Source organism: Argopecten irradians, chromosome 11, assembly GCF_041381155.1.
Source record: "Argopecten irradians isolate NY chromosome 11, Ai_NY, whole genome shotgun sequence".
In the NCBI taxonomy this organism is placed as follows: Eukaryota; Metazoa; Mollusca; class Bivalvia; order Pectinida; family Pectinidae; genus Argopecten; species Argopecten irradians.
In genome coordinates, this window is record NC_091144.1 from 35,430,495 (window position 1) to 35,502,583 (window position 72,089).

General features: G+C 34.0%; 2 protein-coding genes across 4 annotated transcripts; both read right to left on the reverse strand.

Annotated features, from left to right (window-relative positions):
• Positions 1–3,824: 3,824 nt before the first annotated feature.
• Positions 3,825–15,395, reverse strand: LOC138335413 (ADP-ribosylation factor-like protein 2). The gene is made up of 4 exons (XM_069284489.1): positions 15,197–15,395; positions 14,404–14,587; positions 11,983–12,161; positions 3,825–6,263 (listed from the first exon to the last, which is right to left on the reverse strand). The coding sequence occupies exons 1-4, from the start codon at positions 15,353–15,355 to the stop codon at positions 6,108–6,110; spliced, it is 678 nt and encodes a 225-aa protein (XP_069140590.1). The 5' UTR covers positions 15,356–15,395; the 3' UTR covers positions 3,825–6,107.
• A 3,103-nt stretch (positions 15,396–18,498) lies between these two features.
• Positions 18,499–41,294, reverse strand: LOC138335414 (receptor expression-enhancing protein 1-like). 3 transcript variants are annotated; one of them, XM_069284491.1, is made up of 10 exons: positions 41,137–41,294; positions 34,356–34,428; positions 33,865–33,941; positions 33,229–33,349; positions 32,552–32,665; positions 29,257–29,371; positions 28,093–28,116; positions 26,400–26,516; positions 25,054–25,142; positions 18,499–22,721 (listed from the first exon to the last, which is right to left on the reverse strand). In XM_069284491.1, exons 1-10 carry the CDS (start codon positions 41,166–41,168, stop codon positions 22,665–22,667), a joined length of 819 nt encoding a protein of 272 aa, XP_069140592.1. In that variant the 5' UTR covers positions 41,169–41,294; the 3' UTR covers positions 18,499–22,664. The 3 variants fall into 3 exon arrangements, with proteins under 3 accessions (XP_069140592.1, XP_069140591.1, XP_069140593.1); XM_069284490.1 differs by having other exon boundaries at positions 18,499–24,358; XM_069284492.1 differs by lacking the exon at positions 28,093–28,116 and having other exon boundaries at positions 18,499–24,358.
• Between the last annotated feature and the right edge of the window lie 30,795 nt (positions 41,295–72,089).

The window sequence follows — 72,089 nt, forward strand, 5'->3', positions numbered from 1 at the left end:
AGCAAAAAAAAAAAAAAAAAAAAAAAAAAAAATCGTCAGCGGTGTAGCATTTTTAAATAATTACTGCATTTTTGATAATTGCTTTATTAAACCCATACGGATAATTCAATTTTTCAATTAAGAAACTGTCTTTATTCAGAACCCCTTTCCAGCATCCTCGATACTCCACGGGTTACTACCACTGACGTTATATATCCACGTCAGTGATAGTAACCCCTGGGGTATCGAGGATGACGTTCTATATATTCTATTATTAGAGAACATAAAAAAGGAGCCATCTTCGTGCATACCAATCAAAAAGCTACATGTATATATAAAATGTAAGTAATGTACCTGTAATATATACACGTACAGTATACTTTTGTGGCCGATCGCCGTATATTTCTATTGTGTGTGTGTTTTTGTTTTTATATTATGTATGAGCTTGTAATCCTTTTTCTTGATTTTTTTAAGAATATGATTATATCTTGCTGTGACCAGTCCCTTTAGTTGATGAATTATTTTGTACTGAGCAAGTTAGGCGATGTGAATGTAGACGTTTATGGTCGTATGGAAAGGCTTTTTACTACGTCATATATACCTTAAAAACGAAATAAAAAAAATATTTGAATCATTCGGTGATTCATACATGACTATGTCAAAGTTCCCGGATAAAAACCAAAGTTTGTTTTGTTCAGATCGTTTGACGTCATATGAATACCGGTGTCAGAGTAAGTCAGCTTCCCAATAATAATAAATGATTTACGTCAGAATCTGGTAATTACATACGTTTAATTTTCTTCTTTTAATGTCTCCCTTGACACCGTCTCTTTTTTGGCCCTCCGTTGAGCGCTCGGACCTGTGATGAAGGCTCTGGGTTCTGTCTGGTGGTCGAAACACACTAAAGTCTTTAAAGTGAACAGTCGGGCAAAGAAAACTAGTCTAAATGCGTTCATTGGCCTTCCAAAAGTTCTCACATATTAATACGACGGTCAAGTTCTGCTTGGTTTCCCGGTTCTGACCATTAAAGTAAAGAAAAGTTGAAAGCATTGAAAGCGAGGCTTTGTGGAAATGTAACCACGGACATAGTGAGCCGGGAGGACGTTTTAGAATTCCCTTACTTTAAATTAATTTCTTCGTACGCAGACAGATTTTGACGAGAGATTTTTATTTTTCCATTTCATAAGAAATTATACTGGATACATTCACACCATTTTTACCGACTTTAGCCATCCTTGCCCGACTGTTCACTTTAAATGTAGTAGTTTCTGTTCCTGTGAGACGACTGGTTTACCCGTTGTCAGTATAATGTACTTTTTTTAGTACATGGCTGGGAAAGGGCAAGAAAAATTAACACGATGGGCATGAACCTTACGGTCATCTGATTATTGACACAATACAACACAGTCAAAGAATGTAGTAGTGGCAAACAATCAAGGCAATAGAAAAGAACCCTTTTTAGATGATAAATTCGATCTTGAATGAAGGTCAAGGTCGTTCCATTTAACAAACATGGTAGTCCTTCATTTCATCATGACTACAACCCCGATATCAGGTATCAATACCTCTTAAACATTGACGAGAAGTCGTTTATAAAGATTATAGTTTATTTGACCCCAATGGCTTTGAATGAAGGTCAATGCCATTCATTTGAACAAATTTAGTAGCCCTTCAAACGAGCATGCTACAGGCCCATTACCTTTTAGTTATCGACAAGAAGATGTTTACAAGATGCTAGCCTATTTGACCCCTGTGACCCTGAATAAAGGTCAAAGTTATTCATTTAAACAAACTTGGTAGCCCATCATCCCATCATGCTATAGGCCAAATATCAGTACCCCGGACATATTTGTTATTGGCAAGAAGTTGTTTAAAGATTTTAGCCTATTTGACCCCTGTGACCTTGAATAAAGGACAAGATCATTCATTTGAACTTTGGTAGCCCTTCTTCCCATCATGCTATAGGCCAAATATCAGTACCCCGGACATATTTGTTATTGGCAAGAAGTTGTTTAAAGATTTTAGCCTATTTGACCCCTGTGACCTTGAATAAAGGACAAGATCATTCATTTGAACAAACTTGGTAGCCCATCATCCCATCATGCTATAGGCCAAATATCAGTACCCCGGACATATTTGTTATTGGCAAGAAGTTGTTTAAAGATTTTAGCCTATTTGACCCCTGTGACCTTGAATAAAGGACAAGATCATTCATTTGAACTTTGGTAGCCCTTCTTCCCAGTATGGTACTTGTCTAATGCAACTTGTTTAATATGAGTGCTCTGGACCTTTTGTTAAATGAGAATAATCGTTAGAATGAAGTTTACAGACAGCACATGGCGAACGACTATGGGCGAAACATGATGACTCTTCAGGACAGGAAACCTAACAAAAGGCCCCATGGGCCTTATCGATCACCTGAGTTCAGATCTATACAGAATGAATCATAGACATATAAACACTATAAAATGGCCCATCAGGCCCTTGAAGTCACAGGGATCTGAGAATTAGTTACAGATTATATAATCATGGACCCACCAGAGTGCCCTAAGACCATTTTTAGACATTTAAGAGGTCTAGATTGAAAAACGATAAAAATCATACTTTACATGGTACTAGATATATTTGACTATTTAATCTATGAAGAGTATCTGGTTCCATCAAATCTGTGAATTGAGAAGAAGATTTTTGAAATTTTAACCATTTTGACTCCTTTTGGCCCCATCCTTCTGGCCCCAGGCTAATTATTCTAACCCAGTTTGACTAATTTCCTTAGAAAAATAAGCAAATAATGTCCATAAATGCGTTTTTTCCTGTATAAACTATAGTAAACTTGACCCATTCCCCAGGGAGAACACGAAACCCCAGGGTCATATAATTCACAGTTTTGTAAAGGACCTTAAGACCTTTCCATCTATGAAGAGTACTTGATTCTATAAGTTCCAGAATTTCAGAAGAAGATTTTTGAAGTTTTAGCCTATTTGACCTATTTTGGCCTTGCCCCTAAGACCCCTGGGGGTCAGTCATGGAAAATTTATTAATAGGATTCAATGGCCATTTCATAGGGATAATTCTGACAACATTTGACTAATTTCCTATTATAAATGACCAAATAATGCTCAAAAATGTGTTTTCCCTATACAAACTATAGTAAACTTAACCCCCTCCCCAGGGGGAAACCTGAGACCCCAGGGTCATATAATTCACAATTTTTGTAGAGGGCCTTAAAACCTTACTATCTATGAAGAGTATTTGATTCTACCACATCTGTGAGTGGAGAAGAAGATTTTTGAAATTTTAGTCAATTTTACTCCTTTTGGCACCTCCCACAGTCCCCTGGGGGGTGGGGGTCAAATAATTCACAATTTTATTTGGCCTTGTGCCTTAGAAGGTTAGTACGAAATTTCATTGAAATTGCTTAATGGAAATTGTTTACGGACACACGACGCACGACCACGGACAAAAGGTGATTAGTACAAGTCACCCCAGATGGACAATACACATGTACAACAGGTACGGTGTTAATTCTTCCTCAAGTTTCTATGAAGATGGTGACCTAACAATGTTATTGTGAGTGAACGGAATTGAGATCACACTCAATATTTATTCCACATAAAAACTAGTATTGGGTGTGAACAAATAACTTGCATCCTCCACAACTTATTAATCTTATTATGTTATGTACTTTCCCAAGCACCGTATTAATGTGACCGGGCGGGGTGTACTTATTTGGTGTCTTCAGGGGCATGCTTCATTGAGATAGCACTGTAAAAAGGACACCTGGTTTAGGTGTAGGAAAGCCAGAGTACCCAGAGAAAAACCATAGAAGGAAGACATACACATACTGTACTTTTACATGTTTATTCCACGTGGTAACATGTACAAAATGTATAAATCAGTATCACGTGAACCACAAGTACAATAGCTACAATGGAAATGAAGCTCAGCTAAAAGTGTATAAAGGGAGATAATCCAATAATAAAATTTCTCAAAAAATGTCAGAGTCAATTATGCTTAAAATTACTTGATCAGCTTGCTAAATACACTGTATATAGTGGGCAGGATACAATTTAACAATATATTACAACAATAAAAAATAACAGTAAAATAATCATATCATATATCTATGCAAGGAAATGTATCATAACCTTATCACGATGACTCTTGTCATAACTCCATTTAACATTTTAATATACTAAAAAATATCACAAACATCATATTGAGACAATAGAATGTGGAGAAGTCATTTTGATCTATATCTGTACATGTATATATAGAATTCTTTCTCTTATTGCTAAAGTCATATTATTCCGTCTTTGCATATTACAGAGTTAGCTCCCTTCCGGGTAGGTATCGATTGTTATGTCATTATTTTGTGAGCGCAATTCACATCGTTTTCTCCGAAAAGTATGACGTTTCGCTCGCAAACACATGACGTCACAATCAATACCTACCCGCAAGGGCAGATAACTCTGTAATATGCAAATACAGAATAGCATTACTGTAAGTATGGGTACAAAAACATCAATAGGAACATATAAGAATCGCTTAAAATTTTCTAGTCATATTGAAAATCCTCGATATAATCCAAATATTATTACGACAATATGAAGAGATTCCCTTTTGCAGAATTTTTTAAAGACTGAACCATTTCACCTGAATAGAATTTTTTTTAAATTTCAAACAAAATCATTCAATGACCTTGAAATTAAATTCTTCTTCATACAACAAGTTCAAATAACAAAATGCCATAGAGCCGGTCGATGTCATGGGCCAAAATTTTCAAATTTTGGACCCAGAACCATAAAATAAAATTTTTAGCAAATTAAAACTCGTGATTTGGTTCGAGGTGTTCATATAATTCAGCCAAATCTTAATATATCTCACGGTACCTGATGGCCGCGAAATTGCTAAAATAGCATCCCTGTAATAATAACCAAATATACGGCACATATATGCGGTCAATTTAGCTGTTAAAGCTTCTAAGACAAGATAACCACCTCAAGTTGAGTATCAAATAGTTTTAGCAAGTGCATGATTTTATTTTTCTAAAAAATAAAAATCTGCAAGATAAAATAAATATAAAAATTGTTTATACAAATTATTACTATATATGATTGATTGAGTAAATGGCCCGGATTCTGACCAAACATAAATAAATCAATATTAAATATATAATGCATTGTGTATAAAACTCATCACTGAATGAAATGAAATCGAATTCACATTCACTTGGATTTATTGAATGAAATTAATAATGCATCTTGTATGTAGCACACATTTCTATGGGTAAATAATCTAAAAAATATGGATGTTTCATTATGTTGAAGAGAATATTTGTGAAAAATATCACAAGAGATTCCTAACGAGATATGTTGTTGGCGATTAGAATGGTAATAAACTGACTAAAATTCACAGTCACATTTCAAGTTAATACTCACAGCTTTTTGTGACAAAAACGTATTTCGATAGAAAAGTTTTCAGGACTTTTTGCACACTTTAACACGCAATAATGTACAAGTCATGTATTTTCATGTTAGTCTATTCGTAAAAAAGATTTTTTTTTTTTAAATGACTGGCCAGCGTCACTTTATATCCTTCAATAAAAATTTTTTTTCAAACAAAAATATGGGGAAGACTTTTATAAAATTTGACTATGGGCACTAGATAAATTCAAAATACATTTCATTCAAAAATATTAATTGTTTTGATGATTTCTATCTTAATGACATTATTTAAAAACTTTCTTCTTGTATTGCATTATTTCATTGGAATTTTAAAACAGAAATACATATTTTTAACGTTTTGACTTTTTTTTTTAGTGTCAAATGCTATATTTGTTTTACAATTTAAATGTCTTCAAACCATTTACAATTTCAACAATTACGACTTCAATGATTTTACATGAGAATTTTTAACCCCTTCACCCCTGAAATTTCAAAATGGACTTTCTTGTCTTTGATTTGGAGGAGTCTAAATGTGTCTTTGGGGGGTGAACTTCAAAATATCAAATAGAAAAAAAAATCTCAGTTTCACAACAGGCATATTTCTCTACATACACCACTCTCCACTCAGACGAAGTTATCCATTTAGAACATGTATTTCAACTGGTAATAATGATAAATTATTCAGGGCATGTTTAAGAGTTTGTTGTATGCTGCCCATATTCCTTTTCTCATTCCGCCTTGAGGTGTCTGCGTTCCCACAATTTGTACATCTCTCTTTAAACTGTCCACCTGAAGAAGCTTTTTGATTTCTGATAACTTCATAGCACCATCACAATCCTGTAATTTAAACAATTTATTTTTTATTTTTCTCTGCTTTATGTTCAATCATGTTTTAACATTAATTTGTATTAAAGGAACAATTCATTCTAAGAGAACGCTGAAATGGGCACATATATTTTTTGTAAATTGATTAGTGGCTTGTAGACTGTGCAATAAATCTGGCCTCGATTTCTCGAAACAAAAGTGCAGACTTAAGTTAAAACTTAAGTTTTTCTCCTTATGTAACTTATATGGCAATTTATGACTTAAGTCAGTTTTTGACTCAAGTTTGTTTCGAGAAATCTGGGCCTGGTCCCATTAAAGATGCTCCACCGCTGACAAATGGTATTTATTCACCATCAAAAACAGGAGCAGACGATTTAGTATTTTTCTTCGGTTACAAAAGTTACTTACTTTATACCATTACCACCATTGAAAAGTTTGAGCTTCTGATTTTACTTAAAGTTATAAAATATAAAAAATAATTAATTGCATCCCAAAAAAATTCCGTTGCACTATATCCTATATGGAATGAAGTAATGATTGCGCATGCACCAAAGGCGAAATAAATTATTTCATGTTATTTTTTGTGTTAATTAGGCATATATACCCGGTATACATGATTAAACACCAATTATTGTTCAAATGATGAATATCATTTATGCTCTGTCGGCGGTGGAGCATCTTTAAGTGTCCCTTGAATTACAATTTTTTAAACACCTTTTGAATTTAATGGATTTAATACGGTTATCTTAGAGCAGCAGTCAGGTAATTATGTGACAGCCACCAGACCTAGTATCTAGCTCATCTACCAGTTATATTGAAATTAGTTTTGAGTTATTTTAGTTCAGCAAAAGTTAATCTCCTCTACTTTGTTTTGAAATGGAAATTGCAGAGATTTTTTGTTTGATATAGGTCAAAATGAAGTCACAGTGACCTTCTCTTGGTACAAGAGCCACTGTCTAGAGTATCACTATCAACACTAAACTTTGGCCTATTTATACTTTTGTCTTTGCAAAAATGTCGGATTCAATGTATGGGGAGATAATCTAGCATTAGAGTTCTGCCGAAAACATCTCTCAACAGCTAATTAGGGTCAGGTGGCATGACTTGTCTCCCTTATGAAGTTTGAGATGAAGTCTGGACAAATTAGAATCAGTAGCAATAAAGATACTATAAAACAATATTCTATTTTTGTAGCCCTATGGTGGCAGTGTACAGTAGATTTGAAAAATTCAGCAAAATTAAGTGCAGGCTTTAATTATGTACACATAGCTTTTTAACCTTAAATAACATCTATATAAAAGTATATATATTTTTAATCTACACAACATTTGCAATAGTTATGCAGAGTTCATTTTTGGACAGGTCCGCTTTTTGTGGTTTTGTGAGCCTGTAAAAACCATGGTAACCAAATTTGGTTTTTTGAAAAAATGCAAAAAATTGGGATTTTCAACCCAAAATTACACCCCCTCTAGGAGATTTTTTTTTCTTGAACACAGTTTAAAACCAAGCATCACTGCCGTGATAGCGGAACTGAGCCTATTTCGACATAGGTATATCATTAAACTTTTGAGCAATCTTACCTCGTACCCCAGCTATCAATTTCTGCTGCTACAGTATTGAGTTTTTCCATCTGAGACGCACATTCGGATAACCTCTAAACCATTAATCTCGAACCCATTTTGGGGAATTTCTTTATGCAAATGTGAAGCCTGCATATAATTCTCTAGATTGAATTCACTAATTTTAGGATATATACATTTTTTAAATTTTTATGCATATAATAAAACAGGGGCTTTGTGCTTATTAAAAATCTCATCCATGGCCATTCGGTCTCACTGTACACTGCTACCTTATACAGCATGTTTTGTATTTCTAAGTTTTCCGAAAACCCAAATAATGTCTAAACAAAGTTGTAACGAACAAAATGACCTATCCGGATACTGTGTATCTCTAATAGTCACCGAGTAATGCCAATTTCCCTACAAGGTATCTTTTCGCCAATATTCCTCCAATACAAGTAACAAGGGGAGGTAATTTGAAAAAAAACAAGAGGCCCATGGGCCTTAGCGGTCACCTGAATTCAGACACAGAATGAAACAAAGACATGCATATAAACACTATAAATATATATTGGCCCATCAGGCCCTTGAAGTCAGTCAGTGATTTTATAAATTTTTAATCTATGAAGATTATTTGGTTCCATCAAATCAGTGAATTCAGGAGAAAGATTTTTGAAATGTTATCCATTTTGACCCCTTTTGGCCCCACCCCTCTCGCCCCTGGGGGTCGGCCAGGACCAATATGGATATGATGTTAAATGCTATCTCAGGTTCTACCAGTTCCAGAATTTCAGAAGAAGATTTTTGAAGTTTTAGCCTATTTGACCGGTTTTGGGACCGCCCCTAAGGCCCCTGGGGATCAGTCATGGAAAATTTGGTAATAAGATTCAATGGCCATCACATAGAGATAATTCTGACTACAATTGACGAATTTCCTATTATAATGACTAAATAATGCTCAAAAATGTGTTTTCCATATAAAAACTTATATGTAGTAAACTTAACCCCCTCCCTAGGGGGAAACCTGAGACCCAAGGGTCATATAATTCACAATTTTCATAAAACACCTTAAGACCTGTCCATCTATGAAGAGTATTTGATTCTACCATTTCCAGTATTTAAGAAGAAGATTTTTAAAGTTTTAGCCTATTTGCCCCTTTCGGCCCCGCCCCTCTGCCCCGAGGGGGTTGACCAGGATATTAAAATGTTATCTCATGCTTATAATTCTAAACAAGTTTGACTCATTTCGTATTAAAATTGAGCAAAAAATGCTCATAAATGTGTTTTCACTATATAAACTATAGTAAACTTGACCCCTTCCCCAGGGGGAAACGTGAGACCCCAGGGTCATATAATTCACAATTTTGGTAAAGGACCTCAAGACCTTTTAATCTATGAAGAGTATGTGATTCTACCATTTCCAGAATTTCAGAAGAAGATTTTTGAAGATATAGCCTATTTGACCCCTTTTGACCCCGCCCCTAAGGCCCCTGGGGTTCAGTCATGGAAAATTGGTTAATAGGATTCAATGGCAATCTCATACTGATAATTCTGACAATATTTGACTCATTTCCTATTACAAATGATCAAATAATACTCAAAAATGTGTTTTCCCTATATAAACTATAGTAAACTTAACCCCCTCCCCAGGGGGAAACCCGAGACCCCAGGGTCATATAATTCACAATTTTTGTAAATGACCTTATGACCTTTCTATCTATGAAGAGTATTTAATTCCATCACATCTGTGAGTGGAGAAGAAGATTTTTGAAATTATAGTCAATTTAACCTCTTTTGGCCCCTCCCATAGCTCCCTGGGGGGTGGGGACCGTATAATTCACAATTTTGATTGGCCTTATGCCTTAGAAGGTTTGTGCAAAATTTCATTGAAATTGCTTCAACAGTTTTTGAGAAGAAGTCGAAAATGTAAATTGTTTACGGACATACGACGCACGACGGACGACGCACGACGGACGACGCACGACGCACGACGGACGACGGACGACGACGGACAAAAGGCGATTAGAATAGGTCACTTGAGACTTCGTCTCAGGTGACCTAAAAAAAATAAAAGTTAAATAACTATGCTGTTTTCTGAAATAAAATTATTCTGCAAATTGAATATGGTATTTGGAGTTTCTCTCTATGCAGAAAAGTGAAAAATACTGGGTTGTTATGAAATCTGACCCTGTTCTGTGACGTCATAGCAACCATGACGTCATAATAATTGTGACGTCATCATTATCTGCGCAAATGACGTCATAAATACTTAGTGTTATTATTTCTGACAATACAAATCCTATTTTACTTTACCATAGCATTAAATATACTTATTCTGATAGATAAATCTTAACATGACATTCAAAATGTCATAATTTCCAGCATAATTAATCACAATATTGAGTTTTCAACCTTGAAATACAGAATATTACATGTATTCATACAAAACTGTACGCTATTCCCATTTTATTGAAAAAAAGCCCCTTTTCCCTCTTTTCTTAAGAAAATGCCAATAACTGACAATATCGGCTTAACCGAACACTCACTCTAGTACAAAAAATACATATTATAGCCTTAATTATATGAAAACTGAGAAATCAATGAAAAAAAATCCAAAATTAGCACTTTTGCTGTAAATCTCCATGGATACCGGGTAATTAGCAGAGCAAAATTAATTGGAATTCATATTAAATGGACTGAGAGACACCCGGTTAGCTGTTTTCAGCTTGCTGTTCAAGTGTAAAATGATTAATCAATTAACAGTCAAGCATATCATACCATACCTAGGTAGCAAATTATAGAATGGCAAAATGAGCCAATTACCTCCCTTTAGTTGCACCAAATGAAAAATATATGTATTTACACAGTTTTCAAACTGTTTGATTGTGATTTCTAGGATAAATGAATGAAAATTTAGCAAAATCAATTATAATCAAGGTCATTTTCCAAAAAATGAGAATTTCAGTCACCTATAAGGTGGCAGTGTACAGTAGATTTGAAAAATTCAGCAAAATTAAGTGCAGGCTTTAATTATGTACACATAGCTTTTTAACCTTAAATAACATCTATATAAAAGTATATATATTTTTAATCTACACAACATTTGCAATAGTTATGCAGAGTTCATTTTTGGACAGGTCCGCTTTTTGTGGTTTTGTGAGCCTGTAAAAACCATGGTAACCAAATTTGGTTTTTTTGAAAAAATGCAAAAAATTGGGATTTTCAACCCAAAATTACACCCCCTCTAGGAGAATTTTTTTCTTGAACACAGTTTAAAACCAAGCATCACTGCCGTGATAGCGGAACTGAGCCTATTTCGACATAGGTATATCATTAAACTTTTGAGCAATCTTACCTCGTACCCCGGCTATCAATTTCTGCTGCTACAGTATTGAGTTTTTCCATCTTAGACGCACATTCGGATACCCTCTAAACCATTAATCTCGAACCCATTTTGGGGAATTTCTTTATGCAAATGTGAAGCCTGCATATAATTCTCTAGATTGAATTCACCAATTTTAGGACATATACATTTTTTAATTTTTTATGCATATAATAAAACAGGGGCTTTCTGCTTAATAAAAATCTCACCCATGGCCATTCGGTCTTACTGTACACTGCTACCAAAGAAAGAATTTTGATGACATTATCAAATCCATGTAGTGTGGAAGTTCTATAATTTCACAGTCGTTCATTAGAGATACAATATTCGACCCAATAAACGCCCTGGGCACTTAAAATGGCAAGGGTGCTTAATAAAGCCAAATATGGGTTAACATTTCATGAAATTATTCCTTCTGTTAAATATCAATATGCAAATGAAAATAAATGGAAAAATCTACACAGTTCTTGTAGTTTCAGTTTGCTGTTTTCCATTAATCAAAGGGCCATAACTCCGCCAAATAGGGTTCTATGAAATTGCCGAGCGAACGCATCTTAGCTCTTGGCATATTTAACCGTGTGACAAGTAACAAAAAATTGCTAAAAATTTGTGGCAGTTATGGCATGGAAACCAGCATTACAGATAGACAGGCGGGCAGACAGACGCAAATTAATATCCCTCATTTCAGTGAAAGTGGGGAATTTTTAAACGGCAAAAAGAGGGAGGGGCACTTATAGGTATGCTGAATGGATTGATTGCGATAAATACAATGTTAAGATCAGCTGGTTACCTGTTTATTTGCCACAATTAAAAGTGAACGCATCTGTTTATCATTTTGTAGAAAATTATTTAGGGCATCACTTGATTCCTTGATTCGCTCACGATTTGAAGCATCTACTACCCAGACGATGTTGTGTATGCTTTGTAGAAACTGTTTCCAGCATTCACGGCAAACCTCCGATCCTCCGACTGAAATGGAAATGAACCAGTGAAAGTTAATCATTATGAAAATTTATATTAGAAAGCATGACTGAAAATTTCTATAAATATTTTAGTTTAGAAGTGATATTGAGGAAATATCTGGAAATTTCTGATTATCTTAAAATGTAAATATTATGTAAGCAACAAACCGATATATAAATGGATATCCTGTGATATCCTGTATTAGCATATTACAGTGTTATCTGTCCCTGCGGGAAGGTATTTGATTCTGATGTGTAACGTTATATATACTTTTCAGAGAAAATGAAATCACTTTTGCTCACAAACAATGATGTCACAATGTTATGGATACCTGGTAGCTATACCAGCAAGGGAGGTAATTCTAATTTTAACTCTCTTAAATGCAAAGATGGAATTGCATAAGGTTATATAAATATGTTTGAAATGCGTTGTGGTTCATTATTTAGTAACTTCTTATTGATTTCATCTTTTCTCAATAACACTATTGTTTTGATATACAGTGGAACTCTGTTGATACGAACATGGATAATTCGACAACACGGTTTGAAACGAAGTACTTTGCCTGTCCTTGCCGAATTCCCGATTTATCTTTGCTTAAAAAAACTTGGAAAATTCGAAAAAACTCGCTTAATTCAAACACTCCGATAACTCGAACTTTAATATTGGTCCCTTCAAGTTTGTATTAACTGAGTTCCACTGTATATCGATACTTCGTGATATATTCTTTTCGATAAATTGATACTTAAAATTTATATCAATGACAGCTCTAAAAAGATCAAACCAACTTCTGTGTGGTGTTGCACACAAAGCCTTCAGATTTGCTATGACATATTCCAGGCGTGGATATTAAAGATGCTCCACCGCCGACAGAGCATAAATGATATTCATCATTTGAACAATAATTGGTGTTTAATCGTGTATAGATGTGCCTAATTAACACAAAAAATAACATAAAATAATTTGTTTTGCCTTTAGTGCATGCGCAATCAGTACTTCATTCTATAGAAGATATAGTGCCACGGAATTTTTTCGGGACGCAATTAATTATTTTTCATATTTTTAACTTGAAGTAAAATTAGAAGCTCAAACTTTTCAATGGTGGTAATGGTGTAAAGTAAGTAACTTTTTTAACTGAAGAAAAATACAAAATCGTCTGCTCCTGTTTTTGATAGTGTAAAAATACCATTTGTCAGCGGTGGAGCATCTTTAAGGATGAAGAACATGTAAGACATATACAAGTGTGATGATCAGTGTTCTCCCTTAAAAAGTTACCGGTCCTGACTAAAAGGTACTGGTCCTTACAAACTTACAATTTATACTTGTAGTTTATATACTAGCAAAGTAATAGTTTGACTAACAAAAATATCCACCTATCTGTTTTAGTATCATGCGCTCTCAACAAAGTTGACTGAAAACCAGAATATTACGAAAATTTGTTTTGTACAATTTGATCTTCAATCTTTATAAAATGCTACTGCTATTTGTGTTTTGTATATCTTTAGTACTCTATCAGAACTGGACCAAAAAGTTGCCGGTCAAAGGACCAGTTGCATGGTAAAAATTGTCTGCCCTACTATAAAGTTGTCGGTCACGGGCAGATGGACAGGAGTTAATTTCGAACGCTGGTAATGATCGTATGATTTTGTATTCTAGCATTACTATGCTAGAATACAAAATGAAGTGATGGGCCTATGATTGAAAAAAAGAGAAAATTAGTCAAAAAAATATAAATTCAAACCGATCATTGAATAATGATCATTGATTAAGAATTTATATTTAAAACCAATTAATCAGAATTATAAATCAAGAAAAATTTAAACCGATCATCAAAATCCAATCATCAATTAAGAATTTGTATAAGCAATTAATTGGAAATATTTTAATAGGGAATTTGGTCCTAAATCTTTAGATTTTGAGTTACAAAACTTTTATTTATCATAATTCAACTAAATGATTAGCCCATTTTTATTACCCAACAGACATTGTTCCGATATGATACATAAAGCCAGTCCGCAATGGACATGCTTTCTTACCTTGTTATTCAAGCGATATTCATAGTTATTTCTCACCAGTTAAACATAGTTATATGTCACAAGTGTTCAATTCCAACAAATAAAGCAATTATTTCATGAATATGAAAACCGATTATAATCGATAATGGATCAGTTTTGACATTCGATTATCGATTTTGAAAATGAAACCGATTTCCATTAATAGTAGCTGCTTGAATATCCAATTTAAACCATACCGTCCCAAAAGTCAAACAGAACTGATCCCATGTTGACGCTTTTGACATTAAATCCCACTGTTGGTCGTGGCTCGTCGTATGCCTTCCCATCTTTGTTGCCTTTTCCGAAACACCTTACAAAGCTGGTCTTTCCGGCCCCATCCAATCCAATCACTAAAATCTTTTTGCTAGGTGGATCTTTTGACTGAAAATTACGAACACATGTCATCTTAATGACAAAAAAAAAAAAAATACCATAAAGAGTTACATGAATAACAAATCACATCTCTCTCTTTTGCAATAGAAAATGAAACATCATTAAAAATCAAAGAAGTTCCCTATGCCAACAAGAGCGCTAGCATTCATGATGTTCCAGGGGTTACTATCACTTACGTTTCATCCATCTGGACTTTAATTGTATCTTGTAACAAGAGTTACCCAGTAAATCTCTCTACAATCCCAGAGTAAAACTGGAGGCAGTTTGAGGAGGAAAAAACTGACCAATCACAGGCCTGCATAAACTTCCTTTGGATATTACGCCCAAATTCAAAGCTACACATTCACCGTGTACCGTTTCTGTCGCTGTACATCAAAGGATCAAAGTTACACTGTACCTTCAGTTTAGCTATAAAACGATCGAGTCGCGGCAGTGGTAGTAACCCCTGGAATATCGAGGATGCAGCAAGAATTGATCGTATAAATTATGAGTTCTAATGTTCGATTCTCCTTATCTAAAGAAAATTAAAATATTTTTGAATACATCCTCCAAAGTGGCTACTGAACTCGTTGAGACATGTTCAGGCGATTAACTTACCAGAACAATTGATTCGAAGTACTCATCGGCTTCTTCCTCCTTTTCGTTGAAGAGGAGTTTGTATATGCCGTAAGCGATAGCTGCTGTGGCTGCGCTGGTTGCTACCGTAATAACTATGCGGTTAGCATTCCAAGTTTGCTGCAACCATATCAGTGCCATCCTACGATTGTTGTCAGGATGTCACGTGATGACAATCAAGGTCTGCGTCTACAGAACGCTTTTTTTCGGAAATAAATGAAATAAAAGTTTATCTTGCGCTGTACATAGACATTGGTTATTACCTTACCTTATGCTTGTATTTAAGTCTAATGTTCTACCGATACATTTCTGTTAACGACGATAAAACCGACTACCTTCTCAGTAATATTGTGTTCTACTTTCGTTTTACATTTATTTTACATTGAGGCTGTATTAATTGCCGAACCAGATTATCGAATATCCGTATGTTCGATTTTTAATTATCATTTTATCATTGATCTTAGAAGTCAAAATGATTCTAATCAATATCATTATTTGATAACTGCACAACAACTATAGTTATGTTCATATTTATTCGGTTTTAAGAGCAGCAGTTTGCCAAAAAATGTATTATTATTTTACATTTGCGATTGAAATGTCTTATTAAAGGCCCATTACCTTTCCGGAGCAAAATATAAAGGTTTCTTAAAAAACATTAATAACATCAGAAAATGCATTCCAATGACCTAAAATAAGGTTAAGACACCAAACATATGCAAGATTTCCTGCGTAATATATGAAAACAGTGGAGAGTCAATTCGCTGTTTTGTTGTCTGGCGCAGTGATAGTCAATTACCGCGCGGTATTTAGGACAACGGCGGGAAACATAATACGACCCGCATTATGAAAATAAATATTTTATTTATTTTCATCAAATTGTTCAGAAGGTGATGATAAATGTAGTATTAACGGTAAGTTAATATTTTTTAAGACTCTACACAATTATCGATCTTGTTTTACCAGAAACATATATACATGTATCAGGCCTGTTTTGATTGCGTTAAAGGTGGTATGAACGCAATGGGATACAGACATATTCAATGTAGCGCGTTAGCGCTACATGTAGAATATGTCTGTATCCCATTGCGTTCATACCACCTTTAACGCAATCAAAACACTGTTCAATCTATATATTTACATAAATAAATCTACTTTTACGTAAAATTTAAAACGGTGATGGTTGCTAAGTTGGGTAACTACGGTAGTCAGGATGACCGAAGATATAGTTCCGATTGTTGAATGTTATAGCTGCAGTTTGGTTTGAAATACAACAATGACACTTTTCAATTATTTTCAACATATATTTTTTTTCAATTTGATAATATATATTAATAATGTCCATTTCGAATAAAAATTGAGATAACCAAGGCGGAACGACTACCGGTATGTATCGTTGTCAGGGTAGTGATGCGGTCCGAAGTGGAGCGAGCCGCCATATTTGATTTTCAACCGAGGAAAGTGACTGTGATAAAGCCTATTGATGGTATGACCGTTGAGCTGCTGAATGTTTGTCATGTATGTATCGGTCTAAGAACGCGATATACACTAAATTCTTCATAGTCATGACTTTTATTTTATTGTACAGAGGATAGACAAGTGTTTGCGTGTGTGTAGGCCTATTTTGAATGCAAAGACGGGGCCATTTAAGCTGATGATACTGTTTCGGATAGGCTACCTGTAATGTTTTTTTTCTGGAAACCTGTATATGATCTGTTAAGCTATTGTTCGCTTAGACGCTCCCAGAATTGTTCACCGACAATCAGATGTTCTGTATATTTAGGTGAGATGAGTGACCGTACACACATGTACATCTGACGTAACTATGGGATTCCCCGTACATTCCTGAGGAAAGCCCTCCCCGGTTGTAGCCCAGCGATTCATTTTGTAGTTTATTACCGTTACAATGCTTGAACACATGTTTTGTTTTGATGTCAAATACATATTTAATTGGATCTAATAAAAACTCTTCATTGTTATTTTAAAACCCGTCAACTTATGACACAAAATCTTATCGAAGCGTGAACTAGAAATAGTCCGAACCTGCACTGCGTTTGTATTCATACGTCATTGCGTTTACGCTAATTTGAACGCAACTCCCCTCCCGTTGACTATCTTGTTTTACCAGAAACATATATACATGTATCAGGCCTTATCGATATATATGTTTCTGGTTTTACATTCCCATTTTAAAAATTAAAAGCCGTTTCGGTAAGGCCTGATACATATGTATATATGTTTCTGGTAAAACAAGATCGATATGTATATATGTTTCTGGTTTTACATTCCCATTTCAAAAATTAAAATCCGTTTCAGTAACGCCTGATACATATGTATATATGTTTCTGGTAAAACAAGATCGATATGTATGTATGTTTCTGGTTTTACAATCCCATTTTGAAAATTAAAAGCCGTTTCGGTAAGGCAGTGGGCCTTTAAATAAATAATGTGTGAGTTTCTATATTTTATTTTCCATGTCGCTTACGTAAATCATCACTCTAAAGATTAAGACTGTTTAATCTAGTGATATTTCGTATACCTATACATCACTTCTTAGGTATACTTGAGCATACCTAATTTAGTAAAAAAAAATGTGTACATATGCATCAGGCCTTACTTTAGGTATTACTGTTTTGGTCGTAGATTGTAGTGCTGCCTATTAATTATGACAAAATATTCAAAACAATTGTCCTACATTTCTGTTTAGCAACGGGGTTCGGTACACATATTGCCAGAAACATATATACATATGTATATATGTTTCTGATATTGCTGTTACCAAATAACCATGCCACTATGTTTACTAGTGTCTAAATCATGTACAAGGAGCTCGTTTGTGCAAAATCAAATGTTTGTGCAAAATCAAATGTATAGAACCATACACACCGAGTTTTTTTTTACCTCGTCAAGCCGCATGATGGGGGTAATTATGACATGTGTCTTTGGTATTAATAACAAGTGTCTTTAGTGTTTATGACATGCATCTTCTGATATCAATGACACATGTCTTATGATATTTATGACAAGTGTCTTATGGTATATATGACATGTCTTATATAGTTTTATGACACGTCTTCTGGTATTTATGATACATGTCTAATGGTTTTATAATATGTGTCTTATATGACACATTTCAATCCACAGGCTAGTTACGTGCTGACATATTAACGAAATCTCCACATTGCCCATTGGTATGTGTACCTGGAAACTACGACATCAGTAGACAGAAGACCATAGGTATGGACTCTCTGTGCAATACAAGTTACAAAAAACAAGACGAAGGCAGCTTAAAACAAGATTGTTGCATTTTATTTCACTAATGTTCATAGAAATTGAATCCCTTAAGCACCCGTACAATAGATAACAGAGTAGATATATCGCTGAAGAAAAGCATGGTGCTGGTTATAATGTACGATTCCTATAAACCATGTACAGCTTGTATAGTTAACACAGGAAAATGTGCGTCACAGTGTCTTACACATCCTGAGCCAGGCAAATTTTCACAATCAATTAAAATTTAAATTATTGACACACAAAAATCTTGTTTCCATTTCTTACATATTTTCTCACGAGTTTCACGATTTTATCGTGAGTGATGCGTTATTTTTGAGTGTGTGTATGAAATGTTAGTACTGTGATTGTAGTCTTTGTTATATTAACTATTTTATAACAACAGATACACCATGCCGAGATCTCCTACCTATAACCAGCTCTTTGTAACGTTATAAAAACAGGCACTTGGTTATACAAGTCCTCCAATATGTACATATCACATAGGTCACAATACAATGCAGTCATCTAGTTATTGTTGGTAACCACGGTCTCACAGCCAGACATAAACCATCTTCAGTATAATCAGCATGTCTATATCCAACAGATACACTTGTATTTAAAAGCTAAAAACTAAAAGGTAGCAAGTTATTACAATTTCTAAATCAATACAAATTTCAACCAATAAATACAATATGCATATTTTCATTCTGGTTATGAGAGTAAGAGATCATAAATATTTAAATTGAAATACATACATATTTAAATTGAAATACATACATATTTAAATTGAATTCTGTTTCTAAGATATCATAGACATCCAAGATAAAATACATGCACGGTCGATCTGCAATACATACATTTCTGATTCTGATTTATAAAAAAAAGGTTGAACATATCTCACCGTGACTTATTCATTCTTTGGTTCCTCACAGGACATCCGTTTATTTGCTATATATTTGTGTTTTCAGATACACAGAGATTTGACAGATATCCAATCTAGCAGTCCATTTACAACATACACTGATCATAACTACATAATGTAAACCTACTTTCTTTCTTGTGCGATTTATTTTGGTGAATTTCGCGATCAACTGAAATTCGCAAAATTTTACCTCCGCGATCTTCCACAATTTCAGTAGCTGTGAAAAAAGTTGGTTTATGATTACATCTCTCATTTGGCTAGTACAAGACTAGTTCTTTAAAATACATGTAAGCGCAGTCAATCCAAAACCTGGGACAATGATTTCATTCTAGTTCATCCATATATTATACAATTGGGAATATGTGTCAAATCCCTGTGATCCAAACGTACCCTGTTCACATCCTGTAGATACATCGATATTAGTACTGTATATATCTAGACATAGCTAAAGACATTCTAGTATTACATATACATACGAAGGTACAAGTAGTAGCAGCAATTCTTTAAATTGTGACTATCTATTGTGAAATTATAAGAATTTTCCAATCTGATTGATCTGAAAGCATGGCCTAGTTATTTGCTTTTGTGATAATATATTGTCTCATTTCGTTGGACCAGTACTGTCGATAACTTTGGGAGAAGTTTCTGATACATTATAATAACAATCAGCTCCTGCTCAATAACAAGAATACAATGATTACTTTTTTCTATGAGAAATATTTCGTTACAAAGAACAAGATTTGCTGTACATCTATATAACAGAACCTTGATATCTACAATCAAAATAACACTTTGACGGCATAACTTGGCACTGAACAAAGACACAAATTATAAAAATATCAACAATTACTGCTCAGATGATTATGTCAACAGCATTTCATTAAATTCTACAAAACTTGAACGAGTTATAATGATATCAGGCAAGTAACAAAGTTTTTTTTTACACACAACATGTTATTGTTTAGTTTAGTATCTATAAGTGACATAGGATAGTTATTTCTCTCAAGTGGTTTACACGTAGAAATAAGATCCTTAGATTTTTCGTTTTAGGTCTTAAAATAGGGTCTACTCTTCAGGCAAGAATGGAGATCCGTGATCAGGCACCATACCTTCTACTCAATGCTCTATAAGATGGAAGACACAACGTTAGTGAGTACCAGTGGCGATAAAAGACTCAACTTTTAATGTGCACCATCTCCTACAAAATATAGTCTATAAAATATAATCTCACAATTCTCTATTTAAACTACTTCATTTGGTACAGTTAAACCTGTTATATAGGACACCTCTATATAAAGGACAGACTCATTAACCCTATTTGGTACAATCTACTGTATAATTGACCTCTGTATAAAGGACACCTGTCTATAAAGGACAATTTCTTAATTTGATCGACAACAAATCTATAAGATATCAATAGGTCACGTTTTCTTTGAACAATCTTGCATTCCTTACTTATGATACATTAAATTTGAAGTATTTTTGAAAGAAGACCCAAGTTCATGACAGGTATCTTATATTAGTCCTGAGACATCAAAAGTCATGGAAAATGTGCCAACAAAGTTTGATAGAAAAGAGTTTAGATTACTGGAATGTGTTCTGAGATAATGATATTACCAAAACGATATGTTATACAGGGAAATAAAAATGGAATACAACAAAATATTCATCCATAATACTAAACCTACCATCCTTGAGGATGCTTATAATTAATCTTTGTTTTTTATTATTTTACAGAAGCAAAGTAGGCATACACGAGATACTGAACCCATCCCTTAAGTGAAAGTGGTTATAAAAACAGAGTTGTATATATAAATGGTACATATCAAAACGTGCAAATAAAATATTAAGAGAAAGTTGAGCAAATTATCAAAAATAAAGCAGAAGGTGAAAGCAAATATGAACAATATAAAGTGAATTGTGAATATTAATTATGTACAGTGCTTTTTATATTTAGTATTATGTTGTTTTTAATTTTAGTTTGAAGGTTACCAATTGCTGAAAATGTTCCATACAAGTTAAATTTAATAAATATTGATTATTCAAAAGTTGTTCATTTCATCCAAACTCAATTTTAACTTCAAATTAAATTTAACTGAATGAAATAGTAGTAAAAATTACAAATTTTACCAAATCTTGGTTGTACTTGTATGGTTTTTTTTTTCATATAGAAACAAATGAAAGTAATGACTAGTATATCAATGAGACATAAAACTGACTCAATATCAAGTCATGTTGAAACTCATTTCATAAGTTGTAAGTAGAGTCATGTTCACATTGTAAATGGACCCACAGCAGTGCAGATAAAAACACACATCACAATATCATCACCTCTCGTTCACACACTCATTCCAGAAATTGCAAGGTGTTAAAGTGGTAGAGATTCAATTGGTGCAAAAAATATATAAATTATTTGGTTTTTAACAATATTCAGCACAAAAGTAAACAGCAGAGGCAATACAAATTTGACAGGTTAACATCCAAATCAATCTTTAAAAAATATCCTATGTATCTTAAATTGTATTAACAATGAAATTACACTCACACATTCATAACCTCAATCGTAACATTGGGAAAAAAGGACAAGGGGTAAAAATCTCATAAACAAGGCATTGCAAAAAGTTATGTACAATTATTTTGGCAAGTACGACTACATTTAAGAGCAAGTCTTTTTCTTTCTTTCGCCAAAAACCCTTATCTTAAAGCTTGTGATTCAATATCGAATACACAGAATGGTATGTACAGAATTGTTTCCTTTATTTACATACTATGATGAACCAGCATTATAGTCAAGAAAAAGCATTTCTCTCATTTGTTTTTTAAATTCTCTCTAACAGACGGTATAATAGAATGTTAAATAAATCACTTAAAAAAAGAGACCAACCAAAACTCGTTTTCAAGTCACCTTCTTCGACAACCATGCACATTAAACATGAAAATCTCCTAATTAAATGGTCACGAAGATAGGTAACCCAATCCCAAATACATGTACCAATAAAAATCATCATAAATCATCCAAATAACTCCCGATATTTTTACAAAGTTGGTTTTTTGGAGTAAGGATATTCACATCTATGTGTAGACACAGTTTGTTAGTGTACAGTATTATATCACATCACATTTAAGTACTACTCAGTTATTTATTATTCCGATAAAACAGACTTTCAAAAGTTAACGATAATGTAGTATTAATGAACATTAAAGGTTTGCATTTTATGCACATTTTGTGATCGAAATTGACGTTTAACCCTCAGTTTTCTACGTCATCAGCAAATTTGGATGTGACTTGGTTTTTTTCTTCCTGCCTTTAGTTCCCTGCAAAAGATACTTCATAAATATAACTTGTACAAAAAAAACCTAATACGTAAATGCTGACATGAATTAATAGCTTTCTGGACTACAACATTGTTATTGAAAACTCATGTGCATTTTCTTATTTGATGATTTGTGTACATATTATGCTTTTTAAACATTGTACATATTGAATGAAGTGTCAACAATATTCATCTGAAGCTTAGGCGTAATCTTATGAATAGACCTCCCATGGTAAGAAATGATAATGACATTGTACGAAATGATATTTACAAGTTATTCATATTTTGTGAGGTTAATTTTCATGCAAAAAATCACAGTTACGAAAAAATATCACAAAAACACGACCTCACAAAAAATGCAAACGTCATCAGTAACTACGGACCATTACGAAAACATTGCTCCACCACCTTTGTCTATACATGTACAAACCCTTCACACAACCTCATAAAAAATGCAAACGTCATCAGTAACTACGGGCCATTACGAAAACATTGCTCCACCACCTTTGTCTATACATGTACAAGCCCTTCACACAAAATTACAATTGCACAGGCCCAATAGATCTTCAGTCCAAACATTTCACTGGACATAATACAAATACTGCTCATTTCAAACGTAAATAAATCTTTTTGGAATAAAACACATTTCCGTGTTATATATATAGAATATAAGAATCAACAAAGTCAAACCGAATAAAGTGAATGAATATTTTCTTCACAATTTAGGAAAAATTCATTTTGGACAAGGATAAAAATCTTGACTTGTTCAGGCCAATGTACCATGAGACAGTCTTAGGTTGATGTATTGAATATTCACGTCATTTTCGCTTGGCAAAGTTTGCATTATGAAAAATTTATGCCTTATTCCATTGGCTAAGCGAAATTGTACTGTGAAACCAGAACCAGGAGAACAGCAATTTGTGCTGTGAATTCATTTCTAGTGTGAATTTGGACTGAAGTCAGTTTTACTACCCCAAGGCCCCAGAGTTTGTGGAATATGGAATTCTTTAGTCCGTTTGAGCGGTAAAGAGGTACAATGGTTGTAGTGAGATGACAAGAAATGTACAATGCTATCACATCAATTTAAATCACACTGATTGGTAACAGATTTTAGGTTTATTTTTATATGAATGTCTCATTGTTTTACATGTGGATTAAGTTTGTCGTACAAGACCAAAAATTCTCAATGACCCATACCACGTTTGTGAAAATCAAATTAGATTTCAATAAACCAGTAGATGGGCAGGCCTTCTGTTGGAATAACTTATTTGATCCAATCTCATTTTAAACCTTTTAGGCCTATAAAGAATTGAAGAATACATATGCGATTTCAACTTAAATCGCTATTAAAATAATGATGCCATAATTTAATATGTATAGATTTTAAATATTGTGTAACCAGTATCTATAAATATTATTTTCAACCGTATTCATTCATATACAACAGAATTCTGTTATTGCAGAAACAAAGTTTTAGAGCTGACTGATAAGTGACTGTGTAAGATGTACAACAGCGCCTGTTTTTGTCACCACAGGCCTTGTCGTGGTTGTTTACAGGGAGCGTGGCCATCAATGGTGAAGCTTGGCTCTTGTTCTAGCTCGCGTGCGAGGTAGTGTTCCATACGGGTCGTTCTTGTGCTGAAACAGGGTATTGTAAAGCCCATTCTAAGCTTGTTCACCATGAATGCTAAACAAGCTTACCAAACATAGATAACACATCACAAACATGTCTGCAGTTAGTTTAAACAACACACTGTCCTTTTGCAAATTCAATGAAATGGAAAAATGATGTTTTCTTCAATACTGACATAAGCTTACGGTATTAATGAAACCAATACCACACAAATATTAAAATGTTGTCATTTCTTTCTAAAATTAGTGCTTTAATTGTATTTCTATGTCTTAAATTATTGTGAGGCATTATGTTTTATGCTTAAAATAATAGTAAATTTCCCCATTGATCATGCAACTTGATTCGTATTTTTGTCCTGAACGATTTCGAGGCTTTACTTGAAGGATCTGAAAGATGGGATTGTGTCACAATACTTTAACCAATCGGACACAACAACACAAATTTGGAGGGCTAGTGGTAGAATGTTTGATACCTTAACCACTCAAAAACCACAGCCAAGAAGTGAGGGCTTATGCCATAATGTCCGACCATTTTGACACTATTGCTCCTTTCACAAAATTTTGCATGCAATGATGGAACACACATAAAAACAAGCTCCTTCATGAAAATGTAACCATTTCCCCAAATTCTTTGAAATTCTCACAGAATAAGAAGGACTCGTCAACCATTCATCATGACCTGTGTGACTTTGATAACTTACATCCTTTGGGCTATAATAGGTGTCAGCATAATACACCTCTTCTGTGTAGGAAACCTGTTCTTCCTCCTCCTCGTCCAACTTGGAAAGACCTGATAGAAAAGTTACATGCAATCATTGAACATCATAGAAAATAATCGTGTTATAACACAGACAAATGGACATAAAGTTTATTTTGTGTTTAAGCATAATTCAAAAGTTGTTTGAGAACTCACCTTTGGAAAGGCTTTTATATACATGGATGCTCAGAGGGTTTTTAAATCACGAAATTCTTACATGATACTTCTTAATTCTTACAGATGCTCCATCGCCGACAGAGCATAGAGGGTACTTATCATTTGAAGTGGTGTTAAATCATGCATATATGTGACTATTCAACACAAACAAAAAATCATATTAAATATTAAATTTTGTTTTTGGTTCATTTGCAATCAGTACTTCATTCCATATAGGACAAAGTGCGAGTGAATTTTTTTGGGAAGCAATTATTAAATTTTAATATCTTGAAGTAAAATTAAAAGCTCAAAGTTTTCAATGGTGGTATTAGTTTATCATGTGTTTCAGTGTAAAACATACGTTGTTTAAGAATTCACCTTAAGAAAGTTTGATCCCTCAATCTGAGCTTTGCAGTACCAGAAATTGGGATATTTTAGATGTGGTCATTTTTTGGCTTATTTGGCTGTTGGCATGAAAGCGCCAAAATTAAACGCACCAAAATTTGGCTATGGTTTTTATTTGGTGTACATAATGATCAATACATCTACTGGTACTGTCGGGTAAATTTCATTTCTCAATCGGTCATTTTTTGGCTTTAATATTTGGCTGTTGGCATGAAAGCGCCAAAATTAAACGCACCAAAACTTGGCTATGGTTTTTATTTGGTGTACATAACGATCAATACATCTACTGGTACTGTCGGGTAAATTTCATTTCTCAATCATGTTACATAAACATACATTTATGGCATCTTCTGTAAACTGGCAAAAACGTAACCTGCACAAGTCATTCCTTTGTGTAAACATGTATACAGTTAGAAGTGAATATTCATCACTTCTACTGAAGACAAATACTTAGAGGGTTGTCTTTGTATAAATATGGTTTTAAAACTAATAAAGTCAGCTTTTCAAGGTTGTGGGATCTATGTGTATTTAAACAAAGTAAATCTTCAGAATTTTTATCATTCAATCTATTAAAATCAAGTTATGCTCCAAATTTAGCATGACATATGGAAACTCCAAATTTTAACGCACCAAAATTTAATCATACTATTTTGATTCAAAAACGCCAAAATTTCAAGACACCAAAATATCCCAATTTACGGTATGTATTACCTGGAGTTCATCACTTACCTGGAGCTTTAATTGGTCTAACAGACCGGCTATCTGTAACATCACTCGAACTTCTGTGTAATCTTCTCTTTTCTTTCCTTCTTTCTATTTCTCTGTTGTCTTCAGAAAGTCTCTCTTCTGTAACCAAGATTACTTTTTTGTTACAATCAACTCAACTGTACGTCAGTCTTGGTATATTATAGAGTTATCTTCCTTTATACAAGAGTTATCTTCTCCAGCCCGTATAGGTAGGAATTTGTTTATTTGTGTGCAAAAATTATTTATCCCATTTTAATTGTATTCGAATTTGCAGCAATGACATTACTTTTATTTCTTTAATTGTACATAACAAAAAGATGTAAAATCTAATCACTTTTAAATGAATATTAATTTACATTTCAGTTAATTTAAATTACATTTCTTAAAAAACAACACCCAAGATAAGTTTTGCTGTATCCATAGAACAGGAAGACAATTTTGTGGACCGTTAACCAGAACAGGAACCACCATGCACTGATCAAGGGCTGTAAGGTTTGTTACCAGAGCGTGGAGGAAAACAGCAGGTTGATGTGGTAAAATGTTGGCTAAGATTAGTTAATAGTTGTCTTAACATCTCAATTCCCCCTGAAGTATTCCATCTTTGTAAATTACAGAGTTATCTCCCTTGTAGGTTGGTATTGATTGTGACTTTTTTCTTAGAAAATCTTAACAATATCGGGTAACAATCAGTACCTACACGCAAGGTCAGATAACTCTGTTATATGCAAGTACAGGATTTATATATATCAATCTAAAGCTGAATGGGTCTAAAAAACCTCTATTGAAGCTATCAAAATGAAGCAAAATACCAAAAATATGTACATCAAATGTGAAATGGATATATATGTACATCAAATGTGAAATGGATATATTGGTTATCAAATAGTGAAATATGAATATTCTTAGCAATAAAATACAAAAATATGCTTGTTATGATATGCTGGAATCAAAGGATCACAACTTAAACGGTACAGTAAATGTGGACGTATTATGATGGAGGTGATTTGGCGGAGATTTTAATACTCGTCATGAAACCCTTAATAGTAATCAGCAAAATTTTTAATAAAGAATGTAATCAATGTGTCCTTAACCATGAGGTGAAAAATTCCCTTGCTAATTAGTAATTGATTATTGTTTTATGTGAAAACTCCCTTCGTTAATTAGTGGTTAATTATTACTTTATGTGAAAATTCCCCTCGCTAATTAATGGTCAAATATTACTTGATGTGAAAATTCCTCTCGCTAATTAATGGTCAAATATTACTTGATGTGAAAATTCCCCTCGCTCATCAGTTGTTACTTTTCCCCCTTGCTCATTAGTTGTTAATTATTACTCTATGTAAAACTTCCTCTCGCTAATTAGTGGTTAATTATTACTCAATGTGAAAATTCCCCTCGCTAATTAGAGGTTAAATATTATATTACTTAAGGTGAAAATTCACCTTGCTAATTAGTGGATAAATAGTACTAAAACATGACTACAGGTAAGTATTATATGTACCTACATGAGACTACTGTAAAATAGGTCTTAATTGTGAAGGAACTTCTTAATTATTTTCAATGAACTTGTAAACAATGTCTAGTTAAGTAGTATTTTAGTAGAGAAATAAGGGATGTGAGGTAGCATGCAGGTTAATGAACCAATTAAGGGATTGCCACTGGGTTAAACTATTACCATTAATGTTCTCTTCTTGTATTTCTACATCAAACAAAAAAGTTCAAGTAAAATGTTAAATTTGAAAATGTATGTAAGTATCAGAATTTGTCTACTAACTCATTCAACCCTGAAGACATATTTAGACTCTTCTAAATCAAAGACTAGACCAGTCCATTACAAATTTTCAGGGATGAACCACAACATTTTGCAATTTGCAGTTATTTCCTCTTTTGAGAACTGGTGTTAACATTCTGATCAAATTGAAGAACTTTAAATAAACACTTTATATCTTCTCGCAAGAGCAGATAACTGCGTAACACAACGACAGGGTTATAACATAGACAAGTTATCCCCCTTGATATATATTTATTACATGTACATGCGGATGTGCCTATTTCATGACATGATAGTATATATATTTGTCTGAAAAATAAGAAGCAATTTAAGACAAGTATTTTTCCTTACTTCAACTTTCAGAAGAAAAATGGATTTTTATATGTAAGACTGTTGTTTATGAGACCTTGTGATCATAATATGAGGCCAATAATTAAAATATAAACCGAGGCACTCTTAACGACACAATTTAGGAAGCTCACATGCTTTTATAGTGCTACAACACCTAAAGCGTTATGCTACAGCAGAACCTTCCAATCTCTCTTAGGGTGCATTGTGGTTCTCATATTTCACCTCTGTAAATTTTAAATTTTAAAGATTCTTAAAAAACGTCTTTCGGAAGAAAACAAAATTACATATTCTAAGTTTTCAATTGTGTCTTTTGACTCTAAAAATTCTACTAGTTCTGACAGAATGTAATTTGATCATTCATTCAATATTAAACCAAACAATTATGGATTAATTTGTGGACACACTAGATTTACTTGTAAGTAAATAGTCATGATTTGCATATGACGTCCACTGTTTCAAAACAAATTACTTTGACGTCATATATGGGTGCAATGTATCATGATGACGTGATATTCTGTGACCTGAGGTCAACAGACAGCCAGTCCCTGAGCCACTGACAGAGGTGAATGTGGGGACCGCAATGAACTCTGGGAGTGATTGCAGAACCATCATGTTAACAATGTAGCTATTTTATGGTTAAGTTTGTTAATCACGAATACCCATAGTTTTTGTAAGCCCCTTTCACCCTCCCTGAGAATACAAAATCAAAACCCTTACCAAATTCGTCGTCACTATCCATAAGATTTGTAGGAGCATTCTGAGAGTCATCTGGAACTCGGAGATCATTGGTACTGTAACTCTTACGTACATGTTCTACAAGGGTTGTCTGTCCCTACAAAAAAAATATCAGGTTATTGTTACTGATACGCAAAAGGTCTATGGTCGATCACAAACCTTACACTGAATACTAATAATAAATGTTACACTTTCTTTGAGGCAATCTGATAAAAATACAGAACCTGGTAGCCACTCCATTCAATAGATGATCTGACAACATCCCATATGGGGTCATGTTCGGATGACTGTTATACCATGTTTACCAAAGATCAAATGCATTTTCTACACCTTACCATGTCAATTGAAGACGCCATTTCGTCCCAGTATACTTATTCATTTAGCTTTGTTGTGCTCTTTGGGCGAGATGACTACATACATGTAAATAATTCTGACAGCTTTTTCAAACTAGTTATGGCAGCAGCAATTTGATTGGCCATTTCTAAAGGTCACCTGGACATGACCCCTAATGGGATGTTGTCAGATACTCTTATCGAATGTAGTGATAATAAGGATCTGTATTTTAATCGGATTGTCTCTGCAGTTGCTATGAAGCCAATGATATTAATTAAAACAAATTGTTGTTGCTTATTACATATCACAATACGGGGGTTTCGATTCGAAATATTAAAACATTGCGGGGAAAGTGCAATTTGCAGTCGATTAGTTCCAACTTCCGCCAATTGGACATCATCTCTTGACATGATTTTGGTGACGTTATAAGCACTCGAGTGTGGGACTCATTGACAGTAAATTATACTTTACCCACATTGTTTTATGATCTCGAAACCACTGTATTGGCATGACCTTCTAACACAATTTGTACCTTCAAAGTGTCAACCACAAACACATTATACATAAATGTTGAATAATGGGAATAATTCACGTACCACGTGATACACAATAACATTTGTGCGGGACTATTGTATCAATTGGTGATGGATTGACGTTGTACGATGAGGTCCCGCTCAAACATTATTTCAGCGGGAAGATAACATCCATCGTCATGGGAGACACTAGTACCACACAAACGTTATCAGTTATCACATGGTATGCGAAATATTCCCATTGTCAATGCTACCCAAGCCAAATATTCTATTCTGAAATTCAAAGAAGACATATTTATTGCAATATTTTTTTTTGAATACTTACTCGTAGGTTACTTTATTAAGTATAAATCTAATAAACTTTTGTAGAATAAACATTTCTAGATCACAAAAGTATTGTGTATATGTATCAAGATATTTTGGCAAGGATATTTTCACAATTTGGCAAGTTGTCGAAGTGATCACAAAATTTTGATGTGCGAAATTTAAGATACTTAAAAGAATGATAGATAACCTTGAAGTCAAATCACAAAATTTTGATTTGCTAAGAATGAATTTTTTTTTGTTTTTTGGCCAAATTATGAAAATTTGACCCACAAAACTTTTCTAGGTCACAGAAACAATAGAATGTGAATTGTGTATGGGGAGAACAAAATTGATATCATAATGGCATAATGGCATTCAATAATTTTTTGTGACATTGTATTAATCAATATAGTTGGAACATGTGTCTGGTTCATGGTTCAGTGAACTTGACAGGAAAGTGGTTATTGACGGACAATATAAATATCAGATTACTCTGTCATTAATGTATTTATGTCAAAGTGTTCCAAACACTATAATGAGTTAATTGTGTGTACTAATAGAGTACGTGTCATTGCTAATTCAACATTCATAATCCCTGTAATCTAGCTTAAAATCAGCATTGTTACACAAATAGGGACATTTATTTGTTGTTTTGTATGAATGTTTTAAGAAACACTGTATGTGTATTAAACCCACAAATTAATAGAATCTAAAATAGGTCAGGGATATCTCAACCATACTGGATGACGTTGGCTAAACATCTCGAGTGATGAAAAAATCTGTTTCGAAGGTCAACCCTGTCCACCTGCAGACAGACCCACTTTCACCATGGTAACCTACCCTTATATTTGTTTTCACCATGGTAAACTACCCGTAAAGCTGTTTTCACCATGGTAAACTACCCGTAAAGCTGTTTTCACCATGGTAAACTACCCGTAAAGCTGTTTTCACCATTATAACCTACCCTAATAGCTGTTTTCACCATGGTAAACTACCCTAATAGCTGTTTTCACCATTATAACCTACCCTAATAGCTGTTTTCACCATGGTAAACTACCCTCATAGCTGTTTTCACCATGGTAAACTACCCTAATAGCTGTTTTCACCATTATAACCTACCCTAATAGCTGTTTTCACCATGGTAAACTACCCTCATAGCTGTTTTCACCATGGTAAACTACCCTTATAGCTGTTTTCACCATTATAACCTACCCTAATAGCTGTTTTCACCATGGTAAACTACCCAATAGCTGTTTTCACCATTATAACCTACCCTAATAGCTGTTTTCACCATGGTAAACTACCCTCATAGCTGTTTTCACCATGGTAACCTACCCGTATAGTTGTTTTCACCATGGTAACTAGCTGCAATATTGTAGCTCAAAAGACTTTTAGACAGATAATGTTGCCGCCTTTAGAGCTACAATTGGTGCCTGTTACTGCTAATGGAGCAAAGTAATATTTATGCAAACCATTATTAAAACGTTTGCATGCATTTTATCTTATTTGTTTTATATGTTTACCTACTAGACAATAAAAATTAAACCGTAAAAAATATCAAATTCTCAGCTAGACATTGTTTTTTTACATATACATATGAAGGCCTTTCTGAAGAGAATTTATACCGGAAGTCTTTAAATTATGAATTTGACGTCTTGTGAGCGGTACGGTAGATATTAAGAATGGTAGTTATGTTTGTTTAGGATAACAACATTATGTAAATGTTTGTGTATGCGTAAATTAATCGGAAACCTACAACAAAGTATAGAAAATTGTGCCCATGTGATTTTCGGAGGCGCTGCTCCACTACGACACATAGGGACCAATTTGTACCCGGCCGAGAGGTATAGTAGGCCGGGTACCTATATTCGTTCTACATGATAAACTACACGTATAGCTGTTTTCACCATGGTAACCTAACTGTATAGCTGTTTTCACCATGGTAACCTAACTGTATAGCTGTTTTCAACATGGTAACCTACCTTTATAGCTGTTTTCACCATGGTAACCTACCTGTATAGCTGTTTCACCATGGTAACCTACCCTTATAGCTGTTTTCACCATTGTAACCTACCCGTATAGCCGTTTTCACCATGGTAACCTACCTTTATAGCTGTTTTCACCACGACGTTTGTGGCGTATGTAAGGCCTCGCTGACCCAGTGTCATCAGGGTGGAGTAACCCTGCTTCGTTGCCTGGGATATGTATTCATCTATTTCCTAGAGAACAAACAAGTCAAGTTAATTTCATAATGTATACCAAAATAAATAAAAATTTAGCAGAAACAATTTTATTTATTGAAATTATGAACTCATTAAATAATTTGATATGCCATGAGCCTACGAGGTAAAAGACCTGTGGCATATTCATGAACCTAAAGGTTGTGATAAATGCTCGTGGCATATCAAATTATTTAATGATTTGAACAATAGATTTCATATTACAAACCAATTATGTAAGATTCTCTAATTTACATGACTATGACCTCAATACAGGGATCTCCAGGTAGGTACTGTACAATTAACCATCAATTAGTCCCACCTTCCTGATATCATCGTGTTAGCATATTTTTATATGATTTTTGTGTCATCATTATCAATGCAAAGTGTGAATAATCAACGGCAAATTGTACCGTACCCACATCATATTGGGTTCTCGAAATGCCAGTATTACAAGTCCTTTTAATGTTAAAAAGGTCAAGCTCAGGTCAAATTGACCTGAGACATTTTGCCTGTATACTCAGGCAAATATACCATGACATTACCAGCAGGTGTTAACAAACCTTTTCTCTCTTTACTAAATGTGGATGTACAAACTTCTTGTAGAGATAGCTGGAACCTTTGGTGATCGGAGACAACATCCATATCACAAACACCATTTTGATTTCGTAATAAAATGGCAGCCTAAAAAGAAACATCAGAAATTTAGGACAAAATTACAAAATAAGAGTAACAACAATTAAAAAACCTTTCTAATTTTACAATAATATTATCTTAATATGTAGCAGGGCCATTTATGCTTATATGCTTTGACTGGTTGGACCTGATTATTTGTTTGTGAATTAAAGACGGACCTGGTGATTTTATATTATTTTCAGACAAGCCTTGATAAAGCCCTTGAAGGCCTGTAGTGTATTAAAATCTGCAGGTCAGTCAGGATTTATTCTTTAATATTTATCTTTCGGTCGAACCACATGAACGACAATGGCCCTGGAGTGGGGAGACAAATTGCTGTAAAACTGAATCACATTAGAATATGATATATATATATGCCATTCACCTAAAGATTTTCATCAAAGCATACACAAAATAATCTTAGGGTCAGAACCTACTTGGTGTGTCGGGAACTGTTTAGAATCTAAGAACAGTTCGTTATTGTGAACCATCTGGTGCGGTATCTTAATGTTGGGATTACATACCATGATAATAGCACGTCCGAAAATGTCTCCACTGACAAGAAAATGGCAAATACGATCCAGTACATCATCCATTTTACCTGGCGAAACAGAAAGTTCATCATTAGTACAGGTGTTTGTCAAAAACAAAAGTTCTGTTCCCCTTCCCCCAAGGACGTTTGTGGCCAACTTTGGTTACAATCCATGCAGAACTCTTGGGCAAGTAGCGATTTATAGGATTTACCTATAATTCCCATATTTGGCCCCGCCCCTAATGTCCCCGGGGTGGTCAAAGCCAAAATTTATACCATTTCTTTTGCCCTTCCCCCAAGGATGTTTGTGGCCAAATTTGGTTACAATTCATGAAGAACTCTATGACAAGTAGCGATTTAAAGGAAATGTTGACGGACAGACGAACGGACGCCGGACGCCGCGCCATGACATAAGCTTACCGGCCCTTTGGGCCAGGTGAGCGAAAAAACACCTTGAATTTGTATGATTAAGTGTATACTTACATATTCTTTGACATTTTTGGTGCGGATGGCCTTGTAAGAAGCGTAGGCTGGATACAGTGTTCCACACACCAATCTACAAAGAGTATAGAGATAGGGGCTAGTTTGGTTTAGCAGGTCATAGACAGCCTGTTTGAAGGTAGATACCACCGATGTGTATAATGACATCAACATGTTTCAGCACATGTTCATTTGTCTGTAGTTTTATCACACATGTAGTACAAAATATAGTTCAGTGAAATTCCAAGAAACCTTGTTCCAGGTACACTATATTACATACTAGTTCGTGTACATGACATTTTCTTGAATGTCTACATACTAAATATTGTATAGGTGTGTATAACGATAGGTCTAAATAGAACAGAAAGTAAATATAACGCAAAATACATCAAAGTAGATGTACAAAGTCTCAAAGATGTCACATTTTCCACTTTTCATCACATTTTAAACAAATTTTGCACGATGAAGTGATACAAATTAAATATCCGTATACAACGTACACACCATCATTGAAGTGACAAGGATACGATATCTGTATGTATACAACACACCATCATTGAAGAAAACAAATTTATGTGAATACATCCCAGCTACAGGTGCTGCATCAGTTGTTTTGATGCTGATGAAACAGCGTTAATAGCTATAAAATCACTGCTCAGCTGAGGAAGTCTGACTGCATAGTTAATGCTCCATAACAAATCCGGGATCTTTGTGTCACATATTTAATTGTCGAAGTAAAACACCATATAATTTTAATTGACCTCCTTTCAGCTCATTACACTGTCCCTGAAACTTGACCTACTTTGGTATCAGTCACACCGACTCCATTAATTTGACCTACTTTTATGTTCCTATGACCTACTTTTATGTTCCCTAAGATTCATTGTATTATTGTCAGTTTCAAACATGTGGTATCGGTGATTTTTAAGGTGATTTTTCATCTAAGGTGATCTAAAGACTGGCCTTCTTTCTGATATCCAATCAGAATATCCATCACTTCAAAACCTACAACGAAAGGCCCACATCAATTTTAGAAAGCAGGTGGTAATTGTCACTGGTCTGAAGACTACACAAATCCTGGAACCGTTTTGTCCATCACATACAAGAAAATGTAAATCCATGTGCTTCGAAAATCCAGATGTGTAACAGAAGTTTTGGTAGAATCTTCAGGTCACATGTCTTCAGACATACAACTCCTCAAATCTCCAGCATCAAACTCGCTGCCAAATTGGCCCAGCTGCACCTTCTATCAAACTTGGCAGGGGCTCATAACATTATGTTGGTTACTAGAGTGAAATCGATAGCAAAGACATCATGTAAATAGTATTCAAAGAGGTTTGCCGAGGGTAGAAGATACCAACTTCCACTCACCTATTATAATACACACACCCTAGAGCTAACATACCAAGATTATAATGTAGCTCTGCTCTGAAAATGAGCACAGCCCTATATCAAACATTGCCATGGCAACCGAGGCATATCCTAACAACCCCCCCTGTTACAAGCCTAATGTTGCTGTGAAGGCAGAGGCAGTGGGGTCTGTTTTCAGTCTATACCTGTATTTCATTAAGAGTGGTACATGCAGCCAGAACCCATGTTTATAAATCTCGACTGCCAATGGGGTGGTGATAGTATAGTGTACTACAGACACTTGATAATTAAGGAGTCTGTACTTTTCTCACTTATAATTAGAAATACAATTGGTAGTACTGTACAGTATTTCCATGATTTTTTTCTTTTTTAATTTGAAATTATTCTTAATTTGGAATGGGTCATATATAGAAAAAAAAATTAGAAAAAGTTCTATGGGCTATATTATCAGACATCAAAGTATTCCTTTCAAGTCAACTTCAACTATTTTTTTTTTTTGTCATATCAAAATTCTTCATTTTGAGTTACTTCCCTTTGGTAAGGCCTTGTCTACTAACCCATCACCTGATGATGATAAAATCTGGTTTCTTGGCCTAACCCCACAATCTCCAACCAAATTCCAAACTCAACATGACAACTGTTTGCAAGCTATAGGAATGGTTTTAACGACCACTTTCTCCACAACTTGGATCCCAAACGGCCAATTTCAACACAATTTGATCTCTGGAGTCACTCGACACATACTGTACCTGTATAGAATCCCTTAGGCTACCAAGATTTTACAGACCTTCCTCCGTCTTCATAGATAGGTTTCACGGATTTATATTGTAGCAGATGCCATATAAAATACTATTAATATAAAAACACATACCTGGTAACTATTTTCCACAGCCAAAATCTCTCATACATTTGGTCATAAAAGGTTCCATTTGTCACCAAATAAGAATTTGAACATTAGGCTATACAAAAAAATATTTGTGTTTCTGTAACCCGACCGACCCTATAAAATCAGTGCCTACTCAAAGACTTTTATCAGTTTTGTCCTCAAGCAAACAAATAACAATCTAAATTTTGTTTGGTTTTGCACAAAAGCAGGAATTTGATACAAAATCTGTAAATTTAAGACACCAATAATCCCCTGTAAATCAAATACATGGTTTATGTAAGGTTGAATAAAGTCTATTTCAGTTTTTCACTGCAAGAAACTCGGATGAAGAGAAAAAATATTTAAAAAAAAAAAAAAAAAAAAAAAAAACTACCTTCCAACCCTTCATTTTTAAAGGGTGTAACAGAAAACAATTTTTTTTTTTTGCCTTAACAAACATCTGGTGTACCACAATGTTGACCGATGTTTAATTAGCACAGATTCCTAAAACCCATGGATGACACTATAGAGTTCATCTTGACTCATCCACCCAACGGCAAATCTGATTTGAAAACAAGCAGTATCAGTTTAGACCATACACATACAAGCACTATGAATCTATAATGTACCTGGATTGATTATTGACATTGAGAAAAGACCGTATAAAATAAACAAGAGGCCCATGAGACCTGAACTACCTGACCTATATGATGACACAAATATAGTATTGTCATCGATATAACCAAGTTTAGGGTTGAAACATATGCTATTTAGAGTGTCTGCCAAATACTATGGTGCTTTTGTGAATAGACTTCATATTTATTTTGATTTTCATCTGATGATATCAATTTCAGACCGCATATCCAAAGTTTTTTAGGTACAAATATTTAACCCATATTTCCTTAAAGAAATTAAACAAGACCATATTATTGATATATATGGCTGGCCAGACTGGCCACTAGTTATTGAAAAGAATTTTCAGCAGAACTTTAAAACTAGATTATCTCCCCTAGTTTGAAACTGTAGAATCAGACATGTCACAGTGACAAAAATTATTAAAGAAAATTTTAGTGATATTTTTAATATTTTAGTGACTGGTGGCCAGTTTCATGACTGACCTGCATTCAAAGTTACATTGCATGAGTTAAGATGAAATTTAACAATTTTTGTGTGTTAACAATGTCCAATTACAAAGGGCAATAACTCTAAAGTTACTGGAACTCCATGCAAGCAATTACTGAGTGTCTGGTCCGATAATTTAAACGTGTCCAACAAGTTGTGTTTGACGTCTTACAAAATTTTAAAAGATCAGTGATATTCTTTAAAAGGACATAAATAGTTCTGTATGATATCTTACTGTGAATCTGCCTAAAGTTTGATTTACCATGTAGGTCATTTTTACTAATGTTATCACAAGATTCACTTATAATTTTTTAACAAATGTCAGTAACAATGTAATCACTATCTAATATACTGGTAATTCAGATTTTCTAACTTGTGTCAAACTCTTTTTCTGCATACATTTAGTTTTATTGTGCTCTGTGAATATTTATCCAAGTAAATTGTGTTTACAAGGTCCAATAAGAAAACTAGAACACTGACACGTCAGAAAGGGCCCCGCTATGTGTCTGACGTGCTTAAGTGGAAAAGTAGTATTTTGACAACGAATTCTTCCGTGTTAGCTATATGTTGCTAATAAATAATTAATGTCAACATTAATTGGGAAACCGATGATGGTACATTATTATAATTCTTTGGAAAAAGTCTTCCAAGTATTTAACATGAATCCTGATTCCAAGCTAACATTACATTAAGAGCATACAATTAACTCAAATACCCCTTTTAATAAAAACAAGGTAAACCTCATAGTTTGCTGAAGAAAAACATAATAATGTGAAAGGAAGGGAATAAAGGTCTTGCTCAAATATTTTAATCATGTAAAAGTTTTTTTTCCATAAGAGTTGTATCTGCAAATAAACTCTGTGGAATGGTATATCTTTTCTTTGTCTCTGGAAAAACTTATTTTATTTATTATGTCATAACAAATTGTTAATAAGTCCAAAAATGGAAAATGTGTCCACAACCTTTGATGCAGTGACCCCATGATCTTACCTTTGGTCAGTCAAAACTTTGGCGAGTTGACTTCTTGTTTAATTCTGAGCAACTCTGCTTCATTATAAATGTTGTAGCAAAATGTTCATGAGAAAATATTTTTTTTAAATTTGACCTTGACCTTTGACTTAGTAACCTTGGCCCATGACCTTACCTTTGGACAGTCAACTCCTTGTTTAATTCTGAACAACTTTGCATCATAATGTTATAACAAAATGTTTATCAGTTAAGAGCAACAACATTGTGATTTTTTTAAATGTTAAAATCCAAGATGGCCGATTTTTTAATTTAATTTCAGCCTGAAAAATTACAAAGCAGATCTAGGATGGATGGGGAATCATCATGTAAAATATGGGGAAAATACTCCACTCCCTTCCATCATTAATGTGCAAAAGAAAAAAAACGGACAGACGGACGGACGGACAGACAGACAGACAGACAGACAGACAGACAGACAGACAGACAGACAGACAGACAGACAGACGGACGGACGGACGGACGGACAACCTGATTACTATAGGGCACCCGCATCTCGATGCGGGGCCCTAATTATTGCAAACAGCAAAGACCCCATGTGGATCAATTTCCTTCATACAAACTTCCCTCTTTCCACCCTCCAATTCCACAAACTCCTTGAAATAAAATGTGAGATCCCAGGGAGATTAAATTGATATACCAGTATTTCATAAAGGTTCTGAAAAATACCAAGTTATCTACCAATATATGAGGGAGTTGAAAAGTTTTTTTCTAACTTTCAATATTTTGAACTCTTTTGGTTCTGTCCCTCAGACTTCAAGGTAAGCAAGGCCTAATTTTCCATATTCCTGCAATGTTTGAATCTGACATGAACAATTATATTATATACCTGGAGACATACATATAATTGAATGACAAAACTTGCGAATCAACATAATATGTCACATCTGTACTCTAGATATCTGATGCAGTGATTTACTCGTCCAGATGTGTCCTGGACTCGTGATTTTCCTGTGAGACTCACCAAAATTTTGAGAGCCCTCTATATTTCTTTGAACTGGGACTCATCAAAATATAAAAATTAGTCTTCTGGACCCGCCTTAAAAAAATCCTACATAATTTTAAAATTGCTGTGATGTTTTTTTTGCTATTTCGTCAATCTACGTACTAATTACAGATTTTGCAGTGCTACCAGACCTGAATTTACATATATATAGGAAATACAGGGGTTTCGAGATCCAAAAATCACTTTTATCACTTTACCTACATCTTTTTGGCAATTTCAAACACTCATATTACATATATAATGCAGATTAGTTGGTTGTTTCCAAAGTTCTAAACACATTAATTATTATTTATTGTAATTATACGAACTGATCAAATTAATTGTGACACTTATAACTTATATAGTAAATGATTGATCAATACTGTTTATTTTATACAGTACTACTGGCAGGCAATTAATTCTCTGCGAGTTCCCATTCTCGCCATAGCATGTGTTTTTGTGTAGCATGATTGGACTTGGTCTATCATTGGTGACCAGGTAGCTCATGATCAGTCGGTAGAGCACTCAGCTAGTGTTTGGAGGATCCTGGGTTCAAATCCCGGTATGGCCCCTACATTTTCTCCTCTCCTGTTACAGAATTGGCACACAACTAAATAACCCACGGTGGTGGTGTTTGAAAGGGTCTTGTATGTATTCGAGTGCAAAGACTTCGAAAAAGGAGGGAGGAATGAAGCGATTGGACTCGGTCGATCATCAGTGACCAGGTAGCTTTGTCGGTAGAGTACTTGACTAGGTGTCGGAGGGTCACCCGGTTAGAATCCCAGTATGGCTGTTACATTTTCTCCTCTTGATCCTGTTACATTTGTATAGTTACACAAAATTTGTCATAGTCATAATCTGATAGAAGACGCTACCAGTATCCACAAAATATTGCTTAAAAATTTGTGTGTAATCATACAAATACACATGCGATGGATGGGGAGAATTGGTCCAATGATCAATACTCAATTAGTAGTCAATATAATCAACAGCTCAGGAGTTTCATGTTCTGTAAATAATATATAGCATAAATATGTATATGAATAGGCATCATCTTAAATACTATATAAAACAGTATATGAAGTAGGGGTAGGCCTATCTATATATTTCTACTGTATTTTTATTGACTGAACGTCAACCTCCTGCGTCAACAATAACATTCTGCGTTCGTCATCGTTCTTAAAATAGTGAATTATTAAAACGTATATCAACTGCTGATGTTATATCCCTTTACATGCTAATGTAAGTTCCACTTCAATCGGCTAATCATCATTTTACTTTCATATTCATTTCACTTCTAGATCTATCAACGTTCAAGTTGTCAATATCACCAGAAAGTTTACACAACTTTTGATCCTTGTTTTCGCTGATGAGATCAGCATTAATCATATAAATTTGACCATCGACATACTCACATAACACATCTTGATAAAAGAGCCGACACCATCTTCGAGACTTGGGTAGTACCTATGAATTAACGTGAAAATAAGACATCACGATATGAACAATATTCGAATTCAACCTTACTAAAGAAATGTCTTCTGTTGAAAGCGCCCCCTGCACAGGTGATCGCTACGGGAGACAACTCCTTTGTATTTCGGAAATGACAAAAATAAACACAAACCTCATGTCCTAAAAATAACTGATTTGCATACTTTGCTTCGGTAATAATTGTTGCGAAAAACTATTATAAACCCTGCTATCGATACCACGATTGAAAAGTACTCAATTGGAAATAATTTATCAGTCAAAAGTGACCTGTCCTTTTTGAAACTGGAGCAAAATCATATTCATTTAATTTTTGTACTTTCGGTACAGCTGAATATCTTTCCTATAGATTGAATCAGATTATATTACAAACATAATCTTGCATTCACAATTTAATGTTTTGTTGGTTTTTCTTGGAGAAATGGATTGTTTTTAGTTGCACTATATTATCTCTGGGATATTTGTTTATAACTCGTGACCTAATGACCCCAAATGTCAAACTTTGTGTTATGTATTCATACGCAGTACTCTGGAGAAAGGAGACACAGGAATTTTGTTAAAAGTTTCCTAATGTTTGGAGTAATGTGAAACTACGAAAATGGATACACTGTGAAGCAATGGCGTATAAGAGTAGAGAGGAAATAGTTGGGAAAAGATTTCTTTCTGTGCGGTGTTCTGGGAAGTTAAAACTTAACAAAATTGTGGAATGGGAATGGCGGAGCGGTGTTGTACGAGCAGTTACGGGCAAAGATACCAGTAACCCTGATGTCTCGGTAAGTGTACGAGTACATTTAGTCTCAGTGTGTGCTATTTGTGTTACTGTAAACTTGAATATATATAATGTGTATTTTGAGTCAACTTTCATTTATTACGTGCGAGTTCTTACCCTAAACATGTGGGCCCGTATTCTGGGTCATGTGTTGGCATTGGGTTTTTTGTAGTAAGCGCCTACTGACATGACCGGACACTTCGGCTCATAGATCTGTGTTCCAATAAAATGTCCCACTACGACCCATTTATTTTACATAGTAATGTTTTGATTATTTTTGTAATATAGCATATAGTTTAGCTGTAGGATATTCACTAAAAGTTGTTAATTTAGACTAGTGAAGGTCTTATGGGACAAACCAAAAGAAGGTGTGGCTCGGTTGTCCAAAGTCATTTGAGATTTTGGACAATCCCATTCAAGTAAGCGTGTGTGTATTGTCATAGTTCACTTTCTTGTGGTTCCATACGAATAGTTCATTCTATATTTAATCACAAAATATTAAAGTACCATAACACAAACTTGCCTGAAATGATAATAATCAGGACTTTGTTAAACAAATAATTTTGATTGAGTTTGAAGTAAAAATAACTAAACAATGTCAAGTCAACTCTCATTGTTGAAGTTGCATTTCAAACATAAGCCTTTTAACTTTTACAAACCACTGTACTATATACATGTCTTTATTTAATTTATTGGCTTAAATAATAATAAAAAAACCCTTTTATTTGCAATTCTTGACAATGCACTAATTGTAAATAAATTATCAATTAAAGATTTAAGTTTAAAATTGTGTTTGTACATTTCAAATTATCTATATAAAGGTGTGATTGATGGATATAAAGTGCACTGTATATAGATAAATGTCATAGAAGGGTTTAAAGCAAAGAAAAATAAGTCTTTAAAGCCCACTACTGGTGTTTGTTAGCGATATTATATCAGCTTCAAATCGGCTGATTGGTTATAAAATATTAACATTCAAATAAAAAACTTCCATTTATTTAATTTCAATTCCAATATAATAATTATCAAGAATCTGTTACTTATCTAGTACATTCATCATTTGATTTTAATTTCCTCTTAATCATAATTTTCTTTTAAAAATGAGAAAATGAAAACAAAATGTTTTGAAGAAGAAAATTAAAAAAAATAATCATTGACTCCATTGGATACAAATACTGTATATTCAGATAATATCACCCAAAATCATCAGCCTTCATACAGTAAATGTATTTTATATATTCAAGATTGTGGACTGGTATGTACCAAAAATCATGAAGAATTCTTTCGGTTCTGATTAAACAAACATGAAATACGCATAAAATTTGCCAGTATGCTACATATGTACATGGAGCCGTTTGATAATCCAAATTTTGTTTCTGAAGCTTTGTGCTGGCTTCAGACATCGATTGGCTTGGGATGCAGCTGAACTTTGGTCTAGTTTTCTGCTGGAGAAATCTGGATCCGTTGCTTTGTCTCTCAAGTTCATGTGTTTGCATGTAATTTGTCCAATAAAGTCTGCTTCTGGATCGGAGATATAACCAGATGGTTTGGATATTTGGTTGAAGACACTTCAAATGCTCATGGAAATATAAAGAAAAATACTTCAAGACCATATATTTGCTTGCTTTTGTTCATAATTTTAAAAAGGAATCATCAATGGTATGATTGAATGGCTGTACTGTCTAAATAGCTATTTGATGATCGAGAATTGATTCAATTTAATTGATTTAAAAAGAAGACCTTTGGAAATGAAATATTTCCTGAAAAGGGAATTTTGCATTTGAATTATTTGGAACAAAGAAAAAGTTCCAGTGAAATATAATTGAGGTCATGTTCTTTCTTTCATATCACAAAAAAAATTAAAATATTACAATATTTAAATTTCTTGACAGAGGAAAAATAGCATTGGTAATACAATAAAATGTAACAAACAGTATTATGGCAGATATTGTTGTCTTTGAAGGTAAAACGCCCTTTGAGATGGTCCCTGATGTCTAGGCCTCGTCTTACCTGTTGCCAGCTAATTTGGGGCAAGGCCTGATCACATGAAATCTCTTAATTACAATCTCAAGTGTATTTACCATAAAAATATGCAGTAAAAATTATGGTATGATTGTCTAGTTAGAAAGCATTGCTTATTGTTGGATAACAACTTCTTAAGTGTATTTTAATTTTAAATGTGACTTTAGTGCCCCATATTTTCAAGGTTATATATATAAAATGAATATCTGTAGGCCTTGAGTACACATGTGGGCTTTGCCCCTGGTGGTCACCATCTATCACAAAGGCACATATGTCTACTCATTGTCAGGTTCAATTAGTAGTAAAACTGTCCAGCTGGGTGTATACAGCTCAAGATTTTGTCTTTGTATATGTTCAGTGACTTCAAATCACATGTTTTCAAGTACATATTTTCCCTTTTAAGAGCGCCTCCTCTAATAAGGGCGCCCCCACGTTTTTTGCTGAAAAAAATCAACTAATTTCATACAATTTTTTGTACCAGATTGTTACAATTTGTCTTAGCAGACGCCGATAAAATACTATTTCACATCAATCTGATGCTTAACAGATATCCGATCAGCTATAAATTTATTGCATTAGGACATCTTTGCCAAGTGTTTACATATAGAAACAGCAAGAAAAAAAACATATCACTTTAATGCCCCACACACATGTATGGATGAAGACTAACTGGCAACAACATTTTAGCAATGTCTATACAGGTTTTATGAATACTTATTGTGTATCTATGATAAAGGTTCCTGAATAACAGGAATGTTATCATTTCTAAGCATTTTATTGTGTGCTCTTTTCGGTATTTCCCATCTGCCACAAAACGAAAAGTTGCGATCGAAAGCACCGTCCACCATTTTGTGTACGCAAATATGGTAAACAAACAGGCTAGCATGAAATGCCAAAATTCCGTGAAACAGACATATTTAACCAATGTTTGATACTTCTGGTGCATACATTTCTATGACCGGCCCTCGTGGCTGGTCATAGCACTTGCATAATCATACATAATGATTATGCTTAGTTTACACTAAAAATATAATGTCCAATCCGTACTGCCAGTTCCTCATATTTATTACTTAGGGTTCCACAATTTTACATCATCAGCATCTCACATTCACCAATTGCACTCCATGTTTTATATATATATATTCCAATGGTCTTACTATAACCTTTTGTCACTTCTAGAACTTCTCAAACTACTAGTCTCTCTGGAACTGTATTTTGGGCTCTAAGACCTTACTATACAAGTCCCTGCAACACCTGGTAGAAGACACCCTAATCAGACTCCCTAAGGATCTCTAGGTTTTGCCTGACAGGCCTAGTCTGTGTTTCTGATACATCTTTATCCTAATATATTAATGAAACCATACAGTACACAACCAATATAAAGGTTGCAAATTAAAGATAACTTTATCTTCTTTCTTATGATGTAGAAAATATATAGAACTATTATTAATTACAAATGTTACATTAGAAATACTGACTTTCACACACTAAACATTACTGTAAAAGCTATACAGCTTCCAAACTATACTGCCTATAGAATTGTAACTCAGTATATCAATAATACACATCTTGCTGTATCCAATGCTTAGTAAATTACATTATTCACTATTATAATTCTTTACTTATTACTTGTTTTAAGTGTATAAAACGAAACACATTTATTTTAGCTCTTACTGAGACCTGCTATCATGTGGTCACCACGGGGGTCAACCCTTCCCTTCAGCCAGGGGTACTGACTCAGCATGGTCCCTCTATCCTGACACTACACAGTGGACAGTCTAACTCTCTTATCTATATGTATAGATATAATTACTGTGTCTAATTTAACCTAATGCTATCTGTCATATACGCCCTTACACCATTTAAATTTGTTCCACAAATTTGCTTTATATGTACATAATATTTGTAAAATATCATTTCTATTTTATCTGTTTCTCACTCTTGCATTCCAATTCTCAACATAATATATAATCATGTATAATAATTTCATAAGTATATTGTATAGACATGCAAAAATTAACTCATTTTGCTTGGTGACAGTTCGTTTTCCATGAGCTGTAGAACGTTCGATAAAAATGCTCAATTTAATATATATTCTAGTGCTGTATTACTGAAACTGTCCGTGTTTTTTTTAGCACTATATATATTCACTTTTGTCCATACATTGACATATTCACAACCACTTCAATTCCACGATTGAAAATATAGCGTTTAAGCTCACATTTGAAACTGTTCATGTTTCATATCATTGAGTAACAACAAATTGCACACAAATTGTAGGTTCCATGCAACGTTCTTAAACAAAATAGATTTTGAGTGATAGAACAAAAAGATAGGACAAGTCCTAAATCATCTCAGCACTGAGAGTAAGTGTTCATCTATCTATTGAATAAAACGTTACAATACAGCTATTTATACTGAATTCTTCCCAAAGCTGTTTGGCTTTCCAGAACAATACTAACTGGTGTTCTTATAACTATTTCTCTATAGCTATATACATTGTATACATGTATCCTACATGCCTCAGTACCACATATTCCTGTGTACTACTTATATCTCCAAGACTTATTATATCCCATGAACATAACTGAGGTGATTACTCAAACTTTGTTCTATTACTATTACTTATTTCTACCGGTAGTTTTATATTTAAGTATTAACCCTTCCAGTACCCTTCTGTACCTAGGTTAGCGGATACTCTCTGTACCCTCAGACACACCTGTACCTGGATATGTCCCTGAACGGTTTGAGTATTTATATCAGCACAATTATACAATACATTTGATATGTAATATTCAAAGGGATTTTACTATCGTATTCTCAACAAAATAAACCTATAACTAAAGCAGGGCTCAAAATACTAAAATCCTAACAGTTAAAAAAAAAACAAATGTTACCCCAAAGTTTCCGAATATTTTGTGCACAAATTTCGTAAATAATTCTGAAACTGCTAGAAATCCTAGAACTCAAGTTGCTAAAGCTCAAGATCTATCAGTATGAGAAAAGGATATAAAGTCTATTTAGTACTTTCTGGTGCCCATATATACCTATATGCATATATTTTATACCTACATACTCTTCTTTATACCACTATCTTACATGGTTGTGTGTCAATTATACGCTACATCAAAACAAAAATAATAATCATACAATACTAGAGGAATGGCATTTTTCTAATTTTTTTTTTTAACTACTCTATATATACACTACAACTTCTTTTTATGGAGTGTACCTGACAGTGTCTCTATTTGATCTGGTGCCTTGTAACATTGTGCTTTCCCTTGCCGGTGATGCTGGGGTACCCTACAGATGGTCCTTGTTCTTTTTGAACGATCCACTGTCTCTTGTGATGAGTGCTTATTCCCCAAGCTAAACACCACAACCAGTTTCCTTGTGGTCATATATAAGACACAGGCGACTATCCACATGATGATACCAACTCCTGACAGCTTGTTACTGTCCCTTGGTATAACAGGTTCCATGGTTTTCTTCCTTGTGAACCGAGTCTGGATCTTGTAGCTTCCACATCGAATTGCCTTTATGTCTGACCCATAGATGAATTTGAATGTACTGGAATGTCGTTTGAGATCCATTATGTTCAGGTAAATGGTACGAAACTGTTCAAGAATGATGTCATAGAAAACAATGCCACATGGGTTTGGTGCATCTGTGAGGATGGCTCCATCTTTGCAAACGGAGGCTCTTTCCATCCCATCCAGGAAACCAATAAACTTGTACTTCACCATACAGAATGTATAGACTGTAGTGTTCTCCACAAGGAAGGGGTTATGATCACACCGAAGGATTCTGTCCTCTGCCATATCCATCAGGGGAAGTTAATTAAGTGAATTTGAAGATATCAACATTTTTCTCCTTTCAATATTCTAGCACTACACACCATTTTCCTGTGGATCCTTTTTATTATGCAGCTGCAGGTGTTACATGCTGCCCCGGAATTCTCCACCACTGTATGACCGGCCCTCGTGGCTGGTCATAGCACTTGCATAATCATACATAATGATTATGCTTAGTTTACACTAAAAATATAATGTCCAATCCGTACTGCCAGTTCCTCATATTTATTACTTAGGGTTCCACAATTTTACATCATCAGCATCTCACATTCACCAATTGCACTCCATGTTTATATATATATATTCCAATGGTCTTACTATAACCTTTTGTCACTTCTAGAACTTCTCAAACTACTAGTCTCTCTGGAACTGTATTTTGGGCTCTAAGACCTTACTATACAAGTCCCTGCAACACCTGGTAGAAGACACCCTAATCAGACTCCCTAAGGATCTCTAGGTTTTGCCTGACAGGCCTAGTCTGTGTTTCTGATACATCTTTATCCTAATATATTAATGAAACCATACAGTACACAACCAATATAAAGGTTGCAAATTAAAGATAACTTTATCTTCTTTCTTATGATGTAGAAAATATATAGAACTATTATTAATTACAAATGTTACATTAGAAATACTGACTTTCACATACTAAACATTACTGTAAAAGCTATACAGCTTCCAAACTATACTGCCTATTGAATTGTAACTCAGTATATCAATAATACACATCTTGCTGTATCCAATGCTTAGTAAATTACATTATTCACTATTATAATTCTTTACTTATTACTTGTTTTAAATATAAAACAAACACATTTATTTTAGCTCTTACTGAGACCTGCTATCATGTGGTCACCACGGGGGTCAACCCTTCCCTTCAGCCAGGGGTACTGACTCAGCATGGTCCCTCTATCCTGACACTACACAGTGGACAGTCTAACTCTCTTATCTATATGTATAGATATAATTACTGTGTCTAATTTAACCTAATGCTATCTGTCATAATATCACATCTTTTGAATACATTCTGGGTTATAGTAAGTTTCAGAAAAATAGGAAACTAAAAGCAAGATGACTAGATCTGTTTCATAAAAAAACATCTTAAAATGGTCTCAAAAAACGACACCCGCTAAGCAATTTACCGGCGCCGGGAGCCCTCATTAAGGAAAATTCGGTAGTTTGTAATTGTACATAAACAAATTGTGTTATGTAATTATTGAAATGAAAATGGAATTAAACTCCTTAAATATGATTTACTGCGTGCATGGTTTTGATAGTCAAATGTTTGAATTGAAGAGTTTCATGTGACGCAACGTAATCGTTTCTGGGCACGCGATGGTCAAATGTATAGTCTTGAGGATGTGGTATTACACAGTACTGTCATACATGTGGCTACATGACCATATTACAGGACTAATCCTAAACAATCAGCAGATAACCAACATTATTATCTGGGGTATTATCACACCAATAATACTGTTTCAACATACAACTATTAATATAAGTCCAGTAGACCCCTGATAATCCATACGATAACACTCTCAATCTGGACGGAAATGTCGGCAAACAGATTACAGGTAACATTACATATCAAAGAACACAAGATTTGGCAATCCGGAAAATTCACAATCCGGACGGTTTAAACGGAGATGGAGGGTGTCTGTATTAGATTAAATCTCAGTATTGTAGAGGCACATTATTCATCCTATGGTAATAATGCACCATGCATGAGGATCTGCTTTGAGAGGAAGTTTGAGGAACGCTTATGAGGATATTTATTTAAATCAAATTTTGCTGTCACTAAAAATAGGAGGCAGTGTTTTTCAGTCACTGGAAGGATTTACAACCATATTTCCTTTGTTATTGAAAACTACCTGTCATAAACTTGTAAATTTTCAAAAGAGCATTATAGACAAATGAATGTATGCAAAGATACATTTTTATCAAAATTAGAAATATTTATTATCCAATTATTACAATGATGTAATTATGCGTAATTAAGTTGTGTTAAATATCATATGTACAGTGTTTTTCCTGCCTATATTATTTGGGGCCGAAATAAGGCCCCATTCCCAATTGCATTTATTTTTTATTTTTTTCCAAATCTATGTCTAAATTTCCCAAATCAGTGAGTTGACGCCTATTTCGTGTGACAAAACAAAAAAAAATTCTGGAAATTTCAAGTCTGAACGTCATATTTTAGTATACATTCTTACACTTGATACTTAGAGAAGGATACCGTTTGTTTATTTCTACCTTTTCCAAAATTTCAATAAACACCGTTGAAATTTTTCATTTCATACTTTTATGACACAAAGTTTCCCAATTTCCTCCAAATTGACAATTTCCCAAAATGCCCAGGAAAAACACTGATGTATGCAAAATAGGAAAGCTTAGGTAGCATCTAGAACACACCTAATTTCAACAAGAAAATATTGCGCAAATGGACTGCTGATTTATTTGTTGAACATTATATTACAACAGGACTGTTTCCCCAATTCACATGTTTGGCGATGACATGTGTACTGGACCTTTGGATATACATCTGTGTATTCAAACATGGGTCCCTTTTGTGTATAAATGGTTCACCACAGGTTGTAGGTAAATGGTCTTAGTTATGAGCGATGAGGTTATTTACCTAGCTAATGTATACTGTACTAGCAAACTACAGTCTAGTGTAAGCACACATCATACTTGTACTAGTCTTGAGGGAATCCTTCCTCATTAATTCAAAATAAAATATACCTTTGTCAGTGTTTCAAACATTTTGTTAAAATTACAGCATGAAGTGAAACCAAATGATATGGAGTAATGTACATGCAGTTACATACATGTATACATCATATAGCATAAATTACAAAAAGCAAGCAATCTGCAACTTTAAGCACTAGTCCGATGCCCACGACTAGTAATTTTACAGCCGGACTAGTGCCAATTGTAAGGAACTAGTCTGATTGGACTAGTGGCTCCCCATTCGATTGATATCGTTAAATGCTTATACATTTACAAGAGCAGTGGTCAATTGCATTTTCAACACATGTTGAATGCATTCTTTATGTGATTATTTCAGTCTGGATCAGCATTTTGTTAGAAATTGTTCACGAAAGCATCCAGACTGCTATGACTGAATTTGAAGTACTGAAGCAAAACGGCTGTATATTTAACTTGGACTAGTGATTAAATAGTCATACTAGTAAAATTTTAGGGTTTACTAGTCCAAATAACTAGCAGCGGGGAAAAAATGGGCGTCACAGACTGAGCAAGCTAGAACACAAACAAGAATAGGGCTTGCTTCACACAAGTTTGTAAATACTGAATCTGCATGGACAGACTAGCTTACAAGATCATCATTTTTAATGATATAATTTATATATTTGGCATTATAAGACATTATAATCTTATATCATGCCATGGGTATAATACACACCTCAGTTATATAATTATACATATTGCAGGGGATCCGGATGTCATATGAGGTTGTAATAAGTTGCATAATGATAATCTTATCAACTTACAACTCTGGCTGACAAGACTAAATCACCATGATCTGTTGTTTTTTCCTCACATTGAATTATTTTGTAGATATCCATGGTTACTAGCTACTGACATGCTAATGAAGTCACCAAATTGATGGTGTTTTTTGTCTAATGTCTCGCGCCAGTAATTGTGATGGACCAGCCCTGTTGGACACGTTATTGATTCGGAACGAGGGTAGAAGTATAGAGCGAGATAGAGTCACAGGAATACTCCACAACATATTGCTGTTTTTTCCATGCATGCTTTTAGGTTTTTACTTTTCGCACAAGATCCATGCATAGAGTCACACATCTTTTCAAATGAGTCAGCTGTGGAGGAAAGGAGCTTTCTACTGTCTATGGTCGGAAAAATCAATTTTTTTTTTCTTTCTCTAACACCTTGGGTGACGACAGAATGGGCTTGAGATGTCTTTACATAAGAAAGGAAAATTCACACATGTAGGAATTGGAGCAGAGAGAAGTTCTGGGCTTATATGATCATAAATTCAATGTAATCAGATTTTACCAGAACTTCCCTGAAACAGCTGGAGAGCTTAACTGCAAGCTATACTAGTTGCACTAAGCTTTCTATCCACAAGCCACACTGTACTGAACAAGCATTATTTCCCTGGTAGCAGAGGGAATTCTTATTCAATTATTGAAAATCCGAAAACATTTTTTTCTAACTAGCTATCTTCAACAAGATTTATTTCATGAATGAATTAATGGTTTAAATATCCAAAATAGGAAAATGTCAGATAAATTTTGAAAAGTAATGTATATCTTGATGTCTATTTGTTGTGGTATAAGGTTCACATGTCAAAAGTTTCTTTTTTCCTTTTGTTTATGTTGATACCATTATAAAGTTAGTAAAAATACTTTTTTTTTCAAATCATTTTTTCTGTATGAATGATTTAGTGTATACATGCAAATTGATGTAACGTGTCATGAATAGATATGTATGTAGGTTTGCAATATGTTTATTTGCAAATGATTTTCATCATTGATTGTTAGTGTTGCAGAGAATGTGATTTCATAATCATTTTGCCGTTTTGAGAAAAGAAACTTTAAATCTTATCCTTAAAGACGCTCCACCGCCGACAGAATATAAACAATACTCATCATTTGAATGTTCAATAATTGGTGTTTAATCGTGAATGTATATGTACTGCATTCTATTATATATGGGATATTGTGCCATGGATTTTTTTTTGGGATGCAATTAATTATCTAAAATATTCTTATCTTGAAGTAAAATGAGAAGCTTAAACTTTTCAATGGTAGTAATAATTAATGTAAAGTAAGTAACTTTTGTAACTGAATAAAACTACTTATTCGTCTGCTCCTGTTTTTGATAGAGAAAAATACCATTTGTCAGCAGTGGAGCATCTTTGATATGTTTACAAAAAAAATGTCTTGAAGTCAAAACGATAATTCCAAAAAAAGTAATGAATATGATACATTATATATAGACCAGATCAACTTTGAACATTTTACTGGGATCAGCAACCATCTGTTTCCAGCATTAAATCAATACTGGCGTTCTATTGGGTATTTTAACTAGTTCAATTTTATTGATTATTTGTTGTTGTTTTTTCCTCAACAGAATAAGCCTGTCTGACTATGTTAAGATAAAAAATAATGATGTCAATAATCTGAATAGATATTAAGTGAAAATTAAAGATTATTATATCAAAGCAATAAATATTTCCATTACTTGTCATATTATTTTTTCTGTGAATCTGAACTTGCAGTAATATCAGGAAATATGTGTTTGCATTTACTAAGGGCTAAAAATGAACTTTACATACACAAAAATTTGTTTGAAATAATTAAAATATAATAACCATGATTGATATATGTGCAGAGTGATCTTTTATTGGTCTATGCATTTTTATTAGATAGTCGAACAAGACAAGTTGTATTGGTAGGTATTTCTTAAAGTTTGAAGTCATATAGAAAATAATGAAAGAACATATGTGTCATGCTGAAAACCCCATTACCACCTAATAAAAGCAAGAATCCTAGTTCAATGTTTACTTTTAATTCAGTTTGAATTCTTGACCTTAAAAGAAAGTGTGTCCCCATTTGACAAGTGCTGCCAGCCTAAATGCCTGTACAGTGAACTGAATGCTGAATATGTGCTGGCCCAGTCCTAGTTTTCACTGTGAAGAATCAATATCACAAAGTCTGTTGTAATCAGGTGTGTTTTCAAAGGGCTCTGCCATGCTAACATTCCTTTGTTTCACTCGGGGGCTGTCTCAAAGGGTATTATTGCCAAACTCGAATTACACAAAAAAAAATTTAGTAGAAATGTTTTTGATATATAAGCAGGTACGTTTACATGAGAAGCAGCCCGATGATCTGGAATTAAGAAAAAAGCCCACCATGTAGATAGCAAGGCTGGAAAAATTATCTTTATTCTGGAAATGTTTTGATAACCTTTGACATAACTTTATTACTCATGTCGGCAAGCAGACAGTTTTTTTTTCTTTGAAAGACCTAGCTAGCTGATGTAGATAAGAAAGTAAAAATAAAGGCAAATTGTAGTTGCTAGTTCCTTTCATAAAGAAATAAAAGCAACTTATAAAAATAGACTAGAAAACAAACATTTGTTTAATAAATTAGATAACAATATGTTTTCTTCTGGAAATGAGGTATGGGTAAAACTTAATTCAAGATGAACTGATTACAATTGTGGATAATAATTTTGGAAATTATTAATAATTCATAGATCTGCTACAAGGTAATTATAAACAATGACTTTTAAAATGTAAATATTAAATGAGATTAATAATTTTGTATAGACACCAGTGTTATTACCTGACCATTATTAAAAAAAATCAGTGTTCTATATTTACATGGAATAAATGAAGGACAAGATTTAATTTCCTTCACATGTAAAAAACAAAAAAAAGCCAATATATTACGAAACGAAAAATTTTAGATTTGAGAAACTTTTCAAAAGGACATAATTAGGCATTTATTTATAAGCCTGATGCCCATTCCATTTGATGTTTATTTATAATTATAAAGACAAAGAAATCTCGTTGAAATAGAAAAATTAGTACATTTTTGAAAGTGATAAATGTAACACTTGCCTAAGTGTAAATAATTAATAAAACCAAGTAACTGTTAATTGTCTTTGAGTGACATATGGTTGACAACGGCTTGATAAATCACAGTTATGCTAATGTAATTTATCTCGACCTTTCATTGCGCTCCTCCTTATATGGAATTCCCATTGATTTTACCAACAAAGGATCAATCATTGTTTAAGCCTTGATAAACATCATCTATCACAATTATAAGAACATCAAAATCTGCGGGAGAAATATAGACTGGAAGCTAGCCTCTGATCATCAGCTGGGATAGAGCATATATCTTTGTGCCTTTGTAATTTTATATATATGTAGCTGGCTGCAATAAAATTTGCATGTTTTCTTCAAGTTCAGTTAGTTGCAAAGTTAATTAATGGGTAAATGTTTTGAGCCAAGTTTAATTCTAACAGAAAATTAAGACATTGAACATATGTTATTATATATATTTTCCCTAATAAGGGCGTCGTGTGCAGGTAATATTGGGCTGGGTGATCATGATCAGCCAGGGGATGGTGTTACTATCTGTGATCATTTTCAGAAGGTTTTCTTGGGATTTTCTTCTCCTTCATGTTTCTAATAGATTATAGCCGACTTTTAAAATCTTTAGTTAGGTTAGAACTTTTTTTCCCAGAAGCATATATAACACCTGATATATTAAATGTGTCTTGTTTCACGGAATTCTGATATTTCAGGCTCATTGTAAGATAATATAAGTATATATGAACAAGATGGAGGACAGCGCTTTCAATACTTTTGTTTTGTACCTAGGATAGATATGTTGAAAAGAAGCACATTAAAACACTTAATAGAAATGGCACACATCAAATTGAACTTGCCGTTTTTTCTGCATCAACATTTAGTTAATGAGTCCAAAGTTTTAATTTGTTCCATACCATTACTATATATGACGGCATGACATCAAGGTTTTAAGCATCATATATTTATGAAACAATAATTCATCTGTGCCTGCAATGACATAAATCGTCCCAAGCGACGTACATATATGCATACTCTATAGCATAATTTGTATGAAATACATTGAAATTTATCGCCAAAAATTGTCCTTATCATCAGGTAAAGGTATATGACAGAAACGTGGCAACGTTTTGAGGATTTTATCACTCCATTTGAATTATTTATTACTTTACTACATAGCTTTTTGTTAGTAAGATAGTCAATGAATTGTTAATTACATGTTAATGAATTTTCATTGATTATTGATTTATTGATTTGTAATCGGTGGCCTGTCTTACTTACTGTCATCACTAGGAGATAGTAAAGTCTGAAATTACTACGTTTTATCTGAATTATTCAGACTTTCCTTGTGGAATCAGACTAGTTTTATTATATTCAGACAAATTCTGAAGATTCAGACACGTATTTTTAAATTCAGATAAGTCGCCTAGAATTCAGACAAATGTAATCTAAAATTCAGACAAATGTCATCTAAAATTCAGAGTTGTCGCTGAAGATATTGGCTCCCTGCCAGCAGTCACCGTCGATTAGGTACTGGCCCCCCTGCCAGGGTCGGTCACGGCTGAGCGCACGGCTTACCTGTGTTTCAGCTAGCCAGAACTGGCCAAGTGCCAGGTCCCAGCATGAGCTACCGGTTACCGAGACATCAATCTGTCATGGTAGTATGTCAGGTGAATGGAGTGAAGCTTGTTAAATTAATCTCAAATTAAATCATTCTGAAACAGATATGTTGTCTTGCTATTGTTTTTTTTTCCCATTACAATTGCAAAATTCCAGTGTGACCTACCGGTTGCAGGGTATAAGTAATGGTACTGTATTTAATCAGGTAAGAGAAGTGAAGTTTTTGTAACGTAATCTGAATAAAATTCATTCCGAAAACTGAAGCATTGTCTTGTTGTTGTTGTTTGTAAATAAATAAAACTGCCAAATCCCACTGTGAACTACCGATATCCGGGGCATAAATCATGGAAATATATCAGGTAAAAGGAGTGAAGTTTTTGTGAAAGGATCTGAATAAAATTCATTCCGTATTTAAACAGAAAGTATTGTCTTGCTGTTGTTTGTAACTAAATAAAACTGCCAAATCCCAGTGTGAACTACCGATATCCGGGGCATAAATCATGGAAATATATCAGGTAAGAGAAGTGAAGTTTTTGGAAAAGAATCTGAATAAAATTAATTCCGGAATGTAATATAAAAATTGTCTTGTTGTTGTTTGTAACTAAACAAAACTGTCAAATCCCAGCGTGAACTACCGATTGCCGGGGTATAATTAATGGTAGTATATCAGGTAAGAGAAGTGAAGTTTTTGTAAACGGATCTGAATAAAATTCTTTCCGGAATTAAACGGATGTATTGTGTTGTTGTTTGTAAATAAACTGCCAAATCCCAGCGTGAATTACCGAATGGTAGTATATCAGGTAAGAGAAGTGAAGTTTTTGTGAAAGGATCTGAATAAAATTCATTCCGTATTTAAACAGAAGTATTGTCTTGCTGTTGTTTGTAACTAAATAAAAATGCCAAATCCCAGCTTGAACTACCGATTGTCGGGATATAAGAAATGGTAGTATATCAGGTAAGAGAAAAGAAGTTTTTGTGAAAGGATCTGAATAAAATTCATTCCGTATTTAAACAGAAGTATTGTCTTGTTGTTGGTAACTAAATAAAAATGCCAAATCCCAGCGTGAACTACTGATTGTCGGGTTATAAGAAATGGTAGTATATCGGGTAAAAGGAGTGAAGTTTTTGTAAAAGGATTTGAATAAAATTCATTCCGTAATTAAACTGAAGTATTGTCTTGTTGTTGTTGTTTGTAACTAAATAAAAATGCCAAATCCCAGCGAGAACTACCGATTGCCGGGGTGTAATTAATGGTAGTATGTCAGGTAAGAGAAGTGAAGTTATTGTAAAAGAATCAGATTAAAATTCATTCCGGAATTAAAGTATTGTCTTGTTGTTGTTAGTAACTAAACAAAACTGTCAAATCCCAGCGTGAACTACCGATTATCGGGGTATAATTAATGGTAGTATATCAGGTAAGAGAAAAGAAGTTTTTGTGAAAGAATCTGAATAAAATTAATTCCGGAATTAAACAGAAGTATTGCCTTGTTGTTGTTTGTAACTAAATAAAACTGCCAAATCCCAGCGTGAACTACCGATTGCAGGGTATATAAGTAATGGAAATGTATCAGACCTTATAACTGTTCAGATATAGACTTGCTGATCATAGATGTGATAAAAGTGAACATCTGATGGTCCGTGCAAGATTTAGACTATTAGGGTTGATGCATGTCGATCATCATAGAATCATGATGCAGAGTACGTGTTTAAGCATTTTAGCTTCACCTTGTTAAATGAATTCAATATCTGTATACAATACCTGTGACCACCTTGTACCCCCTGCAGAGAGGTGTCCGACTGGTATACACACGTGCCAGGCGACAGGCTTTACCTGACAAAACACAGCGAGTGTTCACAGTCCTCGTGGAGCCTGCGTTATAAAATGAAGTATTTCGCCTGCAAAATGCTAACTAACTTTTCAGTACGATAGACCAAATACTAAAAAAAGACAACATGGATTGTACAGGAATATACCTGGTAATAGAGTTTAGAACTTGACTGCGTTTTTATTCCATTCCAAAAGATTTTATTGTCAACAACAAAAGTATTATATTTATTCATACAAGATGGTATATACACTGGGTTGGACATTAGGCTAAGCCTATATTTGTCTTCATTTTTGCTGTGTTATGACGACCCTTCATGCTTATGCAAGTGTATGTTATGTTTCGTCTGATATAACTTTCTACAATACAAACATTTTGATATTACTTTCTACAATACAAGCATTTTGATATTACTTTCTACAATACAAGAATTTTTAAGATATATTTATAATATGAATCTGCTATAAAATGCTTCTCTTCCGAGATTGGGAGGAATTTTCAGTCGATAAAGCGCCGTTTCAAACCAGACCTACAACGAAGACAAAGCCTGCAGATACCTTTAGCAGATAATTCATTGGATACTCAGTATGTGTGATGTTTTTCTAATATACACAACCTGTCACACCTACCGGTCTGAGGTAATCGGTACATATTTAGGGTTAGGGTTTGATTGATTGATTGATCATATTTAGGGTGAGATGTGATCTAATTATTACTCAGGAGAGGGGTAATTACCGTTGGTAACAATGACAACCTGCAATAGAATGTTAAGGTAATTATATAATTATGGTGATCCGTGTGACCTGACAGAGAAAGCAGTCTATATACACACAGAATATTGTTTCAAAAGTAATCTTACATCGCCGACTATATAAAAAAATCAATCAACCCTCCATTCGTCTTGTATTTATCTTGCCACATTCTCCTCTTTTTTGACTAGGTCAATGTTAATAATGACCAATTGAATTGCGTTATATACAATAATATAAATAACCGTTGTAATCTATTCTTCTATCCATCAGTAGTCATTTTGGCCCCGGCGTCATCGCTATACCACGGGACCTCTACACTCTGGAAATAAAAAGAAAACAATAGATGTAAACAAACATGTAGACGAACACGTTGGGTAGTGTTATTTCGGACTGAAGAAGGCCCTATAGTGCCAGAAATATATATTCCATAGAAATGATTTTGATTTTACTTTGAATTTATTTTGGCCTTTTATTTCGGATTATTAATATACTAGCTTTATACCGTTTTTCCTCATTATGAAAAAAAGAAAACAAAATAATATGAAATGTAAAATTAACATGACTGGTTAATTTCTTATCGTAAAGCCAGCAATACATTATGTATTCTGTTAAGTATCCAACGATAAAGCAGCTTGGTAAAATCACATAGTATTTTCTTATCATATTCGTAAAAATTACGGTTATATTACAAATAGTAAAGTTATGTTACGAGTTGTAAAGTAAATTACGACTTTTTCTCAAGCCTGGCCCGGAGGCTATATTCTTCACCGGGAGGTGTGAAGACTCCTGCTGTGCGACCATGCCTCGCTGGCACAGCTACTTTACCTGTGTCCGGCCGGCTAACTGGTCGGTCAACGTCCCAATATTCTTACTGTGGGCATTTCTTGTTTTATTTGTTTATATTCAATAAAGGCATTTTTTCAGAAATATCGAGAAGTTCAAGTCGCATAATATATATTTCGTCTTCATGTCCAGCAAGTTTTCGTTTCAACAAACTTAACGTAAATATGATTGATTTTCAGTAAAACGTTCATATGTTTCATTTAAAATATTAATTTCAACACAAGACGATACATACATCATGAGAATATAGTACCAAACAGGTAGCGAGTTGTCCTAATTTAAAAAAAAAAGTGTGTATAACCAGACACATACATTATTTATTTTTATCTACGTCTCTGTTATATTATGTCTACGTCTCTGGAATAACTCACGGGGAAAATCACAACCATTGTAAACTAAATCACAACCAGTGTTAACTAAGCAAAGTACCTTGCCGCGGGCAAAACGTTACGAAGACAATTAGGGATCACACATACTGATAGCAGGGAAAGCCCACCTGTGGTTTGATTGACAGCCACAGGTACGCTAATTAGTAATTGATCCATGTCACTGCAACTCACAGGTAAGTGCCCGAGCAATTTTATTCTGATTCTTTTGCAAAAACCTCTTTTCTCTAACCTGATATACTACCATTAATTATACCCCGGCAAACGGTAGTTCACGCTGGGATTTGGCAGTTTTACTTATTTACAAACAACAACAAGACAATACTTCATTTTAATTTCGAAATGAATTTTATTCAGATTCTTTTACAAAAACTTCACTTCTCTTACATGATATACTACTATTTCTTATACCCCGGTAATCGGTAGTTCACGCATGGATTTGGCAGTTTTATTTAGTTACAAACAACAACAACAAGACAATACTTCAGTTTAATTACGGAATGAATTTTATTCAAATCCTTTTACAAAAACTTCACCCCTTTACCCGATATACTACCATTTCTTATAACCCGACAATCAGTAGTTCACGCTGGGATTTGGCATTTTTATTTAGTTACCAACAACAAGACAATACTTCTGTTTAAATACGGAATGAATATTATTCAGATCCTTTCACAAAAACTTCTTTTCTCTTTCCTGATATACTACCATTAATTATACCCCGGCAATCGGTAGTTCACGCTGGGATTTAGTAGTTTTACTTATTTACAAACAACAACACAATACTTCTGTTTAATTCCGGAATTAATTTTATTCAGATTCTTTTCCAAAAACTTCACTTCTCTTACCTGATATACTACCATTAATTATACCCCGGCAATCGGTAGTTCACGCTGGGATTTAGTAGTTTTACTTATTTACAAACAACAACACAATACTTCTGTTTAATTCCGGAAAGAATTTTATTCAGATCCTTTTACAAAAAACTTCACTTCTCTTACCTGATATACTACCATTTCTTATACCACGACAATCGGTAGTTCTCGCTGGGATTGGCAGTTTTATTTAGTTAAAAAAACAACAACAACAAGACAATACTTCTGTTTAAATACAGAATGAATTTTATTCAGATCCTTTCACAAAAACTTCACTTCTCTTACCTGATATACTACCATTAATTATACTCCGGCAATCGGTAGTTCACGCTGGGATTTTGCAGTTTTATTTAGTTACCAACAACAAGACAATACTTCTGTTTAAATACGGAATGAATTTTATTCAGATCCTTTCACAAAAACTTCTTTTCTCTTACCTGATATACTACCATTAATTATACCCCGGCAATCGGTAGTTCACGCTGGGAATTGACAGTTTAGTTACAAACAACAACAAGACAATTTTTATATTAAATTACGGAATTAATTTTATTCAGATTCTTTTCCAAAAACTTCACTTCTCTTACCTGATATACTACCATTTCTTATATCCCGACAATCGGTAGTTTCAAGCTGGGATTTGGCATTTTTATTTAGTTACAAACAACAGCAAGACAATACTTCTGTTTTAAATACGGAATGAATTTTATTCAGATCCTTTCACAAAACTTCACTTCTCTTACCTGATATACTACCATTAATTATACCCCGGCAATCGGTAGTTCACGCTGGGATTTGGCAGTTTATTTACAAACAACAACACAATACATCCGTTTAATTCCGGAAAGAATTTTATTCAGATCCGTTTACAAAAACTTCACTCCTTTTACCTGATATATATTTCCATGATTTATGCCCGGATATCGGTAGTTCACACTGGGATTTGGCAGTTTTATTTATTTACAAACAACAACAACAAGACAATGCTTCAGTTTTCGGAATGAATTTTATTCAGATTAAGTTACAAAAAACTTCACTTCTCTTACCTGATTAAATACAGTACCATTACTTATACCCTGCAACCGGTAGGTCACACTGGAATTTTGCAATTGTAATGGGAAAAAAAAAACAATAGCAAGACAACATATCTGTTTTCAGAATGATTTAATTTGAGATTAATTTAACAAGCTTCACTCCAATTCACCTGACATACTACCATGACAGATTGATGTCTCGGTAACGTTCATGATATGATTAGGAATCCGACAAAACCCGAAGTCAATGAACATGGCGGTGATTGAAGGCGCTTTATTCAAAACCAGGAATATATGATTCCTAGATTTCGGCTCTCTTATAGGCCGACATATGCTTTTGGGGAGCTAAATCATCAAGTTACATGTCAATGTTTAAATATCAAATGTTTAAGTTACATATCGTTACAGTGAAATTAGCAGCAATACAACTTTAAGCATCAGACTGATGTGAAACAGTATTTGATTAGCATCTGCAACTTAGACAAATAGTCACAATCTGGCACAAAAATTGTATGCAATATTAGTTGATTTTTTTCAGCAAAAAATGTGGGGGTGCCCTTATAAGAGCTCGAGGAGGCGCTCTTAATAGGGAAAATACGGTATTTGTCATGCAGGTGATAATTAACAGAATCCTGCATTTATGCCTTTAGAATGTTAACTAAATCACCCCATAAGACACATTTAGGCTCTCCTAAACCAAAGCTAGACCAGTCCATTATGAAATTTCAGGGGTGAATAGGTTAGATGTTTGCATAGTTACCTGGATTGAATATCCGTTTCCTCCTCCCCCATATTTACGCCTCTAGATCTGAAAGACCCATCGATTCTAGATGTTAGAGTAGAGCAAACAGGATAATTAATTAAGTAAATATTCTGCCAGGAAGCCATTGATATGAAATCATAATCGTGACTGAATTAAGCTAGCTGCCTTGATTAAAGGTACAGGATATATCCAATTTGTTAATTTCAATTTTGCAGTCACAAAATTATTAGCTAACCATTAGGTACTGTTAATACTACACTTATCACTTCCTAAACAAAAAGATAATCATTTTGACCTCGCACCAAAGTTGTGTTTTGTAATTACAAGAAAAATAAAATTTAGAATGCATAACCTTTTTGATTCTTTCCTTTTTATTGTATTATTGATTTCAAAACATAATTTTACATAGTTAGTGTTGAGATTATTTCTCCATGGAATACTGGTTTCCTGGATTCCTAAATGTCCGTAAGTAGAAAAGGGAAGCAACTGTTGCTAGGGCTGCCATTTCTTAGCTTGTTTTAGAGAAAGCTCCTGTAATCTGCTCATGGCGCCCTACGGGGAGAGACTTTTTCGATGAAGATAGAGTGATTTTCATTTTAGATAGTTTCATGATAATGGACCTGTGCCTTCAGTGTTTTTCCTGCCTATATATTTGGGGCCGAATTTCTGCCCCATTCCCAAATTTGTATTTCTGTAATTTTTTTCCCAAATCTATATTTCCTAAATCAGAAACTCTGACATACATTTGTGTTACAAAACAAAAAAATCTGGAAATTTCAAGTCATATTTAGTATGCACATCTTAGACTGGTTCTTAAGGAAGCATACTTGTTTATTTCTACTTAATAGCTTTTCCAAAATTTCCGTATACACAGTTAAAATTTTTCCCAAATTCCCACTTTATCGCTCAAATATTTCCAATTTTCACCAAGTGGCAATTTCCCAAAATACTCAGGAAAAACACTGGCCTTTTTGGATGGAGAAAAAGTACATTTTGTCTTCCTTGAAATTTGTATTAAAAGGTGTTTATTTTTTCTCCATATTTGGGAAAATATTTATGTGAAGCTGAGAAAATGCAGCAAACTTTGTCTCGGGAGATCTCCAAACGCACCCAAAATAAGTCACTTGTGATCTTCCTTCATAATTTTTCACATTTTTGAGAATCTGGATGTAAGATTTTCAGTAACTATGGGGATACAAAATCTTGCCAAGAGTTATTGCCCCTTGTTATTGATGACCCAGGCTGCAGTGTTGATGCGAGAGAATGACACATTCCGTTGATTTTGACACAATCGCGTTTTAGACCTTGGGCCTGACTGTCCAGTATAGGATTGGATAAGATGTATAGCTCTGGTTATATTGACCACTGATCAATTGATTGGCTGACCATTATGATGACCACCAATGCAACTCCAAAGCACTGAGATATGTAATTAAGACGTGGGATGACAAAGCCGATAGCTAGGGGAGCCTTGCTAGTGTTACTGTATGTAAAGTAGCGAAAAACAACTGATAAATGGTGATGACTTGCAAGCTGTCATTTTTACATTTTATACATAATAACAGTTAATTCTGAATTTAATTTTGCAATAAAGAGTCATTATTGCATTGCATCTTGCTTTGTTTGAAACATTTTGAATGGAAATATTTGATTTTGATTACTTTCATTGTTTCTATTTATTGGCAAAAAAATATACGAAGTTTAGTCATGTCCAAGAAAAAAGTTTGTTTACAATGGATATGTGAATTTTTTTTTTTTTTTAAATTTCACATTTGATTTTGCGTAGGTATAAAAATTAACCAATAAAAAATGTGACGCATTTAATTACTCTGTCATTTGTGATTGGTTAATTTTGTGCTAACTGTGAGGAAAAGAGATGGTTAATTTTGTGCTAACTGTGAGGAAAAGAGATTGGTTAATGTTGTGCTAACTGTGAGGAAAAGAGATTGGTTAATTTTGTGCTAACTGTGAGGAAAAGAGATTGGTTAATTTTGTGCTAACTGTGAGGAAAAGAGATTGGTTAATTTTGTGCTAACTGTGAGGAAAAGAGAATTGGTTAATTTTGTGCTAACTGTGAGGAAAAGATTACTGTTCACTGGACTTTTCTTTAGGACAATTTTGTCTTCAAAATCTATAGTATGTTGTAATTAGCGCTAATTAATGCTTGTTTAGGATTTTGAAAATTTGCAAATGATTATTGTAGTTAAGCATTGTTAGTTTCTACCAATATCTTTTGAAGTTAACATGATGGATGGCATCACAAATTTTTAAGGTGTATGTATAATATATATATACCAGTACATATGTAATTAGGACTGAATATGGTCATGCATGCATACCATATTCGACCCCATAAACGCTCAGGGCGCTTAAAAATGAAGCAACTTCTATAATTAGGGGACGCTTAAGAGAAACAAATTTGGATTTGCCTTTCATAAAATTGTTCCTCAATGTAAGCCATCAATCACTTTGCAAAAGAAATCATCAGAAAACCAACAAAGTTTTCATATTTTCAATCTAAATTCAAAGTTAGGGACAATTAAGCCTAAAATAGGGTGAGTGGAGCTTATTAGGACGAGGCGTTTATTGGGTCTAATATGGTAATTATATCTGTTGTTATAGTCAGTGGTTGTGGTATGATTGAAATTTCAATCTTGAGCATATGTTTTAGATAAAAAACATTAGATATTTATAAATAAATCCGCTTTTGAAGTTTTAAAAGTCAAATATGTTAGAGATGTTACTTAGCAAACATCTGGTTCCTGCTTATATGTAGATATCCTGTGTCTGTATAATCAGTGTATTTTGTGATGATCAATATTTTAAATCAAGATTTTATCAAACATACAAATTTAGTCACCATATGAGAAATATGAGAAATGAATCATCTTGTATTCTGTATTAATTTGCATATATGTATATATATAGAAAATTAACAGGGGATGTGGATATATGTGGCGCAGTGATAGAAGGCGCATGTTTGGCTAGGCGATTGGGTGCCGTAGATCTTGATTTCAAGGCCCGGATAGGGCACGAGTCAATAAATTGTCATGCTTCGTTAAATTGTGTTTCTTTGATATTTTATAGAAAATTAACTTTAACAGAGAAAGCTATAACATTTTAATTTTTACAGGAAACAAGGCAATTTTTTACTCACAATCTCATGATCAATCAGATAATGAGTTATGACATCACATATATATGCCACATCTACATGCAAGGGCAGATAACTCAGTAATGTGCAAAAAGGGTACGGAAAAAGAGCATTATTGGATGTACATTAGCTGCAATATTGTAGCTCAAAAGACCTTTGACAGATAACAGTGTCATCTTTAGAGCTACATATGCATTATAATTGTGAACTTGTGAGTGGTACGGTAGATATTTAGAATTGTCTATATGTTAGTTTTGGACAAAAAGAACATATAAATGCATGTACACATAAAATAATTGGAAACGTACAAAAAGAGTTAAGAAAAGTTTGCCCGAGTGATTTTCTGAGGCAGTGTTCCACTAGGACACATAGCAGCATTTTGTACACGGCCGAAAGGTATAGTAGCCAGGCCGTGTACATATTAGTTCTAGATATGATGTACATTGGTTTCGTACCTGGCCGAAAGGTATAGTAGCTAGGCCAGATACGTATATCAGTTCTAGATGTACATTGGACCTCTAATCTACCATTATGAAATTTGTCTTCATATTTCTGCAGAACTGTATGTCTACTAGATTTTGAAAAAAAAAATTAAACTGGCAGGAACTTTTTATGTTTCTGTCTTCTAATATTCGTTTCAAATTTATTTTATCTTGGACAAAAAATTTGGGGAGCGGGGGGGATTGATTGGTTTATATATGCTATTCTATAGCATAGATATTTATAGTTAGAATGATGCCTGTGGAAATGTCGAGATTTAAATTCTAGTAATTTTTGATTGCATCAGATTATACTGTGATTAATTCACTGGCAATATGCACCCTCTCGGTAATAAGCCCCCTCCTTTTTAAGTGTTTTAGAACTCATTAACATCTGCAAAGACAACCAAACTAGAGTCTGATTAATTAATTGTTATTTTAATTGTTATATATAATTAACAACTTGTTTCACATGTTTACTGTGTGAATCACCCGTGAACGGACAGCAAGCGTCTATCTAGTAAAAAGTAAATAGATACATGTATAATACAGGACGTTATATTTAATGATGTCTGTGTTTACCTTACGGTGCTTCTGTCTGCACCGTGGCGTCAGAATAATACCGTATATTGACCGGGAAATGAAGACAAATAGGATTGGTAACGAAAATTAATACCAAAGTAGTACTGAAGAGCAGTTATTGATGTGTCTTTCTTATGAATGGCTGGGAGCTCCTCTGCCACTGCTAAGGGCGAGGGACCTATATTGAGTCAATAAGCAGGCCAAACATTGTTTCCCTAAACCTTGCACATCATTTTATAATGAATCTCCGCTCTCAATAGGATGTATTTCATATTTTTGATCCCCATTTTAATTATTTGAAGTATTTCAACTTTCATCGGAATCTCCCGAAGTTGCAGCTGACTTATATATACTCCTGAAGCAATAATACACACATGTAATGTTAAAAAGTCTAGCAGGTATTTCAACCAAATGGTATTGGCCTTGTGTGTTTAAATTTTGGATCCAGTAAATTTAGATGTGGGCTTTAAGGTGCATTATTGTATACTGTATGTATTGTTGATTATTTTCATTTGAATGGTGATTTCGCAGACCAACACCTGGTTATGAAATTTTGATACTTAATTGAATATATATGAATCAATTGAATGTGATATATAAACTACAAGGCTAATCCCAAAATTTTGATTCACTAAAATTTGATTGTCTAGTTTTCCTAATTGCAAAAAAATTCAGGTCCTAAAAATGAAAAAATAATGACTAATGTACTGGTTCTGTATACGTATATTAAACCAACTTTCTTTCCAGGCTTCTAGATTTCATGATGTATTTCTATTCCTAAACAAATAAACAAAGACTAAACAGATTTAAAAATTGTCCTGAATTCTTCTCAGAATTCATAATGTAAATGAATGTTCATTTATAGAGATAAGCTTTCACAAATTTATGTTGATAGCGAAATTCGTGAAAGTAAGTTGCAACCAAAAGGAAGTTGGTTTACGATAAATGCTATTCACCAGCGTTTTATCCAGTAAGTCAGTAACATTATATTGTAACTGGCAGGCATTGAGTGTGTCCAGACAGTTTTAGTGCCGAATCTACACCCAGAAGTGGTCCTGTAATTAGATTTTCCTTAGAAAGTGGACCAACAAATAATACACCCCTGAAGACACATTTAGACTCTTCTTAATCAATGACTAGACCAGTCCATTATGAAATTTCAGGGGTGAATAAATTAGAGAAGTGCACAATCAAGCACCCTAAACTAATCCAGGGAAGCTGTAATTGGACACGTGAACCACCCAACGATGACCTGGCCAGATTTTAGGGTTAAAATCATCTTTTATCTATATGAGGCAGACATCAGAAAATTCTGAATGACAGGAAGATTTTGTTATTGTACCTAAGAATAGCATCGGAATCCTCTTAGACAGGAGGAGTCAACATATAGGGACTAGATTGGAGAAGTGGCAGAGGGGAATATATAGAATGGATTCGTGTTCATGTGTATACTGTAAACCAATGAGACTGTACGTAAATATGGATATTTTCGAGAGTGCTTAATATTGCGATTTGCAAACATAAGACTTTCGCGATGTTATTTTCACGATAGACACACTTTCATGCATTCAACAACAAAGTTATACATGTACAGAATATAACAGGTGATTTTCATGTTCAAGCGACCTTCGCATATTTTTTCAGGTTTACAGTAATTCAATGCCACGCGATACCCCGACAATGTTTATGCGGGACTATTGTTTTTATTGGTATGAAATGACGTCAAAAGATAATATGGAACGCTAACATCATATCGCGGGATGGTTACAATGAGTTACAATGAGGTACTAGTCCTGCACAAACGTTAGTGGGTATCAAGTGAAACGTGAATTAATTAGTCCCATTTTCTTTCGCTGCTACTAAAGTTTACAATTTCCATTTCAAAAATTAGTTCACAAAGCTAATATTTCCTGATGTAAAAATTGCATGCTTAATCCTATATAATACAGATGATTTTAGATAATATTTCGTAGAGAGAAACTTTCGAGGATCGCTTTGGATTAAAAAATTGCAACAGTAAATCAGACATGAAAGAATGTTGGTCTTTACAGAGATCTCTATATTTTTTACGACAAATGTTGACGGACAACTGTGATCAAACCTCTATCTCATTTTAAAAATGTGTTCAGTGGGTGATAACTGATCACTTGACATTACATGAATGGAGTAGGATTATAATTGGCCGGTGCCAATCATCAGTGATCATGACAATCATTCAGATATCATGACTAGCTCAATCAGTCGATCATGACAGATTAGTGTTCAGAGGTCCTGGTTCAAGTTCCTGTCTAGATCTGGCTGCTACATTTTCTTCTCTCCTCCCAGACATCGTGAAAGTTGAAAAAATGGACATTTGATCATTATCAGCATGGCAAAGACTGAGTAAGCCGGACTGAACAAGATTTGGCCGGAATGAACATTAATGTGAAATTTTGAAGTAAACATAACTTCCTGCTATTAGTATCCAGGCAGCTGTTTTCAGTATTATCTTATGCAATTTACATTTTTGCCAGGTTCAGCACCTGGGAAATACTTAAGAGAGGTCATTTCTACCAACTTCCAGTAGGCAATAATTGCCGGACAGTCGGTCCAGACCGGATTTTAAAATGGGCAGTCCGAGTCAAATTTTGCCCGGACATGTCTGTCTGGACAACAAATTTCTCAATGTCTGTCCTCCAGTTACAATAAGTACATTTTGGGCTGAATAAAGGCTCCTCCCGTTCCCCTAGAGAAATTTTGCCGTATTTTTTCAGTTTTATGTACCGTATTCGACCCAATAAGCGCCCATGTCCCTCTAAGCGCCCTTCCCCCTTTTTGAGGCCTCAATTTCAATTGTCCACACATAAATAAAGACCAAAACTACAAAAAAATGTCTAGATTTGCAATAATTTCGTCTTATTAGCACCTTTTAATTTTTTTTAATTTTTTAAACTCACTGGGCGGTTGTTGGGTCGAATACGGAAATTATTTTTTTTCAAATGAAGAAAATTTCTTTCAAATATACATGTTTCAAGAAAGTTGCATTTGTGTTGTTTTCCCAATTGAAAAGGTACAGGCCCCTGAAATTATTAAGTTAGAAATTAATGTTTAAAATCCCTGATACATGTTTTATATAGTGTACAGAGTTCAGTAAATATACTCTATTTGCGATTGGTAGAGATTCAAATCAACTTAATGACACAAGTTAGTTAAAATTCTTTGATTCATAAAAGTGATTTAAGATTCACAAATTTAAGATATTACAATGTATAGAGCCTTTTCTGCAAATTTTGGCCTAAATAACTCACCAGACCTAAAGGAAGCTGAAAAAAAGGTGATTTTCTGACCAGTCACACTGAAATAGGTTTCAACCTAAATACTACCTTACTTACATCATGTATTTTTTGACGCTAAGTTTTCCACTTTCATGTCACAAAATAAACTCAAAAATAAAATCAAATAACCCCTGGGGGTCCTATCAATTCCTGGATTGTGAATTTAAATGTTACAGTTACGATGAAGTAGAAAGCTTTCACAAATTTTCTATATGTTTTCAAAGCATATACAGTTATTAAAGTACAAAATATATTAAAAAATTTCTAACAGATATTTTCGAGAGTGGCTTAATATTGCGATTTGCAATACATAAGACTTTCGCGATGCTTAATATTTTTCACGATACGATATGGACACACTTTCATGCATTTAACAACAAAGTTATACATGTACAGAATATAACACGTGATTTTCATGTTCAAGCGACCTTCGCATATTTTTTCACGTTTACAGTAATTCAATGCCACGCGATACCCCGACAATGTTTATGCGGGACTATTGTTTTTATTGGTATGAAATTACGTCAAAAGATAATATGGAACGCTAACATCATATCGCGGGATGGTTACAATGAGTTAGGTTCCATCACCACTCGAGGTACTAGTCCTGCACACAACGTTAGCGGGTATCAAGTGAAACGTGAATTAATTAGTCCCATTTTCTTTCGCTGCTACTAAAGTTTACAATTTCCATTTCAAAAATTAGTTCACAAAGCTAATATTTCCTGATGTAAAAATTGCATGCTTAATCCTATATAATACAGATGATTTTAGATAATATTTCGTAGAGAGAAACTTTCGCGGATCGCTTTGGATTGAAAATTGCGACAGTAAATCAGACATGAAAGAATGTTGGTCTTTACAGAGATCTCTATATTTTTTACGACAAATGTTGACGAACAACTGTGATCAAATCTCTATCTCATTTTAAAAATGTGTTCAGTGGGTGATAACTGATCACTTGACATTACATGAATGGAGTAGGATTATAATTGGCCGGTGCCAATCATCAGTGATCATGACAATCATTCAGATATCATGACTAGCTCAATCAGTCGATCATGACAGATTAGTGTTCAGAGGTCCTGGTTCAAGTTCCTGTCTAGATCTGGCTGCTACATTTTCTTCTCTCCTCCCAGACATCGTGAAAGTTGAAAAAATGGACATTTGATCATTATCAGCATGGCAAAGACTGAGTAAGCCGGACTGAACAAGATTTGCCGGAATGAACATTAATGTGAAATTTTGAAGTAAACATAACTTCCTGCTATTAGTATCCAGGCAGCTGTTTTCAGTATTATCTTATGCAATTTACATTTTTGCCAGGTTCAGCACCTGGGAAATACTTTAGAGAGGTCATTTCTACCAACTTCCAGTAGGCAATAATTGCCGGACAGTCGGTCCAGACCGGATTTTAAAATGGGCAGTCCGAGTCAAATTTTTGCCCGGACATGTCTGTCTGGACAACAAATTTCTCAATGTCTGTCCTCCAGTTACAATAAGTACATTTTGGGCTGAATAAAGGCTCCTCCCGTTCCCCTAGAGAAATTTTGCCGTATTTTTTCAGTTTTATGTACCGTATTCGACCCAATAAGCGCCCATGTCCCTCTAAGCGCCCTTCCCCCTTTTTGAGGCCTCAATTTCAATTGTCCACGCATAAATAAAGACCAAAACTACAAAAAAATGTCTAGATTTGCAATAATTTCGTCTTATTAGCACCTTTTAATTTTTTTTAATTTTTTAAACTCACTGGGCGGTTGTTGGGTCGAATACGGAAATTATTTTTTTTCAAATGAAGAAAATTTATTTCAAATATACATGTTTCAAGAAAGTTGCATTTGTGTTGTTTTTCCAATTGAAAAGGTACAGGCCCCTGAAATTATTAAGTTAGAAATTAATGTTTAAAATCCCTGATACATGTTTTATATAGTGTACAGAGTTCAGTAAATATACTCTATTTGCGGTAGAGGAAAATCAACTAAGATGTTAGTTAGCACTTTGATTCATACTTAAGT

Bases quoted from the DNA above. Each gene is read 5' to 3' on its own strand.
- LOC138335413 (XM_069284489.1), bottom strand. From the start codon at position 15,355: ATGGCACTGATATGGTTGCAGCAAACTTGGAATGCTAACCGCATAGTT. The intron at 12,162-14,403 runs GTATGGTTTAAA...TTTCCATTTCAG, and splicing joins TCTGTTTGACTTTTGGGACG to TCGGAGGATCGGAGGTTTGC. The intron at 6,264-11,982 runs GTAACCAGCTGA...TTTAAATTACAG, and splicing joins TAATTGTGGCAAATAAACAG to GATTGTGATGGTGCTATGAA.
- LOC138335414 (XM_069284490.1), bottom strand. From the start codon at position 41,168: ATGGTGTCGGCTCTTTTATCAAGATGTGTTAT. The intron at 33,350-33,864 runs GTATGTAATCCC...GTTTCTTTTTAG, and splicing joins TCGGACGTGCTATTATCATG to GCTGCCATTTTATTACGAAA. The intron at 24,359-25,053 runs GTAAGTTATCAA...ACCCTGTTTCAG, and splicing joins CCTATTATAGCCCAAAGGAT to CACAAGAACGACCCGTATGG.